At 45.4% G+C, this 72,089-nt stretch overlaps 1 protein-coding gene across 3 annotated transcripts; it reads left to right on the top strand.

The window, feature by feature from the left end:
• Positions 1–17,599: 17,599 nt before the first annotated feature.
• HS3ST1 (heparan sulfate-glucosamine 3-sulfotransferase 1) lies at positions 17,600–46,930 on the top strand. 3 transcript variants are annotated; one of them, XM_023760465.1, is made up of 3 exons: positions 17,600–18,037; positions 39,862–40,198; positions 45,571–46,930. In XM_023760465.1, exon 3 carries the CDS (start codon positions 45,680–45,682, stop codon positions 46,613–46,615), a length of 936 nt encoding a protein of 311 aa, XP_023616233.1. In that variant the 5' UTR covers positions 17,600–18,037; positions 39,862–40,198; positions 45,571–45,679; the 3' UTR covers positions 46,616–46,930. The 3 variants fall into 3 exon arrangements, with proteins under 3 accessions (XP_023616233.1, XP_023616232.1, XP_006096667.1); XM_023760464.1 differs by having other exon boundaries at positions 39,850–40,198; XM_006096605.3 differs by lacking the exon at positions 39,862–40,198.
• Positions 46,931–72,089: the final 25,159 nt, after the last annotated feature.

The raw sequence follows: 72,089 nt of genomic DNA, 5'->3' as shown, positions 1-72,089 counted from the left end.
CCAATCATGATACTGCTTGAGTTCCTCCAGGCATTAAGCTGCTAAGGTGCTAGCCTAAGGCAGCAATGTCCTTACAAAATCCCAGTTCCCTGGGTCTCCAATTCAGTGCTCTAGCCACCAGATTATGTAGCATTTCAATTATGAAAATGAATTCCATTGATGAGAAGCAGTCACTAGCCCCTGGGCCAGGCTCTCATCAGTCCCTGCACACCTGTTGGAAAGAGATCCAACCAGAAAGGCCCCACTTACCTGAGATAAGGGTCCTGGGCTAAGGACTGTGAGTCCAGGTGCTGTGCCCTCAGGCCCCTCAGCAGAGAGCTGCATGGGATGTGAGGCATACAAGCTTTCCTGGCCTGTGTTATTCATTCTGGTGTCCCAGGACACACCTTCAAAATGAATTAGAGGCGTTTCTTTGTTTCTATTCTCATACAACCCAAGAAAGCAAGGTCAGGACACAGCAGTGCAAGCAGAGTATGCAAATTGCCCTGTTTCCCTCCTGTTTGTCCTGTGTTACAGGTCGTGCCTATATACAAGAGAGGAGAACACAGCTCAGCAAAGGGGGGAGGAAAACAACGCAAGCAGTCTGCATCCTCCACATCAGTGTGGGTGGAAGGGTGGTGAGGGATGAAGGGCCACCAACTCGCTGCCATAGCTGCCATCCATCATGCACACCATTCACCACACTGCCTTGTGGGATGCTTTTGGTTAAGCCATGTCTCTTTGGAATGGCAGAAAAGTGAAGCATATACATTGCAAACAGTACTTTTTTTTTTGGTAAATTTATTTTGTAAATATGCATACATGAAAGGACTCTTTTTTTTTCTATATTTTATTGATTTTTTACAGAGAGGAAGGGAGAGGGATAGAGAGTTAGAAACATCCATGAGAGAGAAACATCGACCAGCTGCCTCCTGCACATCTCCTACTGGGGATGTGCCCACAACCAACGTACATGCCCTTGACCGGAATCGAACCCGGGACCTTTCAGTCCGCAGGCCAACGCTCTATCCACTGAACCAAACCGGTTTCGGCAGGACTCTTTTTTATGTACAGTTTTATGAGATTTGACACAAGCCTGGGGTGGTGTAACCACCACCACAATCAGGATATGAAACAGCTCCTTCCAAACATAGGTGCTTTGTGTTCAAAGACTCCACCTACCCTGTAACCATGGTCACCACAATCAGCTCTTCATCCCTATAGCTTCATTCATTTGCATAATGTATAACGTGTTTTAGGTGGGTCCATGTGCTTGTGTGTATCAGTAATGTGTTCCTTCTTGTGCTTGTAGCATTCTATTCTATGGATGCACCGGTATGTGTCCAGTTAGAGGCATTTGGGTTGTTTCCAGGTTTTGGTGATTACTAATGGAAGTGCTGTGAAGATTTAAATACCAGTTTCTGTGTGCCATTCTTTTCTTACTTCCTCGGGTAAATACCTAAGGATAGGATTGTTATGAATAATATGATGAGTGTGTATTTAACTTCCTAAGATGTTGTCCAACTGCTATTCAAAGTGACTGGACTAGTTGGCATTCCCATCTGCATTGTACCAGAGCGTACTTAGTCTAAGGAAGCAGAGCCTCACCAACACTTAGCCACTGGCAAGTATTATCACTATTTTTATTTTTACTGCAATTCTAACTCTGGTTTTAATTTGCATTCTTATGACTAATGATGCTGAGCATCTTTTCATGTCCTTACTTGCCATATTTTTCTTCAGTGAAATTTATCTTCAAATTTTGCCCATGTTTGAATTAGTTGTTTCCTTGTTACTGGGTTCACTGAATGATTTCTAAGCCTAAAATTTTTATTAACTATTTTTTTATTAAATAAAAGGCAAATACCAAGATTATTATCAGCAGCATTGGGATCGGTGATACCAACAGAAAGCTATGTATTAATGAGGCCAAATATTCACAGTTCTAGAACAATGCTTCTCAAAGTTTAGTGTCTACATGAATCACCTGGGGGTCTGGTTGAAAATGTAGGTTGTGATCAGTAAGTCTGGGTGAAGCCTGAGAATCCGTATTTCTTTCTGCCCTCTAATTTTTTTTCCCATTCATTTGCACTACTCTAGAGCTTCTATTTATTTTTATATTTATTTTTAAATTATTCTTTATTGTCCCCCTTTTCCTCCCATTGACCCCCTCCAGCCTGCACCTGCTCTCCCTTCTCTCCCCCCTCCCCACCCCAGGTCTTCAGCACTCTATTATCTGTGTCCATGGATTATGCATACTGCATACAAGGTCTTTGGTTGATTACTTCCCACCCACCCATCACACACCCTCCCCCACCTTCCTTCTGAGATTCTGCACTTTGTTCCATGCTTTGAGTCTCTGGATCCACTCCGTTCATCAGTTTATTTTGTTACTTAGGAGCATCTGTATTTCTAATAAGCTCCCAGATGCCGCTGCTGCTGGTGCCCGCATCACATTTTGACTAAAAGAGTCTGGGAGATCCTGGCTCACATTCCCTTGTATAACACCAAAGCTGACCACAACTCATTACATAAGTAAATACTTTCTTTTGGGAGCAAAAGAAACATGAAATTAATAAATACATCAAGATAATTACATCTCTCCCTTGGGGCCCAATGCATGCTGGTAGACCTTGAGCAGGTACGTCACGAATCTCTGTACCAAATATCGGTCCAGAAATTGTGCTGTCATGCCATTTATCTTTGCTACTCAGGATCATAGAGAGATCTGCCCATTGAAGTCACTCCAATGAAGAAATAGTTATATATGTCCCTTGTTAAAATTCATATTTTTTGCCTCCCAAATACTTTGATGTAGTCACTGGTTTCAGTAAAATCTTCTTGTTTTTCTCCCCATAAACAATGATGTGGGAATTGGTGGGCAGTGTCCAGGTATGCCAGGACCTTATTTTAAAAGCCTCATCCACAGAAGGGAGGGATTAGTTGAATATTAGCTAGCTGATATGTAACATTGCATTGGATATAAAGGAGAAAAACATTTTATTGTCCAAGTCTCCTTGAAGCCTGGGATTTCTGTTGCATTTCTGAATTAAAAAAAAAAAAATCAGACTCCTACTAGCCCAGAGAAGGCAATCATCTATGATTTTGGCAAATGCAAACACTGTTTTATTAAGGGGGCTTAAAAAAGGCCTCTTTAGAGAGGAACCAAGATGAGCCAATTGAGATTCAGGGGGGAAAATATTAGAACTTCTATTTCCATTCATTTTAAGTTAAAACATAACAAAATTCCATTTGACCAATGTTGGCTATATCAATGACACACAATCTCTATTCAGTCTCTACACCATAGAGCGGAAAATAAAGAATTCCACTTTGAACATATGTCTGAAACATCTGAGAGACACTTTAAATGAGATGCCAAGGAGGCAGTTAGACTGTCAATTCCAACCATCTGCTGCCTTCAGGCCCCTATTTCAGCCACTTGGGGTCGGAACTAGAGAAGGGGGATGATATGCAATAAGAGATAATCTCCCTGCCTTGAAAAAGATTCTCGTCTGGAAGGATGGACAGCCCATTTACAGCTAACACTGACTCAAGGCCACTTATGAGTATGGGTGTCTCTGTCCAACTGAAGGCAATGGGGACGCAGAGGAGGGAATGTGAGAGTAGATGGCAAGTTGTGGAGAAGGTGACAGAGGAGGCCTTTATTCTAGGTCCTAAATGGATTTCTAGAAAAAATAGATAAAGAAATAAACAAATAACTGAAGAGTCCCTCCAAGGTTGGCATTTGAACCAGATTATCTTGGAGGAAGAAACAGCCGATGCTAAGGCTCTGGCTTCATTTTCTCTGATTATTTTTTCTTTGCATCCCCCTCTGGTTCCCACCATCACCATCCAGTGGCCTCTCAGGGAGGTAATCTTATTCACACACTGGCCCAGGCAGAAAAGACCTTTCCTTTAACTCCTCCACTGCACAGTCAAGGTGAGGCTGGAATTAGAAATAATGGAAATCAATAGGCCTTTTACTAAGTGCTCAGGAGAAGAAACAAGAAAATAAACAGTCCTATGATATCAAAACTTGGACTAAGAGGCTGCCATCCGACACAGAGGCTCTGGGGACAGATTCTATGCCTGACTTTTCCTCCTAGACCCTGGTCTCCCCGGGCTTAGCAGGTACTATTTTCATCCCTACCAGTTATCCAGACTCCTCAGAGTCTAGACAGAGATAGAGAATTTCTATCTTTGGCTCTGCTGCCTGTTTTCTCAGGGCCAGCATCCTTTGTTCTATGTCACCTCTCCTCCAAGTATTTGGAGTGATTGACTATCCTCTCTGGCCTTTCATTTCTTTATGGACTTTCAAAGGAAAGCATGGCTACCTCGCCTGAAATCAAATCTGGATGCTGCCATTAGTTCACTGCATAAATTAGATCTAGGCATACCACCTTTCCGAGTTTCTGTTGTTCTGTTGATAAGATTCAGGGTTTGAATAGTCGTTAGCTTAGTCCTATTTCTGATTTCTCTATAAATCTAGGGCTTCCCCTGGGTGTGATTCAAGTTGCTCGTAGCATATGTTTTACCTCAGCAGTAATACATTAAGGGAAATTGTCTGAACCAGAAAGGTCAAGTCTAAGAGGAGACCCATGTCCCCAGCTCAAAGGTCCTTTTGATTTTAAAGAACAAGCCTGCGTGAGCAGGACCTGGGCTCCTGGGTTCTCTCTATATATAAATACATAGCATTTAAAGTGCATTAGAACTAAGGGAATCCAGGAGCCCTTTCTGTCTCTGCAGCTCAGCTACATGTAAAAATAGCCTGTCTGGTCAAAACACAAAGGCCGAGTCATCAGCTTCTCCCTCAGGCCCCGGTGTCCAGTCTCTGAGCCATCAGAATGACAAGCAGGATTTCAGCGAGCCTTATGACTTCTATCACTTTCCCAGGAACTACAAACCGTGGCCTGAGGTCATTCACCAGTGGTCCATCAGTACATGTATGCAAGTGACGTAAGACTTAGCTACTGGTACTTACAAGTTTCTTTTTACATGTGAAGATGTGCACAGAATTTTATTGTGATGATGGCAATGACAAGGATGGTGTTCAAAGAACCCCAGTGGAAATAACAAAATCTTGAGGTGACCCCACTGACATCACCAATATCTATTGTTGTGTCGAAGATCACATTATAGGCTGGAGGCTTTTCACCATTAAAAGGCCAAGAACATTAAATGCTTCTCCTTTGGCAAGTGGTCTGGTAGAAACAGACCTGGAAGATACAGGTATAACAGAACCAAGATGGAAATGCCTCCCAATGAGAGTGTGGGAGAGATCAAGACTTGGAACCCTGATTCAATAGAGAATCAAAGTTCGGAGGCTGAGAGGGCAGGAACAAAATACTCAGGCCTGGGTATAGAACCAAGGGATCCAAAATGCAAGAAAAGAAGAGAGCTGGACCATTGAATGAGATAGATGGGCAGAAGGTCATTCTGGACAAACACTAGGAAATAAATCTCTGTTGTCTGAGATTGGGATATTAGGTGGTCTTTTAACATTCTGGTGGGGTGGTACATGGGTCATCTAAGGTTCTATAAGTTGACCCAACCTGTAAAAAAGAGACAATGGGTATGTTTTCTGGGCTTCATGATGTCATTGGATTCCAACCGAATTTGGTTTCTATCATCTGATTTCGTGGAATATTAGTTACATGTTTCTGAGTATTAATTTGCAACAAACCTAGCTGCTTACAACAACATACATTTATTATACCACCATGTCTGTAGATCAGGAGTCCAGGCCTGAATTGGTTGGGCTCTCTGCTTCAGAGTCTCATATGAAAGTGGCAATCAAGGAGTTGGCCAGGGCTGCAGCCTCACTTCAAGGTTTGACTGAGGAAGGAACCCCTTCCAGGTCCATGTGACTATTGGCAGCATCCACTTCTTGCAAGCTGTAAGACTGAGGACCTCAGTGTCTTGCTGACTGTCACTTAAAAGCTGCTCTTGGTTCCTTGCTTTCCTCCATAGGGCAGCTCACAACATGCATGACTTCTTCACAGCCAGCAAGGAGAGTCTCCTCACCCAACAATGCGACAATCTCATGTGATGTAACCATGCACATGCAATCACACCTGTCCTACCACCTTTGCCATATTCTAGTAGATTGAAACAAGTTAGGGGACACAGCCACACTCAAGTAAAGGGAATTAGCAAAGGCATGAATACTAGGTGGTGGATATCATGGGAGCCAAGTCTGTCACACATAAATAAAGATGCTTGTTGGTGTTAGATCTCAATGCTACTCTTCTGTTCCCTTGGAGAAATGAAGCAAAGACACCATAGTATGCGATACAGTCAAGTACATGCTCCTGAACCTGATAATGGGGCTCACTAGTCATGCCAGTGTTGATGGGACAATGTTGTTTTTCCTGTCTGTTGTCTTGTAGTTGAATGACCATTCCCAGAAATAAAGCCTTTCTTTCCAAAATAGACAGGACCAATGAACCAAGTGAAATGAAGTGGAAAATTTAACAAGGAAAAGTGTTAGGATGTGCAATGGAGGCCCCTAAACCTATTGCACAAGTTGAGGCAGAGCTTGGTAATAAAGGCTTGTGAATAAGGCTTAAGGGATTTGGTTGACTGCATATGAGTCAGCCTTGAGAAGTGGCTGCCAAAAATAGTAAAGGCTATGTTAGACTCAGTGTAATTAGTCCAGACAGAGGATTAGTCCAGAGGAGATGACCCTTTCTAACTTGTGGTGCTCTGACCCCACATGGAGGCTGGAGCTAATTCCATATCCCACATTCGAGAAGAGACATGGGCAAATTAGAACACTTCTGAAGGAGAGTCCCCAGGTGGAGGAGGCTAAAACCAAGGAAGGTAACAAAATGGTGAGGACAGAAATATTTAATCTGTAAAGGCAAACTTCTGAAGTGAGTAGTAGCATTATTTTAAAACTCTAAAGAGCTGTCTTACAAATGAGGTATTAGAGTTTTTATGTGAGCCCAAGAAACAGGACCAATACCTATAATGGAAGCCTGGTAGGATCAGATTTCTACTCAGGATGACAAAAATCCCCCAGTAGGCAAAGCTGCCTTAGTGACGGATAGATATTAATCACTGGAGGTCTTCATCCAGTCATTTAGTTACTCAACAAACATTGATCAGTTCCTACTGCCTTCCAAGCACTGGACTAGACAGATACTCATAAAAGAAGGTGTATCCCTGTCTTCTAGGAAGGTCCCTTGAACAAGACAAGTGAACAAAGAAATTTCGATGAAAGATGGGAAGTAACCAATGAGCCTCAAGGCTCAGACATTTGCTTCTTGTTCATGTGGCAAGTAGGAGGCCACTGCTGGGCTCCTGTGGCTCCATGTGTATTCTCATCCTGGGAATCAGGATGAAGGAACTTCAAATGGGAGAAGAGAAATAAAGCTGGTGGAAATTTGTTAGGCCTTAGAATGTTTCCTCTCAGATAATGTTGACCTGCTCACATTTCATTGACTGAAGCATGTCACAACACCAACCCCATCAATGGACAGAGAGATGCCACAGGGAGGCACTATACAGAGATAGGTGAGGCTGAATAACCCCCTACAGGGAAACAAGAACATATAACCAGAAAATAACAGTTTCCTACAATACCCTGGGAGTGGGAGTTAAGAGGACACGATTTGTGAAAGACATAACTCTTTCAAGAGGCTTCAAGGAAGGAGAAGATCATTTTCTCTACACTCTTGGGCCAACCATTCTCCTTTGTAAAATCTCTGTTGATACATACAGTGGTCGGCAAAAGTAGGTTTGCAGTTGTGTAAGTTTACAGTTGTCATACAAAGTAGGTGTATAGTTTTGCCCATGCCTGTATACTTATTAATGGGATAATACATTTCAGTGTGAAGGTCTGTAAGTTAGCTAGCTCTGATCTAAGTGGGCCGGTTTTCTTGCCTCAAGAGAGAAGTGAAAAAATATACCAACTTTCCACTGGGGAAGGGAACTCTATAGACATTTAAATGAGGCAAATGAAATTTAACAGTTGAGAAATTACAACGATGCACGACTAGGTTAATCCAGGAAGGAAAGAGAGTAAATCAAGAAAGGAATATAAGAAACTGAATTTCATTAAGGGACCTAGAAGGGCGATATTAGTGGCTGTTCTCCCTGAGGAATAATAAATGAAAGATTGTCATTTGAGGTTGTAAAGGAGGAAATTATGGTTCTCCTCATGCTTCCCTCCTCAAAAGAGAATTTATTTAATGTATTTGTGAAAATTTCACACATGGAGGGAGAAAAGCCGGCTGATTACAGTTTATTTGTTTGCTTTTAAGAAATCATTGCTGCCTTGGCCATGGGGAGCAAAGCAATTCCCAACAGGGAAAAAGAAAAATGGTCCCTGTTTTCCTAAGCGTGGCTGGTGAACCAAGGGAAGTTGGATGGGGCAGAGAGGGACACTTAGCCTAAAACACTACATTGATCACATTGCACATCCTTTAATTTTTAATGCACTTTATATCTGAGTTCAGAGAGGTTTTGTTTTTGTTAACCTACTGGTTCAACATCATTCTGTTAAAACTTTGGGAATGAATAGGCCAAATGCCAAGTGCTCCATGCAGTGGCTGTGAGCTGGGTGCTTCTTCAGTCATTTTCAATTTGAATGCCACCACCTTGATCTCCTCAGAGGAAAAGAACAGGTTTATTACTTTAAAAGTAGTGAGGTGATAAGAAAATCACAGCAGTATTTCTCTGTAAAGCTACCCCGAGGGCCCTGGTTGGACACCTTTAGGGGTGGCTACGGTGAGTTCCTGTCCTTCTGGAAGGGTAAAGTTGCTTTGTCCAAGATGAAGTCTGGTAGATGGAAGTTAGACCTCTTGAGAGTCCACAACCTGCTAGCACTGTGATCTTGGCTAAACACCACAGAAATGTTTACTGAGCCCTTACTGTGGGCCATGCACAGTTCTAAGCTTTTACATGTATTGACTCATATAACCCTTATAACAACATTATGTGGGATAGGCATTATTATTCTTCCCATTTTATATATAAGAACTACAGGCCCGATGCACAAAATTCATGCAAGGGGCTTGGCCCTCGCAGCCCCGGCTGCCTTGGCCAGGCCTCACAGTTCCTGCTTTGTCCAGAAGGTCGTCTGGATGGTCGTCTGGAAGGATGTCCGGATGGTCATTCTGCTGTTTGGTCTAATTAGCATATTAGCTCTTTATTATATAGGATATAGAGGCACAGGAACTTGCCCCAATATGTCAAGGTCTTCTATTAATCAATAACAAAAAGATAAGCAACTCAATACAAAAATAGGCAAAATACATAAATAAGCACTTCATGAAAGAGGATAACCCAATAATCTTTACACACAGGAAAAGGTGCTCAACTTCATTCACACAAAAGTCCAAATGGCTTAGGCTACATACTTAACAGAGTGCCTAAAACAAAACAGGAAATGCTTCCAAGTTCTGGGGAAGAAGCAGAGAGATGGGAACTCCCATGCTACTGGTGAGAGTGTGCTGGTTTAACCTCTTCTGAAAACACTTCGGCATTAACCACTCATATGAGGCATTTGCAAGTCCTGCAAAGCAACAATCCCACCCCCAAGTATAGAGCGAATGTAAGTATCTGCACCTGTGCACCAAAAACGTGCACAGGGTGTTCACAGAAGCATGACTTGGGAAGGTCCTAAGTTGGAAACACCCAAATGCCATCAACAGCGGGAAGCCTGAGGACATTCAGTGTACTCATAATGCCATTCAGAACAATGGTGCACTTCAGCTCCGTGCAAAGAGAAGCTGGATTTCACACACATCGCTGAGGACTGAGCACAGAAGAATACTGTAGCCATCTTTACATTCATTTATAATAAATATTTTTAATATATTTTTATTGATTTCAGAGAGAAAGGAAGAGGAAGAGAGAGAGACAGAAGCATCAATGATCAGAGAGATCATTGTTCGGCTGCCTCCTGCATGATCCCTACTGGGGATTGAGCCAGAAACTCGGGCATGTGCCCTGACCAGGAATCAAAACTAGGACCTTTTCATGCACAGGTAGATGTTCTATCTACTGAGCCAAACCGGCTAGGGCTACAATAAGTAACTTGATCACTTTAAATATAAAATGCTATTTTTTTTTTCATTTAAGAGCTATGTTGTCTGAGCTTCAAGGCATTCTGTGAAATATGTATTACTACCATAAAGGAAAAAACACTATATATAGGTAGCTCCTATGGGTGTCATTGTAAACCCTTTCATAAGACAAATGTATCAAAAATGGGGAAAGAGAGAGTTCTCAGAGCTTTGGCTCTATTTTAAATCTGGAATGAAACCAAGGCTTAGAAAGGGGAAGGGAATACTGTTGATTTTCAAGGACGATAGGGCCACACCCCAGAGGACTTTAGTGGTGACTCCAAGAGGAGAGAGCTGCTAGAAAAATCATATGCACTTGAAGCTGAGAGTTAGGGGTAGACACGAACAGTGGTGAGAACCACAGTCCAAATGCTCCTTGGATCTTCCTAGTATAGAGAGGACAAGGAGTTCGTAATGATTATTGGGCGGAATTGTAATTTTTCTGTTCTTGCATGTCTGTGAGCTCTTTCAGGTAAGGGATTACATTGTATTAAAATTAAGAAAATAAATCATTTTATATATTCAATTTATTTTTATAAATCTTTGCCCATATACCTACACAGGGCTGCTATATAAGACACACCCAGTAAGTGTTTCAATGGAACTGATGGGTCTGTGGCTGGAGAGAGAAAAATCTCTCTCTCTCTTTTTCCGAAGAGTGTGAACCTTCCAGTATTCTTGAATAAAGACTAAAAGACAAAAGCATCAAGACCTGCTCATCAAAGCATCAGTCCATTTTATTCCTAGCAAACTTGGAAGCAAAGAGTGTGCCACAATTCCCTTATAATGGCATCCCGTGCTCAGCAGGGCCACTTTGGGCCTGCAATATTGCAATTCTTGCAGCACCGATCTGTGTAATTTGGGGCAAAGTCAGACACGTGATCAGAAATCAAAGCCATGTGTTGTCTAGAGTTGTTTATCCAACACAAGAAACAGACTGTGAGACATGGCTATGAAATTGCATTTATCATACACACCTCACCTGAATCAGTGAAGCATTCATTCTCTGTAACATCTCATCTACGCAGGGCTGACCTCTCCATCAGATGTCAGAGGAACCCAAGGTAATTTCAGGGGCTCTCCAAAATATTTTAATTCCTTTTGAAATCAGAAGAAAAATGAGCTTCTAGGTCTCAGAAAATATTTAAAGAAATAAGAATAATATTTCATCTTTACACCAATGCAGTCATGATATGTAATTTTTAGTTAACTTATCAATTTTGTTGAAGGATAGGTCCCACAAGGAGAAAGGTTATAATTCCACCCAGTAACCACATGTGCCAGGAGTAGATTGGTGTCATAATGGGGAGAAAAATCTCATTTTCAGAAAAACATCAAACAATCTATTAATTGTAAAGGGTTGGATTCTTTTCAAAGACATACAGGTGAATTTGGGGTAGTAGGGCGGGGCTGGTGGGAGGAGGCATGGGATGGGTGAGCTGAGTTGGGATGAACCACAATCCTTCATAAACCACATGTGTGGGGAATATGACCCTCATTTTTTTTCCTCTCACAAGCCCAGTGCTCTAGGAATTAGCAAATCAAAAGAAATAGAAAGAATTCTAAACCTCAGCACCATAAAATTAGGGGAGTTATTTGAGGATACCACGTTCACACAGTGTAATCATGCTCTCTTTGTTTTGGTCAAAGGAGTGAAAAATGTTTTTCAAACCCAATGCCCTCCCCTCCACACAACCCATTCTATGTACAGCAGCATTTCATAGCTGCTCCCATCAGTTTTACACACAATCTCTTCTACGAAGACAGGGAAGCACAATTACCATTCGACAATACCCATCAAGCTTCCCATACAACACGGGCCTTTTAAAAACCCACTTGACTTTTCGGGTGATTCAGCAGGAAGAGCCATTAGTGCACCATCTAAATCAGGACTTGGAAAGTTTATTAAAATTGGATTTTTAACCTGATCCCAATTTCCTCTGTTTATAAAGAATCCCACTGGACTGCTCAATATTCATGCTATTAACCTGAAAGATTCAAACGGCCATTATGGGAGGAAAGGCTTTCCAGGCGAGCCCCACATACAGGAGTTACAGATGAAATCACATGGACTCCCGGCAGGCAGAGGGACTGTGGATCCTGGACATCTCCCCAAAGAGCAAGCGCTTCCTTCTCCCTTCCCACCTCCCCTTCTCCTGGCCTCCCTCTTCCACCACATACCTAGGGGAAAAGACAACCAAAAAGAAAAAAAGAAAACATAAGCAAGCCACTCAAATACAGAGAGCACTAAACAAGGAGTTTAGTTTTCACTGGAAGGGCAGCTACCTTGGATAAATTGCCTCCTCCAATGGTACCGGAATTACTCCCACTCACTGACGTCATGACTTTAAACTTCCATGTTCCATTTTTGCTACATGAAGAAATCATACCTTCTAAGAAGGTCGGTGCAAGGACAAAACGTGCAACCCATGTAATCCATCTTGCACAGTGCCTGGCACAAAAGCCTTGAATACCTGTCCGCTGGTGTGATGACTGATGATTGACCAAACTCCTTGGTCAGAGGCTTTGTTTCCATTTTACCCTTTCAGCCTTTGTTTTCTGCAGAATGCAATTTGCAACTGAACTGATGTCAGTGAGTTTGGGTAGTAACAGGTTGTGGGTGTTAATCTGGCTTCCTCTTGAGATGCAATTGTCTGCTCCCTTAGGACAGTGGTGATGTCTTCACTTTCCATAGTACCTGGCATAGTGTAGACCATGTACTAGGTCAGTGATGGCGAACCTATGACACGCGTGTCAGAGGTAACACACAAACTCATTTTTTGGTTGATTTTTCTTTGTTAAATGGCATTTAAATATATAAAATAAATATCAAAAATATAAGTCTTTGTTTTACTATGGTTGCAAATATCAAAAAACTTCTATATTTGACACGGCACCAGAGTTAAGTTTGGGTTTTTCAAAATGCTGACACGCCGAGCTCAAAAGGTTCGCCATCACTGTACTAGGTGCTCAATAAAGACTTTGCTATGTTAGAATATAAGCAGCTTAGAGGTCATCTACTAAAACCCTTTGATTTTCCAGTTGGTGACACTGAGGAAGAGGATCTTGGGCCAAACACCGAGGAGTGACGGCCCCTTTTCCAGTTGACTACCACTATGTCTGACCCAAACCATAAGCCATGACTCCTGGAGGAAAGTTTATTTAGAAGCCCGCCCCCTTTTTTGAGAGTATACTATGTTTCAGACATGATGCAAAATTTTGGAGCGATAACTAAATTATGGTGCCTACACTCAAAGCCCTTCTAATCTAGTGGGGAAGACAGATCTTTAAGCAGACATTTTTATTTCAATTGGTTAGCGCCAGGTACTTATAAGCAGACATTTTTAATACAATGTTCATGTTATAACAGAGCTGAGCTTTGGTGATATGTAAACGCCTGTCACGAGATCTAACTCACGCCCAGAAGAGGTCAAGGGAGGGTGTTTAGGAGAATGACAAATGTCTTGGCAGAGACATAAAACTAAATAAGAACAAAAGAGCCAATTAAAATTGTCTTGTTTATCAAACCATAAGACCATTGATCCTTGATCAATGAATGTTGGCTGAAATGAAAAAATGAGAGAAGCTCGAAGTTCAGTCCTCAAATTCTTGTCACTTGCCAGATCTGCTCAGAGTAACTTCTTGCAAGTGAAGCTTCCCACAGAGACCTGGGTTCTAGCTCCTTTTGGGGACTTGCAGTGGGGAACGAAGCAGATTTATTAACCTGCCTTTGACTCCCTGAGTACAAATCACATGGCCCGCCTCCCTTTGCATCTGGCAAATGAACTGTGAGATTCAGACTCTGAGCACAAAAGCACTTTGAACTCTCGTGGAAAAAATAATCATAGCGACTTAGGACATCAAAGCAGCTCCTTATTTTGAAGAGCTCATGATCTGCACTGGGCTTAGCTGCTGGTAGGAGCTTAAGGACACCAGTAATTGGCAAGGGCTTATCTTCGACTACCATTTGACCCACACAACCTCGTACATGGTTTTACACAGCTTCATAGAATGTGGGAAAAAGCACTTCTTTTAAAAGTAATGTAAACTGAAATGCTAAGGCTTTTCAAAGTGGGGCTTTAAGTTGACCTTAAAAAATTCATACATATACACACATATATGTATGTATAAATTCATATGTATGCATGTATGTATATATGTGTGTGTGTGTGTTATATAACACTAGAGGCCCAGTGCATGAAATTCGCAGTTCGGGACCCCTTGCTCCTTACCGCCTGCCTGCTTGCTGCTCCTTAGTGCTGCTGTAGAGGTGGGAGAGGCTCCCGCTACTGCTGCTGTGCTCCCAGCTGTGAGCCTGGCTTCTGGCTGAGCAGCGATCCCCCTGTGGGAGCACACTGATCACCAGGGGGCAGCTCCTGCATTGATCATCTGCCCCCTGGTGGGCGGTTCGCATTATAGAGAACAGTCGTTCTGGTTGTTCTGCCATAATGGTCGCTTAGGCTTTTATTATATAGACTAGAGGCCCAGTGCATGAAATTCATGGGGGGGGGGGGGGGGTCCTCCCTCAGCCCAGCCTGCACCCTCTCCAATCCGGAACCCCTCAGGGGATGTCCAACTGCTGGTTTAGGCTTGATCCTAAACCGGCAGTCAGACATCCCTCTCCAGTCCTGGACCACTTGGCTCCTAATCGCTCACCTACCTGTTTTCCATGGTCGCCCCTGACAGCCCCCCCCCCACCCGCCAGCCAGGTTGCCTCCAACTGCCCCTCTCTGCCAGCCTGGTTGCCCCCAACTTCCCCCCTTCCAGCCTAATCACCCCTAACTGCCCCCCCTGCAGGCCTGGTCACCCCCAACTGCACCCCCCACACACTGGCCTGGTCACCCCTAACTGCCCCCCCTGCAGGCCTGGTTGCCCCTCACAGCCCGCCCCCCACCGCCTGCCAGCCTGGTCGCCCCACGCAGCCTGCTATTCAATCATTTGGTCGTCCCTCACTAACCCCCCTGCCGGCCTGGTCATAGGCAACCATCTTATGAGGGCTAATTTGCATTTTACCTCTTTATTATGTAGGATTGTATATGTGACATGTCAACATTAGCCTGGCTCAAAGAAGTAGCCAAAGACATTAAAAGCCCTAAAATTTTATTTTTCAAAATAAGTCTTGGCCTTGGCCTCACAGATGCTTCTGGCTTTGGCTTTATCAGCCAGAAAATGCTGGTCATTGCTTTGCTTTCTGAAAGGGTAACCAGACTAGTAAGGGTAGAGTAAAAGAGTCCCGTTTCCCAGGTAGCCGGATGGAGAGCTTTAGTATTAGATCCTCCATTCTTTCCTGAAAAGACGCAAGTTATCAGGTACCAATTTAAAGAGTTAGGCCAGTGATGTTCCCTACAACGTCATAGGTAAGGAGGAGATTCTATTTTCCGTCCTAAAAAGTGATTCCTGTCTAACTAAGTTCCTGTCCAGTGTTGAACCTACTGACAAATGCAACAATGTCCTTGAATACAATAGTAGCAAAGAGGCAAGCAGAGTGTAGGTCAGGCAGCCCAGTTGGGCAGGTGAGGTGTATTAAATTGTAGCCACGCATGGGTGCTAGGATTATACACTGAGAATGTGGGTGCGGGAAGTCATGACTGCGAGAAGAATTCTTGGGGATCATTGTGGTGGGTCAGAGTGTGCTGCTTTTGGAAGAGGTGCCCAGAGGCCGTGAAACCTAATCTTCATCCTCGATCCTCTGACTTGTCTCTCTCAGTTTCTCTCACCGACTGTCTAAAACCGTGAGGACCCAGAGTGCTGGGTGACCAAACCTTATATGCATTCCCCGAAGGGTCAAGTTTAATTACAGTTGTATTCTGGAGGCCCTGGCAGGTCACGAAGGAGACCCTCCGATACCTCCACGAGGACCCTCAGGCCCAGTCACCTGAGAGTGTCTGCTTGCACAGACTGGAGGGAAGATGTGCCTCATATCGTCGGTGCCAGTTCGTTGCCGGGCACTCATATTTTACTTTAGTTTTCCGCTTGCGGGCAGTTATCCCCTTTTAACTAGAATTACTGCTCCCTTCTCCTGATCCTGGACAAGAAGCCCTTTCTCCAGCCTTGTGGCCAGAGAACTTATGGTTTGTGCAATCCGAGTCGCAGAGCCAAAAAGATATTACTGATTGGGGTTACCAGCTAGGACCTTCATTCTTCTCATCAATGCAGAAAAGATGTGAAGGCCAAACAAATGAAAGCAAAGCAAAGTGGGACTTATGGGAGATGCATTCCAAGCAAGGGGTGGGCCAGTGGAGAGAGTCAATGGCCCTGCACTCCTGCTTACATGGTTTAAATGAGGTATTTTCTGGGTAGAGGCTTTGATTTGCATTCAGGGATGATTGACAGGAAAAGGCTCTGTCACAATATTCCTTCTGTGCATGTCCTTACCCATAATGCATATGGAAAAACCCACAAGGTGTGAGTGTGTGTCAAAACCTCAATGTAAATTTTATTATAATTAGTCCAGGGCCTTCCTAAGGTCTCATGGAGGTCATGTCATTTTCCTCTGAACTTGTGTCTGCTGGGTGCTGGGCCTCCCATAGAGAGGCGATGATGGTCTGATAGCTGCTAGCACGCCAGGGCAGGCCCCACCCCAGCTACTCAGGTAACTTCCTACCTAACAGGATGCCTTAGATGGGAGAGCGTTTTTTAAACTAAGCAAAGTTAATGAAAGACTTTCAAAACTCAAGTGACATATTTGAATTCTTCCAACTATTTATCTTCCACTATTTCAGATATGGAATCTCATCTAAAAAAATATACTGTTGTATTTTGATCTTTCTTTGGAATTTTTTAAAAACAAGTTTGATGACCTGCCTGAGCAGTGACTTGCTTTGCGTTGGGTAAGCGGGCAAGCAGGCAGCCCCGCTTCTCCAAGGAGATCCCAACCCCTAGCCCCTGGAAATCTTCCCTGTGCAGGTGAACTACTGAATGCTAGTCATTCTCATAGAAAACTCCCACCTACAGGAACGGGGGAGGGGCAGGGAGACCCCACTCCATGTCAGAGCTGAGGCTGCAATCCCGCGCACTAGCCAGGCAGAGCTGAATTCTCTGAGCTCTACTGGAAGATCCTCACCCACCGACCCACGCCGCCGAACGGGAGGGAGAGGGAGAGGAGGGGGAGGGCGTGTTCAATGGCGACAGGAGCGCTGGGGAGCCCGCTCCTCACTAGGATCCCGGCTCAGGCAGCCTTGCGGTGGGCGTCCCAGCCAGGCCCCGCGGTGAGCCGGAGAGGATGTCTCCCTCAGCTTCCCAGGCGGTGCAGGGAGAACCGGAGCCTAAGGTGGGTCACCGACCAGGCAGGGAAAACGCGGTGCAGACCCATTAGGAAGGGGCGCGGGTCCCGGGGACCCAGCGGGACTGGAGAGTGGGGAAGAGGTGGCCTCGGGGTTCGGACCTGCCCTTTCCCAGCAGGGTGAGGGAGTGAACCCGACACGCCAGTTTAGCAGCGAAGGCACAGTCACGCCACCCTCCACCTGCCCCACCCTCCCGCTGGAACTGCAACTCCATAAGCCCTCGCTCCATGGGGGCGGGGCCAATGCCTCCTATACCTGCCGATTGATGCCGAGCGCAGGGACTGGTCCCAAGGCACCGAGCGCTGAGCGGACGGCCCAGCACCCAGCGGGCCGGACTCGGGCAGCACCAGAGCGCGCCTGGCAGCAGTGGGCGCTCGCGATCTTCCTCTGCCCAACGCACTCTCCCCCAGGGCCCGGCCTCCTGCGTCCCCTCCTCCTGCTCCTGCTCCTCCTCCTGCTCCTCCCCTCGGAGGGACTCAGCTCCGAGCCTCCTGCCTGCAAAGTCGCCGGCGCGCGGGCTACAGCGAGAGGACGCCACAGCCAGCCGTGTCTCTGGGTGCCCGCGCCCCTTCTCTCCTGCCTATCCCGGAGTGTCCCGAACCTCGCTCCGCCGGCCACCGCTGCTCGACGGCACTGCCCATGGCCCAGCCCGAGAGCCGACTTCGGGGGCCGGACCTGCTGAACCGCAGCGCAGCTCAGGTTAGTGGCAAGACACCGGGCGCTCCAGGTGCTCCGACCTGGAGTCCGGGACTTAGTGACAGCTCAGGGCTCAAGGTGAGTCGGCTGGAGCAAGTGTAGTGAATGTAGGGGGACAAGGAAGGAGAGACGGGATTTTCCCATCCTCCTCACCTCCTGCCCTACCCCCGAGGCCCCCACCCCCAGCTCTGCAAGTCCGGAGGGACAGTTTATTCTTTGCTGGCAGGTCTCCGGGTTTCTGACTATTGTGCATTGGATGGTGTTTGCCTTAGCAGAGCGCAGAGCGGGAGGTTTCATCCTGGCAGCCGATGCTCCGTAGGACCATCAGGGAAAGCCGCCGGAGGGCAGAGCGCAGCGGACCCGGTACCCCTCGAGCTGGGAACTGGGGCGCGGATACAGTCAGCAAAAAGTCCTGAGGTCGAGGGAGCACCTGGGGTGGGGAAACCTTGTCCGGTTGAAGTGGAAAAGAGAAGGGGCATCTCCGAGGGGCGGGGATGCTTGGGAGCGGGGAGATTGGGGCTGCAGGCCTGAGAGTAAGTAGCCTCTTTCCCCACATGGCCATTATACACTATCTTGATTTTTCCTGTTACTTTTTACATCCCCCTCTTTTTTTTCTCTTTCTGCCTCTGTTTCTATTTCAAGCAACTTGGGTGGCGGCAGCGGATGAGGGTGAGGGGTGGCTGGGCGCCGACCCGCGGTGGGAGCCGGAGCCCCAGCTCCAAGGGATGGGCTCCCTCGAGGAGGCTGACTTCTCCAGGTGCGCTCCGGAGCCTGGAGACGGACCGCGCGCTGCTCCCCTGCTGGCCCCACCTGCCCGGGAACAGAAGGGAGAGCCCTGGATGGGCTGGGGAAGCGGCGGGATCAGGAGCCGGGCACAGGGCGTGCTAGGTGCCGCGGTTTGGGTTGGCGCTGTATGTCTTACCCCTCATGGACTCGCCAGGCACCTCCTTGAACCCGCGGGCCCCTCTATCCGGAGAGAGGGCGCAACCCTCCTCCTCGGGCCCCCTACTTTGCACGACCACTCGCATCCTTGCCTCGCCTTGCGCGAGTCTTGCTCCTCCCCCATCTTTATCCGCGGCTATTTTTATCCAGTACTTGCACCAAGATGCTTTGGGGGAGGGGGGCGATCGGGGAGGTGAGACCAAATCCACTGTCTTTGAATTGCGCTCCCAGAAGCGGTCCGCTGGCTTGCAGGGAGCAGCCGCCGGGAGCGGCCAAGGGATCACGGAGCAGCACAGTGCACCCGCTCCTCCTCCAGCCGCCGGAGCGCTGGGAAGCCGGTACCGCTGGCTCCGCGGCGCCGCCCGCTGCTCGCCCGCCGGGAGAGCCCGTCCCCTGCGCCCAGGCGCGGTGCTTCCAGGGCTTCTGTGGCAGCAGCCAGCGCGCACGCAGGCTTCTCTCCATCTGACTCATGAGTTCTTGCTTTGCAGCCAAATCTCACCTTAATTTGTTGAAACCCAATGACCAACTTCCACTCAAAGGTTAATTTCAGGAATTCCATCTTTAAAAAAAAAAAGCAGGGGAGACACCCCAGCTCCTGCCTCCCTGCGTTTTTAAAGCCCATCTTTCTGTGTCAGGAATGCTGATTCTGCTTTCTGCTTTCTCAGTAACAATTGGGAACAATCACCATCCGCCTGACCTAGTGAAATTCCAGGAGAGGGACGCTTCTGCGTTATGCTTTGTATTTCCAGGGCTTAGATGCGTTCCTCCCCTAGGACGGCAGAAATAGCACTTTGAAATGGACCACGCTGTTACGTAAGGTTTCCCCTAGCGCCAGGCAGAGCGAGAGCAACTTTGAAAGGAGCCTCTCCTGGAGTCAGGAGGGCTCTCTAACTCTGCCAGCGGAGTTTGACAAGGGTGCGGACTTTGTGACTAAGCACCCCTAAGCCCGCAGTGAATTACGACAGTAGCTTGACTGAGGGTCCCTTCCTGAGGATTCTGGAGCATTTATTCTGGGCTGCCTGGTGAGCAAGACACTGTAACTTTAAGATGGGAGATTTCCTTTCTGTTTTGGAAAACTGGTGAGAAAGTGGTACCTTGAGCTTGCGGATGGGAGCAGGAAACCCCCAGGCTCTAGGCTCGGTGGGCGAAGCCTCCAGTCCTGTGCACAAAGCAGTGCTTTGCACAGTGTAGGTGTCTGGGAACCCTGTGCTTGGGCTCCACAGTCTAGTTGGGGCTTGTGCTTTTGTTGCCAAAAGAAGAAACTCTTTCGCTGGAAAAGTCCCCCAAGCTCTTGAAAGAAAAGGTAATGCGGATGTTTGTCTTGAATGAAAATGTGCTGGTGATTAGAAAGGGGCCAAGAAGATGGACTGGCTGGTGGGAAATGGCCTGATCAGTGCCCCTGCTTTTCCCAGACCACGGCATTCACCCGGACTGGCACATGCCAGCCTGGAGTACTAAGTCATGTTCTCTCTGTTGAGGCTAGAGTTTGGAGGGGGTGGGGGAGGGGGGTGGAGGGAAGACTAACATGTGTTGATGTCCCAATGGAACTGAGCCTGGATCCAGGGTCATGGCCCAGGCACCAGGTTCCAGGCCGTGCCTCTCAGCCAGGGAACCTCCCTGAGAGACAGTCCTGGAGGAGTGAGGAGTTATAGCTTTCTAGCTGCTGGTGGGAGGGGCAGGAACTTTCCAGCTCTTGTAGAAGCCATAACTTTCCGGCTGGTATTGGGGAAGACCTGGGTTGCTCCCCATCACTTTGGGGTAACTGTCGATCTTCTTTCAAATCGCAATAATGGCCCAGTGCTGTCTACCGTGGCTGCCCTTTTCCAGTGTGTGTGTGTGGGGGGGGGGGGGGAGGGATGCCAGGGTGCAAGCTGAATTTGGAGGCCACTTCTTTCCCCCACATCCTAGGTAAATGTCTTTTCCTCCTTCTGAACTTTGGATTCTTCTTCTGTAACTCAGAGATTGAAAGATTATTATGAGAAAGTGAGATCATGCATGTGAAGAGCATTTTGCTGATTCTAAATGTGCAGGCTATTTGCCTTTCCTACAAACCTGATTCTGTTTGTTGCAATGCTCACTGTAGTCTGCATGTGTCTGTGTGGATTACATAGTCTAAATGGAGAGGATTTCACACAAGGTGCCAGGATCTCCTTGTGAGCGATCTACCTGAAACCCACCAGCACCAGGCTTCTCAGGCCATTACTTTCTTGGTTTTAGGATCAGAGTAAAATGCTTTAGAGGTTTGTTTTTTCTTTTTCTTTTTAGCTTAATGCACTTCGAATGTCTTAAGATAACATATTTTTGGAGGAAGGGGCCTGCTACTGATTCATCAGAAAAGAAGGAAAGTTGCAGATGAGTGTATCCATTGGAGAAAAGTGACACATGACCAGTTTGGGGAGATGACCCGGGCCTCCCTTATCTAAATCTGTCACTGGCATAAAGTACTGGCTCTTGATGGCCTTTTCAGCCTTGTTCAGTTTGTCCCCAGCACATAGCTAAGTGCCGGGCACCTAATCGATGTCTGATAAGTATTTCTGAAATCACGAACGGATGCTTGAACTGCATCTTCACGGCATCCCTGGGCTGTGCGCAGGCAGATGGCATCCTTTCTATTTTTAAAGATTTGGAATCTGCAGATCAGAAACGTTAATGAACATTCTGAAGGTACAAAGGGTTCCAGACTGAAGTTCAGGTCTGCCTGTTCTCATTCTGCACCTGTGCTGGCTCGCCCTCCCTGCCCCCGCCACCGAGAGTCCTCCGAACCCAGGGGGACTTTTGCGCCATGGAAGGTGCCCAGCGACCAAGGAGCGCTCTTATTCAGGGGGCACAGCCTTCCTTTCCGGGAGAGACTTTCTAGTGGCCGTGGACTCCTTCTGCTTGTCTATATCTCCACGCCCCGAGCCAGGGCGCCATGAGTGATCCCACCTGGGACCTAGAGCCTTGAGGGATGAGCTAAAGGACACAGGGCAGTGGGGTGCTTACTGACCACCGTGGGTCATGAATCAAGTGGCATGTGCAGCTGCACAGGTGTCCTGGGGTGTCTCGGGGTGTCCCAGGGGTGCAGGTCTGTGGCGTGAACCTGGCATGTTCCTTCGTGCCTAGGTTCCCTCATCCTTCTCATTTTCCAAGCCTGGCCCTGCAGCCTCTCATCAATCCCTGGAGGTAATTGGTCTCCAAGTAAACTTGCTTTCTCTCTGCGTTAGCCTGAGCTGTCACGAGCGGACGCCCAGCCTCTCACGATTCATCTCCAGGCCTGCCTCTGGCGTGAGGCATTCTTGGCTTCCTCTACCCACAGGGAATAAGCGCCTAGCTTTTTCGGGCCATTAGAATAATACTTAGGGGCCATAATTTGTCAATAGTTATGTGGAACCATGAGAGTTCTAGAGAAAGGGATACATTATTCTTCCAAGGAATAGCCTGAATGTAAAGGAAATAGATCCCAGTGGGCATTTTTTCTTTAGTTTTTTTCCTCTGTGTTGCATGTTTTCTGGTTGCTTTCCAGCAGGGGTCGCAAACTCAAATGCATTTCAGTGGCCCAGCAAGTAATAACCTTGGAAACAGGCCCGGGCTTGAGCCTGGGCCTGAGCCTGGGGACAGGGGGTGCTATGGCTCCGATCCATCACAGGGGTTCCCAGTGGGGCCTCAGGCCCCATTTTGCCAGATCTGGGGTGTGTGTGTGTGTGTGTGTGTGTGTGTGTGTTTTCAGGATAGTCTGTAAGTTCACAATTTTACATAGAACCTACTGACTTTCAAGTACCCGCAGCTAATTCAATATTTTAAAGTAATACCAAATGGGCCAAACAAAACACCTATGTAGGTAGGCCTCCTATTTGTCCCAAGGACCCCCAATATGCAGCTTCTGGTTTTGGTGGCTAGAGAAGAAATTGGTTGTAATGTGAGACTTAGCGAAATCAGTTACCCAGAATATCAAGGCAAGATTGTGCTGGGCATGCAGTGTAGACTGTGTTCCAGTGAGCAACCTTCCCATTTACAGATGTGTGCAGTGTTCCTTTCTCTGCCCTAATGAGTAGTTACAAGGATCAAATGTATCCCATTAACATGTGTTTATTGAGTTGCAACCATGTACCAGTGATGTTCTGCTCACTGGGGACACCCTAAGGAGTAAAACAGGGGGTGCCCTTGTTCATATCTTCTCATGGAAGAGACAGATACGAGCGAGATGGATAAGTAACATCTACCCCATGTTAGATAGTGATGTGCCACGGATAACAGTAAGTTGCTGGGGGGGTGGTCATAGGAAGGGTCAGGGGGTTGGGGTAAAACTAGGGATCGCAGAGTTCAGTCTCTGAGTCGATATAACCAAAGTCAAGTTTCATGGTCCCACAGGAAAGGTTTTCAGGTGTGGGAGTTTGGACCTTTGATTATATTCTGGGAGTCGCTATTGTGGGTAAACTGGTGATAACTGACTATACTCTTAATTTCAATGAGATTGATGATTGAGCACATTATTGAGCACATGTGCCAGTCCCTGGATTAAGTGCTGGAATACATTAATAAACAAAACCAACAGGGCAAGCTCTCTAGGAAATGATAGACCAGCATGGAAAACATTAATACATGATCCCAAACAAGTAGATTACTAAGGTGAGTGAGGAGTGTGGGAAGGAGGTCTTTACTATTGAATTTTGACTTTCAGAACTCTGACATTCAGCATCTTTTATAACTTAAAAAAATATATTTTAGAGAGAGGAAGTTTGGGAAGAGAGAGAGGGAGAGACATTGATGTGAGAGAGAAACATCTATTGGTTGCCTCCCCTACCTGCCCTGACCTGGGATTGAACCTGCAACTTGGGTATATGCTCTAACTGGGAATTCAGCCCACTAACTTTTGGTGTTTGGGCGGATGCTCCAACCAACTGAGTCACAGTGGCCAGAGCTTCATCGTGTTCTTAACTAAGCACCCGATTAGTACCAGGAACTGTTTAGGTATGTGCTCCTCAACTTGAAGTCGGCACCCTATCATTAGTAAAGATATATTTTTTAAGCTTTAATCTCTTTAGCTGGCAAAGACTTTTTTAATTAAGAAATTTCGTTTTTGCATCACGAAAATGAAGTATTTAAAAAATGTGTTGTCTGTGTGGAAGGTACTTACGCCCTTGAAACTCTGATACACCCTGTCTCAGCTCTTCCCCGGGCGTTGCTGTTGAGTGTTGTTGCCAGGGAGGTTGTGCACGAGGTAAAACATAGCTCTTGTTCTTGAGGGACCTGCAGCCTAGCGTGGCAGTCAGATGAGCTGCGAGTTTTACCTGTGAGGGGTCAGTGCATGATGGTTGGGCCTCTGCCTGTGCATTGGGCAGACCTTTCCCGAGACCCCATCCCTTCCAGTCACCACTGCTTTCTTTCATTGCAACACATTCTTCCTCGGCAGGCCTTTGTACAATAGTATTTACCTTGTTACTTCATGGGGCCCCCTGGCTACTATCCCTCACTCCCCCTTCAGAGTAGGTGCCCTCTGAGAGCAGGATGTGGACGGGGTGTTGTTTCTGACACCAGCTTCTGGAACACTGTGTCTGTGCTCCTAGTAGTTAGTAGCTCAGAAAATAAACAGGAGGATGCATTTCTGCCTGGGAGAATTTGGGAAGGCTTCAAGAGGGAAGAAATAGCCCTAGCCGGTTTGGCTCAGTGGATAGAGTGTCAGCCTGCGAGATCCCAGGTTCAGTTCCAATCAATGGTACATGCCCCGGTTGCGGGCTTGATCCCCAGTAGGGGGCGTGCAGGAGACAGCCAAGCAATGATTCTTCTCATCACTGATGTTTCTATCTCTCTCTCCCTTCCTCCCTGAAATAATGAAAATAATTTTTTTTAAAAAAAGAGGGAAGAAATATTTAAGGAAAGAGAGGGGCATGGAAATACAAGCTGAAAAAGGATGATGAAACAGAGTCAAAATTGGGGGTGTCCCCAAGTCGAGAACTCATTTGTCTGTTTCAGGGATTCTCAGTGCAGTCAGCCCATTCACACAAGCCTGCACTGAGTAGTTTCTGGCCATGCAAAAGCACTTTGCTTATGAAAAGAATGAAACCAATGAAAGAAGAGTGAAAAAAAGAATAAAAAGGATGAAAATGGCAATTCCTTACTTTTATATAGTGTGATAATACCCACCGTCCATCTCCTTTTCCTCCTCAACTCAGTCCTTCAAGGGAGAGGGAAGCTTGGAGCCTCTCCATGTTCTGCTTAAGGAAACTGAGGTCTGGAAGTGAAGGCCTTTTCTCAGACCTTCAGAACGAAGGCTGCAGACCCCGGACCCAGGGCCCGGACTCTCCACCTGCCTCGAGAGGTCAGCTCAAGGTGGAGGCTCCTGAGATCCCGGGAGGACCGAGTGGCCCACATTTTCTATAAGCGGAGAGACATATTTAGATTTAAAACACTTCCCTTTGTCCTTTTATTCATCAGGAACTTCCATTTCAGCACTTTCCATGCTGCATTTTGTGTCTTGTTGAATTTCCCCTAGAATTCCTGCAGATTAGGTACACCGCGCGGTAGATGGTTTTATGTAAATGTCCTCACTCTTTCCTTTAGGAGAGTAAATCAGAGTCCTGTATCAGCAGTTAAAATACAGGGGAGGAAGGTGGATTGCAGATGCAGCTGAAATGAAAAGCAAGCTCGCCTAGCTGTGCTCAGAAAAAGAAACCCTTCAGTGGCTCGGAGAGAAAGCGCTGAGCGCTTCCTCCGGAAAACTTGCTTGCACTTTCCTTAAATGATGTCTTAAACCAGATTTTTCTCTGCGTCCTGAGTGGGAAGGAGGGAGAAGGTATCAATGACAGGTTTCCGATTAGATTTTGGAGTTATTCATGTGGGGAAAGACATGGCTTTCAAAGTCACATCTGTTAGAATTTTTCATCTCCTGCTTACTGACTGTATCTTCCTGAGAAATAGACAGTCTTTCTAGGGCCTCACTTTTTTCTACATTCTAATGAGGATTAAAGGGGGCTGCCAATATGAAGTGGGTAGCATAATACTCAAGAAAACTTAGGAGTTGCTAGATTTACCAAATAAATATAGGGGACACCCAGTTCAATCTCAATTTCAGATCAACAGCATAGAATGTTTTAGTACAGGTCTATCCAAGACACTAAATATTAAGAAATTACTTATTGTTTTCTGAAATTTAAATTTAATGGAAAGTCCTGTAGTTTCTTAAACATCACTATTCTTTTTAAAAAATAGTTTTTAAAATATGTTTTTACTGATTTTTCTGAGAGAGAGAGAGAGAGAGAGAGAGAGAGAGAGAGAGGTGAGAGAGAAACATTGATTGATTGTCTTGGGAATGCACCTGACCTGGGATTGAGCCCTGACCTTGGATCAAACTGGTGACCTTTCAGTGCACAGGACAATGCTCCACCAACTGAGCCACACCAGCCATGGCAAACATCCCTATTCTTGTGGTGACAGTTCTGAGAGCTATTACTTTGGGGAAAGTTCTAGAACCCTAAAAAGTTAGAGAGGATAGAGTCCAGTAATCTTGAAGGTGAAACGACTTAGACAGGGTCTGGTCGAAGGAGAAAAGGAAGGGTCATTTGCTCTGATGAGCTATGTAGCAGATCAGAGCAAGGCAATCTTACCTTTTTGCTGAAAGAAGCAAAAGAATTGTGGACCAAATCAGAATGTTCAGTGCCTTTAATAAGTGAGCCAGATTCTCTCCCAGGCCTGGAAGGCATGCACAGGTTATTCCCAGCACCCTCTGGAAGAAGGTATTTTGAACCCGTGAGGCCACCAGGGCAGCATTTGGCCCGCTAAGGCAGCACCTCATCTCTGAAGGGCCGGATGTGGAAAGACGAGGCTCACACAACGGCCCCAGTGAGTTCGCTGAAGGGGAGCTTTGTGCTTTGCAAACTCACACCTGCAATTGCTCCCTCCTCCTTGAACCCAAAGCTTATAAAGCTGTTAGAGGGCCTTTCAGACTGGCTCCTCCCAAGTCCATGACCTCAGGTTGTAAAGTTGAGTCCCAGGTTTCCCCTAAGGCTTCTGGAGTTTGTTGTTATGAGGGTGGCTGTGAAATGGTGTGTTTCCATTCCAGGTAGTAACCTGGTGAGGGATTAAGTTAACAAGACTTTTGTTGCATGCGGACTTTTCCAAAGAAGAGTTTTGTGCTTTCTTCGGTAGTGAGATATGGCTTCTGCCGAAATAACCAGTTTTTGTTGCATATAATATTACTAACCCCTCATGTAACCTGAGCTGCTTCCTAACGATGTATTCATGTGGAATATGGACCAGAAAGAAGGCAAAACTGTCTAATGGTTAGCGTGCAGGCTGCACCAGCCTGAGAGATCCGGTAGAGTCCACTTTGCGACTTCTCAGCCACATAACAAGAGGTGAGTCACTTCTCATCTTTGAGCCTCAACTTCCACATCTGCAGAATGGACATAATTAAAATTATAGCAGAGGGTCACTTAGCAATGTATTAAAACAAAGTTATGTCAAACATTTACAGGGCGCCTGGCTCACTGTCAGCATTAAAAGAAAAAGGTGCTACTAATGAGATGACAGAAGCAATGTCAGCCTCTAGATTGCAAACTCAGTGTCACATCACAGAGACCACAGACTGGAACTCATGCATGGAATTCATCATATTCGTGGGAGAGTGTCTGAGTCCCGTGCCCTTTGTGTCTTTAAGTCTTCATTTATATCATTCAAGCCAACCTCATGCTTTCATTTTCTGGATCAAAAGATTAGAAGGAGCAATGTAGAAAAGGGATGAAAGACACAAAGAACAGAGAAAGAAAGGGAGGGAGAGAGGGAGAGATCCAGGGTAAGAGGGCAGGGGCGAAAAGAAAACAGAAGAGAAGATGGGAAAACTACCCCAAGCAGACCAAAGTTTTGAAGAACATGGAAATCCAGTGACATTTAGTAGCAAGGCCTGCGTTGGGATTTCCTCATTAAATCCTCTGATACAGTCATTTAAGTAAGTCCACACCCTCTCCCCTTCCCCAGGCTTCTCAGGACTCCAACGTCAAGCCCCTGACCTCGAGGGAAGGGCACTGAGTCTGTAATAGTGAAACTGGGAAGAATATGGGATGTGATGTAAGCAGTGTTCTTCCATGGCATAACATCACCAGTAAAAGCTGAAGACAAGGGACCCATGTGCCATATTGTGCTGGGATTGGCCATGGTGCTCCTTGTTCTCCTCGGACTTTCAGACGATTGGTTGTTTCTTTTGGCTTGGTTGTAATTTTCCACGTATTCACCATCAGCTCTTACTAGAGAGCTTTTTAGGGAGAGATCTCTCCCTCCCTGACTCCTTCCTGTGAAATGCTGACCCCCTCCTGATCCCTGAGCCCCATCCTCACACACATGCCAGGAAAGGGCTGTTTCTGGGAGGCCTGAGCATCCCTGGGCCCCGATCAGGGAGGAGTACCTGGGGACTCAGTCCCCGCTCCCAAAGGGTGAGTATCATTCGAGGTATTTGGCACTGGGGAAGTGACTTTGTTTTCACAAATCTTGGTTTCCTTACCTGCTGAATGGAATTATACTCCCTTCTGATTTTTTGCTGGGAGAATCACATGCTATAATGTACACCAAACACCCATTTGAGAGCCTGGTACTGACTGTCCATAACACAGCCCTTAGTAGTCCTCATTAACTTTTCTCTCTGATAAACCTGATTTTGTTTGAAAAGCAGATCAAGAATGCCATTACAGATCCAGATGTGGGGTGTCTTCTAGTCCCCTCTGTCCATCTGGCTGCTGGCTGTCCAGCAGCGAGAGGGCCATGGTGTGCCCCGGCAGCCTCCCTCATCTGCTCTAGGGTGGGAAGAGAGCGAGGTTGGGAGACTCTTTTCTTTTCATCAGGAAAGGAAATCTTTCTCAAAAGCCTGTAGGTCCCATCACCCAAAAATTAGGCCATATGTTCACAGGCCAAAATCACAGAAGGGGAAACTGAGACCCACAGACATTTGAAACAGTGGGAGAGGACGGTTAGTGGAATACAGCAACCCTGAAATGATCTCTTGTCCCCTTGAGCAACTATTTACATTCATGCTTGTACACTGCAATGTGCTGGATCCTGCTCAGCTTTAGGTCTGTGTTATCACTGGCCTCACCTGAAATACAACTTCATATTCTTCTGGTTTCCCCTTTTTTCCTCCCCAGTTTTGTAACTTGTGGGCAAAAGTATGTTTACAGTTGTTCATATGGAAAATAATGCAATAATCCTATATAATAAAAGCCCAGCGACCAAAACAGTGGAATGACCAGAATGACCAGAGACCAGAACTACCGGCCCCTCGCTCAGGCTGGCCCTGCCCCGCAGCGGGGAACCCCACCCCAATTGGGGGCATGGTTGGCCTACAAACCCCCGGCAGCCCCTCGCCCAGGCTGGCCTTGCTCCCCTGGGGGATCCCCACCCTGATCGGGGGCGTGGCTGGCTTGCAAACTGCCCATGGCCGCTCACCCAGGCCGGCCCTGCCCCCTAGCAGGGACCCCCACTCCGATCAGTGGTGTGGCTGGCATTAAAACCCCTGATGACCCTTGCCCTGGCTGGCCCTGCCCCCCATTGGGGACACCCACTCTGATCTGGGGCTCCCATCAGGGAAGGCCAGCTCGCCCCCACCTGGGTACCAGGCCTCTATCCTATATAATAATCCTATATAATAAAAGGGCAATATGCAAATTCACCCTAATGGCAGAACAGCCAGAACAACTGCTGGACCAGTCACTATGAGGCACACTGACCACCTCTTGGTCCCTTTCCCCGGCCAGCAGGCTTTGATCACCTGATGGCAAACGGGAAACTGGAGTTGGGTGGTGGAGTATGCAGGCGGCGCCAGGCCAAGGTCCTGCTGGTCACCCTACACACAGAGGGCGACCCGCGGTTGGGGCAGGGCTGGCGAGCAGGTGGGAACAGTCAACCTCTCGGTCCCTTTCCCAGGCCATCAGGCACCGATCACCGGATGGCGAATGAGGAACCGGGATGGGTGGTAGCAGGGGGTGGGGCTGCTGCAGACTGCCAGGGAAGATGGCCCTGATAGCAGGCCAGGCCTAGGGACCATACCCACATACGAATTTCATGCGCTGGCCCTCTAGTTAATCTTACCTAATAATAGTCAAACATGTAAATTGACCGTCCTTCCGCTACGCTCACCAGCCAATCAGGAGAGTATGCAAATTAACCCAACAAAGATGGCGGTTAATTTGCATACACAGGCGCAGAGCAAAGACTGAAGGCTCCGGCCGGAGCAGTGAAGACTGAAGGCTGAAGAGGTTTCACTTCTCCACTGCGGCCGAAGCTAAGACCTGGGTCCTGGGCACCGGAGGAAAACCAGTGCCGGCAGCCAGGGGAAGGAAGGCCTATTGCACGAATCTCTTCATGCAATGGGCCTCTAGTAAATAATAATACAAGACTAAACTCTTTCATGTACTCACAACTGTAAATCTACTTTTGCCCACCCCTTTATTTCTCTGATAATCTCTCCTCCAGACCTGAGTGATCTTTGAAAACCATCATCAGGCCCCTGACCTTTCCCCTGATGCAGAATGTCCCACAGATCCCCATTATTTACAGGATCAGGAATCTTCACCCAGAAGGTATCTGAGTTCAGATACTCCACTGTATGACCATATCCCCTTGGGAAAGGTTACAATCACTCTAAACCTCACATATTCCTCATGATTTTTAAATTATATATATATATATATATATATATATATATATATATATATATATATATATATATGGTGTTTGTTTGTTAACCCTAACCCGAGGGTATTTTTCAATTAATTTTTAGAGAGAGTGGACAGAGAGAGAAACATTGATGTGAAAGAGACACATCGATTGGTTGCCTCCCACATGCGCCCCTACCAGGGCCAGGGTCGAGCCTGCAACCGAATTGAACCCTTGACTGGAATCAAAGCCCAGACCCTTCAGTCCATGGGCCAATGCTCTATCCACTGAGCCAAACCGGCTAGGCCTAATTATATATTTTCATACCCTTATTTAATCTGTTTCAGTAGATTAAATTCTAAGAGGATGGGGACGTAGTCGAGAGCTCCCAAACCTGGGTCAAACCTGAACCAGTGCCTGGCACCAAGAAATACTTGTTGAAAAAAATACTCTAAGGGCCCAGTGCCCTCTTTTTCATAGAGTCCTCAGGATTAAATGCGGTGATTCACACAGAGCGCTGCAGGCACTCGGGGGAGCTCAAAACGGCTCATCTTTGCCTGCTTTGTTTCATAGTAAAAGTCACGATGGAATTCAAGTCCCACAGCCTGGCAGGCGCATCCTCATCTTCCAGGCATCATCTCTCCCCATCCTCCCTGCTTTGCACACAACTCATATTCTGACCTCAGGGCCAACACCCCTTGTTCCCGGATAAGCCTGGAATGTGGACATTCCCCCACTTTACACATGCTGTTCCCTCCGCCTCGCATCCTGCACCTGTGCCCTTTCTCCTCCGGGTCGGAATGTGGTGTTCTTTCAGGTCTGTCTTGGATGCTCTCCCGATCCACCTCCTCCCCGGCCCGTGATAAATAACGGTGCGCTTCGTGGCACCGGGCATGGACGAGGGCTGCACTTTCCTTCCTATGGGAAGGTCAGAGTGGCTGTGACTTTCTGTGGTTAAGAAAGCTCAAGTGCGTCCCAGCCTGGAGCTTTAAGAGGTGCTCTGCGTTGCAAGTTCTAGTCCCTCTGGCACAGCGACCTGCACTCTTCAGCTCAGTGAGTGAGCACAGCCCTGCCACCAGCCCTTGGGGAACCAGCAGCCAAAGGGCATAGGCACTGAGCTATGGGTGTTTATCTCAGCTTCACCCGGCGTGGCTGCAGTCAGGCACTGAATTTTCTGTTGTCCTGGGAGGCTCCTCACCTCACAGGGGACATGGTTAGGATGATGTGGGCTTGGCTCCAGAACAGGACAAACCAGGGCTCCCCCGCCTTGTGCCTGATCCAGGATCTTCGGCACGATTGCCAAATGAACTGCGGCTTGAGGTGGTGACGGGGTGAAGAGTCTCAGGTCCTGGGAGTAGGGAGTGGAAATACCATCATTATATCTAGAAACACCAGTCTTCCCTGAATGGAGGGTGACTGGGCTCAGGTTCCCAGAGCTCAGATGGGCAGCCAGGCTTTGTTGCCCCACTCAGGGGTCAGAGTGACCTGAGAAAATGTTCTCTGGGCAAAGTCAATGTCAGCCTGTGTCCCGTCCTTTCCAGAACTCTCTCATGGTGATTTCCCCGGCTTTGCAGGCCCCTGCTCCAGGGTCATGTCTATGGTTGTGGTCTTGAAGGAGGAGGCTGCCTCTGTCTGTGTCCGAGCCCCCACCACTCTGGTTCCCAGGCCGACTGGCCCTGCTGAGGTGAAGTCCCCTGTGTTCAGAATTGCCCTCACCTGCTGCCTTTTCTTACTCAAATGTACTTTATGGGCCAGCTTGTTTCAAATAGTAAATAAGTATTATTTTAAAAGTATAAAGCATGAATCATCCAGAAAGAATAATTGACCAGTCTGGAGATGGTTTACCATGACACGTAGACACATATTTAATCAGATGACATTGAAACTGTAAGAAAAGTTAACAGGAGGTCCCGGCGATGGCTGTGTCAAGTGCAGTACCCAGTGGTGTTCCGAATGGATTAGGTGGCATTTAAAGATGGCAAGATGAATAAGATAATAAGGCAGGCAGCCCTGTTTAAAGTAAATTCATTCTGGATAAGTTAAAGCTTGTGTCAGAGGGAAATGAAATGCTAATTCCTTTTGCAGAAACTGGAGCTTAAGACTTTAGGAATATTTAACTTGAGTACTATTTTTATAAATTTTCAAGTAAAGGACAAAGAGAAATCACAGTCGTGTGTGGGGTGGAGGATAACGCTATGTGCTATGGCCTTATCCAGGGCTATGGCATGAACGGCAACGGTTAATTCCAAAAAGGATAAAATTCAGGCAATGTAACACCAAGACCAGATACGATCCGTGTTTTCATTGCTTCCATGCCTGTCTCCCGTCAGCTCCTCGCAGGCAGGGATGTGTGAGTCAGTGTTTCACCCCCGTGCCGTTCACCGTATGCGTCAGTACTCAGGGCTCACTGAAATGTCTCTTTGTAAATGATCAGGTTAAACAAGGACACACATATCCAAAGGAAAGACTAACAGAAGCCCTTGGGCCAAACCTGTGGTTGCCACGATTTTCCATTACCTTGCCCCAACTTGCAGCCTGTACGCAGCATCGCTGGGCTTCAAGGGCAGGACTTTGTGCTTCGTCTTGTTGCCATGGTGCTTTTCTCTCTACTGTTTTCTTCTTCTTTTTTTCTTTTTTTTTTCACCCCTGCCTTGTATCCCCCTCCCTTTTGGCAACCATCAGCTTGTTCTCTGTATCTATGGATCTGTTTCTGTTTTGTTTACTTTATTCATGTGTTTTGTTTTGTTAGATTCCTCATATAAGGGATATCAGATGGTATTTGTCTTTCTCCCTCTGACTTGTGTCACTTAGCCTAATACCCTCTATATCAGTGGTTCTCAACCTTCCTAATGCCTTGACCCTTGAATACAGTTCCTCATGTGGTGGTGACCCCCAACCATAAAATTATTTTTGTTGCTACTTCATAACTGTAATTTTGCTAATGTTATGAATCGAAATGTAAATATCTGATATGCCGGATGTATTTAGGCGACCCCTGTGAAAGGGTCGTTCAACCCCAAAGGGGTCGCAACCCACAGGTTGAGAACCACTGCTCTAGGTCCATCCATATTGTTGCAAATGGCAAGATTTCATTCTTTATTATGGCTGAGTAATATTCCACTGTGTGAAATATGAGATCTTTATCCATTCATCTATTAATGAACACCTAGGTTGCTTCTGTGTTTGGACTATTGTAAACATTGCTGCAAAGAACATAGAGGTGCATATATATTTCTGAATTAATGTGAGGGTTTTTTTTGTTATTTTTTAAATTTTTATTTTTTTAATAAATACCCAGAAGTGCAACTGCTGGGTTGTATGGAAGCTCAATATTTAGTTTTTGGAGGAAACTTCATACTGTTTGCCAGTAGTGGCTGCACCAGTTTACAATCCCACTGACATTGTTTGAAGGTTCCCCTTTCTCTTCCTCCTCGTTGGCACTGTTATTTGTTGATTTTTTTTTGGGGGGGAAAGCCACTCTGACAGTCTACTGTGTACCTAAGTCTCAGGTCGTGGCCCTGCTGGCTGGTGCGGCCTCATATCCCCACTGCCTCCCAGAGACTGTATCCAGTGCCAACCCCAGCACAGCCAAGTGCCGGCACCTGTTCCTGCTGCAGACCTACTAGCATGCATGTTCCCATGGGACTCCCTGCCCAGATTATGCCTGAACGTTGGAGGCCTTTCCCAGGGAATCAGACCAGGCAGGCCCGCTCTGCTCCTCCACCAGCTCCATCCTCTCCTCTGTGCTCTCACATACCTATGACTGGATCGCTGCTCACACCCACATGGTGGTTGGTTTCCTTGCATGTGTGTCTTCTACTTTACAGGTGTTCCTATGGACAGCAGCTGCATTATCTCTGAATCCCCAGGAATGTTGTGCAGTCTTAGAAACATCATAGTGCCATGTAAAAGTTTGAGCAATCACATGTGGGCAAAGTATAGACCTCAGGTATCAGTTTCTACAGACTTGCGCTCCAGTCTTTTTATTTTTTTCAAGTTCACCTTATGTGGCAACTAATACCCATTTATCCTATTCATAAAAATCAGGAGTTTTCACATAAATATCCATGGTTGGATCTGTAAAAACAAAACATCAGAGGGCACTGGTCCCTCACCTCCAAGAGCATCTGCAGAGCTGTCAGCAGCTGGCATTTTAGGCAGATCACATGCACATGCATGGCCTCTGTCTGCAGTCCCTCCCAGGACACCAGCTTCATCGGTTGATGTCACCTGCTGGAATCCAGGAGCAGGTGAGCACCACCCTGGAAAGATGTACACAGAAGGAACTTACTGTTTCTTCTAAGGGCTGAGTATTAGTCTGCTCAGCAGCCCTAACAAAATACCACAAACTGGGGGCTTAAACAGCAACAGTTGATATTTCAGCTCTGCAGTCTGGGAAGTTGAAAAGCAAGATGCCAACAATTCCGCTCCTGCTGGGAGCTCTCACCTGGCTCAAATGTGGTTGTCATCTCCTGATGTGCTCCTGGGGCAGAGAGAACTCTGGTCTCTCTTCCTCTCCTTACAGGGGTGGGGAAAGTCAGGTCCAAAGGCTATATAAGGCCCATGAAATCATTTGGTCTGGCCCTGCCAAGGCATTAGGGGTGGGTCAATTAAATGTTTGACCAAATATAACAGGCTAATTTAAAAAAAATTTTTTTCTTTATTGATTAAGGTATTACATGTGTGTCCTTATCCCCCCATTGCCCCCCAACACCCCACTCCACTCATCCCCTCACCCCCCTGGTATTTGTGTCCATTGGTTAGGCTTATATGCATGTATACAAGTCCTTTGGTTGATCTTTCTCCCTTACCCCCACCTTCCCCTACCTTCCCTCTGAGGTTTGACGGTCTGATCGATGCTTCTCTGTCTCTGGATCTGATTTTGTTCATCACTTTATGTTATTCATTATATTCCACAAATGAGTGAGATCATGTGATATGTATCTTTCTCTGACTGGTTTATTTCGCTTAGCATAATGCTTTCCAGTTCCATCCATGCTGTTGCAAATGGTAAAAATTCCTTCTTTTTTACCGCAATGTAGTATTCCATTGTGTAGATGTACCATAGCTTTCTAATCCACTCATCTGTTGAAGGCTGTTTCCAAATTTTACCTATGGTAAATTGTGGTGCTACAAATATAGGGGTGCATATATCCTTTCTGATTGGTGTTTCTAGTTTCTTGGGATATACTCCTAGAAGTGGGGTCAAATGGGAGTTTCATTTTTAGTTTTTTGAGGAAACTCCGTACTGTTCTTCACAGTGGCTGCGCCAGTCTGCATTCCCACCAGCAGTGCACGAGGGTTCCTGTTTCTCTGCATCCTCACCAGCACTCGTCATTTGTTGAATTTTTGATGATAGCCATTCTGACAGGTGTGAGATGGTACCACATTGTCATTTTGATTTGCATCTCCCGGATGATTAGTGACTTTGAGCATGTTTTTATATGTCTTTTGGCCTTCCTTACATCCTCTTTCAAAAAGTATCTATTTAGGTCCATTGCTCATTTTTTGATTGGGTTGTTTATCTTCCTTTTGTTAAGTTGTATGAGTTCCCTGTAAATGTTGGAGATTAAACCCTTATCAGTGATAACATTGGCAAATATGTTCTCCCATGCAGTAGGCTTTCTTATTGTTTTGTTGATGGTTTCTTTTGCTGTGCAGAGCTTTTTGTTTTGATGTAGTCCCATTTGTTTATTTTCTCTTTAGTTTCCATTGCCCTAGGAGCTGTATCAGTGAATAAATTGCTTGGGCATATGTCTGAGATTTTGCTGCCTGTGGAATCCTCTAATATTTTTATGGTTTCCCATCTTATGTTTAAGTCCTTTATCCATTTTGAGTTTATTTTTTGTTTTTGGTGGTCTAGTTTCATTTTTTTGCATGTAATCTATCCAATATTCCCAACACCATTTATTGAAGAGACTGTCTTGACTCCATTGTATATTCTTGCCTCCTTTGTCAATATTAATTGAGCATAGTGGTTTGGGTCGATTTCTGGGTTCTCTATTCTATTCCATTGGTCTATAAGTCTGTTCTTGTGCCAGTACCAGGCAGTTTTGAGAACAGTGGCTTTGTAATACAGTTTGATATCTGGTATTGAGATCCCTCCTACTTTGTTCTTCTTTCTCAGGATTGCTGAAGCTATTCCAGGTCTTTTTTTATTCCAGATGAATTTTTGGAGAGTTCCTTCTTGGTCTGTGAAATATGCTGTTGGTATTTTAATGGGGAGTCCGTTGAATCTATAGATTGCTTTGGGTAGTATGGACATTTTAATGATGTTGATTCTACCAATCCATGAACACGGTATGTTCTTCCATCTGTTTATGTCCTCCTCTATCTCTTTTTTCAGTGTTCTGTAGTTTTCCGAGTACAGGACTTTTACCTCCTTAGTTAAGTTTATTCCTAGGTATCTTAATTGTTTTTGGTTAGAAAGTAAATGGGATTGTTTTTTAAATCTCTCTTTCTGTAAGTTCATCATTGATGTATAAAAATGCCATAGATTTCTTAGTATTAGTTTTGTATCCTGCTACATTGCCGAATTCATTTATTAAGTCTAATGATTTTTTGATGGAGTCTTTAGTGTTTTTTATGTACAGTATCATATCATCTGTGGATAATGACAGTTTTACATCTTCTTTTCCAATTTCTGTATCTTTTATTTCTTCTTGTCTAATTGCTATGGCTGGCACTTCCAGTAATATGTTGAACAGGAATGGTGAAAGTGAGCATCCCTGTCTCATTCCTGTTCTTAGGTGAAATGGTTTTAGTTTTAACAGGCTAATTTTTAAGTTGATAATTTTGTATGGTCTTTGAATGATGTTATAAAGACCCAAATGGCCCTTGGCAGAATAAAGGTTCCCACCCCTGCCTTAGAAGGACATCAATCCCATCATGTGTCTCATCTTCAAGACCTCCTCTAACCCTGAGTCCCTCCCAAAGCCCCCAGCTCCAAATACATATGCATCTGGGAGAACACAAACATTCAGTCCCTACAGGCTGGCCCCAGAAATGAGGCCAATCCTCCCCCACCTTTGCCATTCCAGGGGAAGAATTTAGTTTGGTTTGTACGTATTTATTTTTTAGCTAAAAATTGCTCAATATTTTCTACCCCAACACAAAAGAAGCCCAGCCTTCCGTGTCTTGTGCAGTGGCAAGGGCATCCAGAGACCTTCGTTTCTGATTCAGCTCCGCTGCCTCATACTTGACCTTGGGGTTCCTGTGCTCTGCCTGCCTCAGTTTTCCCTTCCGCAGGAATCTGGACAGGACCAGGGAATGGCTCCTGGCCCTTTAGCATCTCATGCACCTTGTGTCTTTCCTGGTTCTTTCTGGAGAGACGTATGGGATTTCTGGGTGCTCCCCATCCACAGAATGATGTCACTGTCCACTCCAACCAGGAGACTCCCACATTCAGAGGGCACCTGTGTGGAGGTTAGGTCTCACCTGGAGCAGGAACAGAAGGCCATGCACACTGGCATGCACTAAGGCAGCCACTCCCGTTCCCTGTCTGCTGGCACAGCCCCCTTTCCACTCAGCTGCACCAAGTAATAAAAGAGGCCCGTCCACCCTCCTGTCAGGGAGCTCCACGTGCGCTGCCTCTAATGAAGGATTTATTTAGGTCAAGGCTGCCTGCTGTGCACAGCAGTGCAGATTAAACACATTGAGGAGAGGTAGCTGCTCCTCCTTTTCCCTCCCAGACTCACAGACCTGGCTGCCCATCATTCCTGAGGGGGCGGGGCAGTCACAGAGGACCCAGTGACTGTGCATCCCTTAGAAACAGAGAGCCTGCACCTGTCCAGGCGATGCTGTCCTTGCTTCCTGGAGCCTCCGTCTGGTTGAGTCACTGCAGTGCTGTGGATCGTGAACAAATGAGTTTGACTCATTATCATGCCTGGATCCCATTTATACCACACAGCTTTCTTTTTTAGGGACAAAAATAGCTCCCAGGATTTGAGGGCTTGCCATGGGCCAGGCGATATGCTAATGTCCTCAGCCTGTTGTATTGAAGCCTTGCAGTTGGAATGTGGGGCCAGTGCATTCGACCTAAGGCTGCAAGCTTCAGAGCTGCCTGCAGGATTTTCAGCAGTAGAGCTGAGATTTGAGCCAGGTTTGGGCCCCAAATCCTCTGTGAAATCCAGCATCTCTCCTCTGCCCAGCTCTGGGGATAACATCACCTCTGAAGCCAGACCGATCCCTCTATTTTGTCTTCTGCAGTTGTTTTCATCCTGCAGTTAAAAACAAACAACAGTAAGAACAAAAACCAAAAGAAAATTAGCCACCCTGCTCAAGGCCAAGGTGATTAGAATCCAAATCCAGATAGGCCCAGAGGTTCCAAGCTCACAGCTGGGCCCAGAGATTACAAGCTCAAAGCTGGGCCCAGAGGTTGCAAGCTCACAACTGGGTCCAGAAGTTCCAGGCTCACAGCTGGGCCTGGAGGTTCCAAGCTCACAGCTGGACCCAGAGGTTGCAAGATCATGGGCCCCTCACCATCCAAGGGCCCAGATGGGCAGCCAAATTCCCTGGGAGCTTGTTAGGAACACAGACACCCAGGCCTCTCCAACCTCTCAGATCTGAATCTGCATGTGGAAGTAGATCTCCAGGGGATTGGAGTGTGCCTCTGAGTTTGGAAAGCATTGGGCTGAGCTCCTGGGAGGGAAGCTTCAGAAGAAGACTGGGTGGGTTGACCTCAAACTCCCCGTGGGACAGGCCGCATTGCTCATCCCAGTGCATCCTGGAGTTCTCAGAGGCTCAGAAACAACATTGCCAGTTATTTCTGGTGGCCCCAAATCCCTGCGCCTGTCCCCACACCACGCTGCCCTTCCTGGCTTGCCTGAGTACCTCCTTCCTTCAGTCCCGGGGAGTCATGCTCAATATCCAGTCACCCTTTTGAAATAGGGAGGAAGCCCCTAGCATTGTGCGGATGCAGGGGAGCCTGGGAAGGCTGGAGGAGGAGCATTCTGAGGGTTCACCCCCTTTCCAAGAGGAAAATGGGCCAAGACCCTTCTTTGTCCAAGATGGTAAACGTGGCCCGGGGAAACTTACGAACATTCCCAGGACTGACCTTGGGTCCTTTCCACCCATCTTACTGCGCAACCATCACCATCAGTAAATCCAAACAAAAGCGAATGTCAGCACTTGTTGACAAGTGGCATGTGTAGGCAATTTATAGAAAATAAATATTTATGCGAGTCTTGAGATACCACTGTCCTTTCCCAGACTGACAGGCACAAGCTAAACCTGTTTCCTCTTTCTCGGTTTCCAAGAGGACCCGCCAGGAGGAACATTTGACACCCCTGCCAAGCGTTCATCAGTAGTTGTGCAAGGACAAAAGTGAAGACGTGTGTGACTCTGAAAGTGAACAAATGATCTTATCCTGTTGATTGCTCTGAAGTCGGTTGGATAGGGGAATGACAGCTCCGTTGTTCGAACTGTCTTTAACCAGGTTTCAGTGCATTCCAGAAAATGAGATCACTCAGCACCCGCAAAGCTGGAGAGAGGCAGTCCTGCATTGCAGTAGAAAGGCTCTGGGCCTCTCTGCTAGCTCAGCCTATTGCTAAGCTGCATCTGCCTGGAACGCACTCTCCCTGCCCACAGAGGCATCACCGGTCACAGGTGGGGTGCGGCGGGGTTTAGAGATGGCCTGCAGAATTTTAGTTTTCATACTTCCTGGGTCTGTGACCTTGAGAAGGTCATTCAACCTGAATAGCATGTTTTCCTATTTGTCATGGGGAGAAAGGCACTGTGATATATTTATTCAATGTGGAGAGTTTTGTTTAATCATGATAGCATCCATGGGAAGTAGGTATTAGCCCATTGTGCAGAATTGCACATTGAACCCTGACAGCTAAGAAGCTTCTTATTGGAGGTCAGGCAGCTATAAGTATTCTACCCTGGATCTGTCCAATTGCAAACACTTCTTTGTTTTTCCACATCTGCATGCTATCTTCTTGTTACTTAAAAAATGTAACATAAGCCCTAGCAGGTTTGACTCAGTGGATAGAGTGTCAACCTGTGAACTGAAGGGTTGCAGGTTTGATTCTGGTCAAGGACACATGCCGGGTTGTGGGCTCGATCACCAGTGGGGGGCATGCAGGAGGCAGCCGATCAATAATTCTCTCTCATCATTGATGTTTCTATCTCTCTCCCCCTCTCCCTTTCTCTCCGAAATCAATAAAAATATATATTTTTAAAAATGTAAAATAAAATGAGAAGAACCACCTCTTGGTATTGTTGCGAGTATTCGAAGGGGTCATGTATACATGAGTGCTTACCGTCTGGCACAATGGGCACTCAGTAAGTAATCTTTTCCTTTCCGACCCTTTTGTTAAATCCCTTAAAGGATGTGTGGTTGAGTGCTTTGCTTATCCCTGTTCTCTGGGGGAGACTCTTGCCTGTGACAGCTGTGTCTCTCTCGTGTGCAGGGGCCGGGGAGGTGTCCTGAAGAGGGATCACCAACACTACTGTTCCCAACGCACTGAATGTCCCTCCTGTGAAATACCTTTGGTATTTCATTCTATCATGAATCTTCGGGGGGTGGGACTTGGAGAATATATTGTAGTTAATTACATTTGAAATCTAGGTCATGATGTGGATCATGGAATAAGAAGACTTAAGGACAAAATTAAAATATTTTTGAAGGGTTATTTCACTGCTTCCTCTCCTTTTTTAATTAAAATATTTTCTAGACTCTCGGGTGACCCTGTCCAACTCCCATTAGAAATGCTGAGCCTGCCATTCAACATCTGGTTTCTGTTTGACTCTCCAGGGGCTGGAAAACTCACTTTTGATGCAGTCATTTTTATAGACAAACTATTGGGTTTCCCTTACGCTGAATTAAAAGTCTTTCTCAGGACCTGTGGACATGTGCCTTGCTTTCCATTGCATTTGACACGTCCATTCAGCAAATAGAATCTCCAGCACCCACTGTGTCCAGAAATCATCCAGGCCCTGGAAGGGTACAGCAGCGGGGGCTGGACTCTGACCAGGAGCCGGCACTGAATTGCATTGTTTTTAGTGTGGCTCCTGGAAAATTTTAAAGTGCACATGTGGGTCATTTCCTCATTTATAAAAGTAGAAACAATACATGATTTGACACAGGTCAGGATTTGACTAAGTACCAGAGACACATAAATGAATAGTGGTTACCAGCACCTCAGAGAAGGGTTACTCTCACCTTCATGAGCACCTCTTGATTGCCAGTGAAGATTTGAGTTTTTCTGAGAATGAACTAAAACTGTGGTATACTTTCATCTATACAATTCACATGCCGCGTGCCTGCTGTGGGGGAGGCTGTGGTTGGCATTATGGAAGGGAGAAGGCATTGGTAAAAATGGGCACCCGTGTCAATACGTAGGTAAAATGTTAGATATGTACTAGTAGTGTAAATTCAGTCAGTTTTTGTTTGATAAGGGAAAAAGTGCATATGTGGCTCACATTGGATTTCTTTGGATGGTGCTTATTGACCCACAACATCTCACTGATACACAGTCCACAGGTAGCCATTGGAGATGGGTGGGATTATTACTGTTCTATGGATGAGGAGACTGAGACTAGGAGAGGTTAAGTCACTTGGACTCAGGTCAAACCTAGAGAAGAACTCCTGACCCCATCACCTGTGTAAGTCCTTTGACTCTTCTACTGAATAGAACTAGGAAATGAGTTTCACCCTGTGTGTATCAACTGATGCTGGAGTAGGTGGCCAGGGAATTGTCACTGCTGGGTAGGTTTTGGGGGGGTCTTTTGGTTTAGGACCCCAAAACCATTGCCATTAGTGAATGTTGAGACCCCACACTTGGGAGGCAGCAGAAATAGCAGATAGAACACAGAACTGGAACTCAGGAGCCACAAGGTCAAGCCTGGATTCTCCATGTGACCTTGGCCAAGTCATCTCGGGGCCTCCTCACCCACAAAATGAAAGGCAGTGGCTCAATGGCTCTCTTTTGCCTTGATGTTCAGAATCCCACTGTCAGGATCCATTCGGCTCAGATGTTCTGGCTTATAGGCTCACCTGAGCGTGGGGATCTTTGCTTTTCTAAGAGTCTTACTAAGAGGCCCAGAAATTATGGCTATGCCACTGAACAATGATCAGACTACTACAGAAAGACTACTACAGAAAGACTGTGGCTCTTAATGGCCACTGTGTTTGTGATATATATAAATTTACATATATAGTACATATGTGTGTGCATACAGATACACATGATATATGTGTATACATATTAATTGGCTAAAGTTTCATACATGCACATGCTATACACATAGCTCTCTCTACATATAGCCCATACTAGTACATATATGTGCTTTTCTCTCTCTGTTTCCCTGTCTCTCTCCGTGTGTATGAGACTTTAGCTAAACTTTTACTTTCCATATAGCTTGAATATTAAATATTTTTGGAATGAAGAAGAAAAGCTTACAATAAGAAACTACATTTTTAGAAAGTTTGAAGTAGAAATGAGGAGCTTGTAAACTACTAACTTCCCAGTTTATTTATTTTTTATTTTTCATTTCTGTTTTGAAAGGGCAAACTACATTTCATTTCTTCTCCCTTGGACTGCTGGTAATTCCCCTTTAGGAGAAAGATCTCTGATGTGCATGGTGCTAACCAGGATACCTCCTAACAGGGTGGGAAGGATGGTCAGACAATATGACTTGCAGTTCTGGTCTCCAACTCTGTCACTCAGGCGTAGCAGGGTTGGGGAGGGTGGGGCCTGGAGTCAGGCACAAATTCATACAAGCACACTACATGTGCACACACACACAAAAACATGTACAAGACAAGCACAGCCGGCCCGTTCTGTTGATCCACATGAGCAGTTGAGAAGGAAATGGAATTTGCCTGAAATACACTGAAATGTTCAATTGATTAAAGCAAATGGCCCATTAAATTGAGCTTATCCAATCAGTAGAACCAACCTTGAACCACATCTGTCTGGCCAGTCATCCTTAAACATATCCCTTCCTTTTCCCAAACAGTTATGCCACCCAATCTTGCAAGTCTCTTCTCCAGCATTCTGTGATTCTCCAGAGGTTTCTAGATATTTCATTGCTTGTTCTTTCATATACATTTTCCCCAGACAGTTGATATCTGAGGGAAATAGATAAACTGGTTTGATCATTAAAATGGGAGCCCTGGGTGTGGTTCTCTGTTTACACATTCTGGACAAGAGTTAAACTAAGTGAATTTTAAACCTGGTCTAAAGATGATGGGTCCTCTTGATGGAGAACACTATTACTGGTTCTGGAAATCCCAGTCCCCAATCCCAGCCTGTCTCGAAGCCATCCATCCCTAACTGTGTATAGACAGGGATTACTTAAAGGATAGCTTGCTGCCTCCTCTTTTAGATTGTTGTTTATCAGCACCCAGAAAACATGAACCATGACTCATCTGCCTTTGGGAGCCCTATGCCATCCATCCATCTGACCCAGCAGTGCCTGTGTGCTTGAGGGACTTTGAGGCCTAACTGTGATCAATCCCAGATGGAAAGAGAAGGTGTAAAGGAGGCAATTTGTGGAAAGAGAGCCCTGAGCTTAGAGTTTTTAATTTGGGCTCTGAATTTTGAAATGGACTGAATGTTAGTGTCCTTGGGCAAGACTCTCATCTCTAACTGTCCTGCCTTCCTACCTTACACTGTAGGGTGTGGTGACAAGTCACCTGAGCAGACTGCAGGGCCACTTTATAAACAGTAAGGCTTTGCACACAGGAAGGCTTTTTGCTCTTTCTAGTAACCTCACCTGTTTATCCCTCTAGCCCCACGTCAAACATTTCCTCTGCTGTGAAGCCCTTCGCAACTGTTTCAGGCCAAATGAATGACCATATGCCCTCATGGGACCCTGCCTAGAATGTAATCATAACATATCGTGTCGATGCCTGCAGTCAGGTTGCATCTGTTAACCTTTTCCATATGAGTGTTACTATACAAGCCATCCCAAAACTCAATGGCTGAAAAGCACCAGAGTGTATTCTCTCACTCATGAGCTGGGGTTGCTCTGCTGCACCTGTCTTCCCTCTTCCTCCTGGAGGCGGGGGCTGCCAGGGCCCATTCTTCCCATGGCGAGAGGGCAAGTGGAGACACACATGGCCTTTCACTGCCTGGGCTGGGGACTGACCACAGGCCATTGGCCAAACCAAACCAAACTATGAGGAAGTCCCCTGACAATGAGGCCACAGCAAGAACTGGATGGAGGGTGAGGTGAAGTGGGGTGAAGAATTGAAACTAAACGATCAATCTTTCGGCAGGTTCACCTGCCCTATTAGATCAGGAGCCCCATGATGGAAGGGGAGTGGGGGTGGGCAGGGAGCAGGAACAATGTCTGCTCCTATATCACCTACTGCTAGGCCTGGGGCTAGTTGTTTGTTGAAGTGCAAAAGGCCTTTCCAACCCTTTCCTTTACAGCAGAGTTTGGCATTCCTTTACAGCAGAGTTTAACTAGGATTGCAGAGCCAAATCTCTCTCTCTCTCTCTCTCTCTCTCTCTCTCTCTCTCTCTCTCTCATCTCTTGCAAACATAGAACTAAGCATATACATTGTTGGAAAACAAAATAATATTTTAAAAGTTGTATTAGGACATCCATGGGGACATCCATGGGTGCTTTAGAGCAAAACAGCATACTTGGAGTTGCCACGGAGACTGTAGTCCCTAAGCCTACCAGGGGTCCTCAAACTACGGCCCACGGGCCACATGCAAATACAAATATTGTATTTGTTCCCGTTTTGTTTTATTACTTCAAAATAAGATATGTGCAGTATGCATAGGAATTTGTTCATAGTTTTTTTTTAAACTATAGTACGGCCCTCCAACGGTCTGAGGGACAGTGAACTGGCCCCCTGTTTAAAAAGTTTGAGGACCCCTGGGCCCTAAACCATCCCGACCTGATCTGCACAGAAATGTTGCCGCCCCTGCTTTACAGGTCAGGAACCAGGGAGGTGGACTACTCCATGAAGCCTGTGGATTTGGCATTAATATTTTTCTTTCTTTGTTTCCTAGTAATTGGCTGCCTGCTACGCCCATGTGTCACTGATCAGGAGGCATTTCCTGCGGTGGCGCTTCATGACCCAGCGACGTCCGGCCTAGCGAAGCCCCCGTGGTGTCCAGCATGGCCACGCTGCTCCTGGGCGCGGCGCTGCTGGTGGCACAGCTCCAGCTAGTGCCTTCCCGCCCCGGCGCGCCCTGGGCGGAACCTGGACCACAGGAGCTGGTGTGGAAAGCAGCCACCCTCCAGGACCAGGCCCTGGACGGCGCGGCCCCCAATGGCTCTGCCAGGCAGCTCCCGCAGACCATCATCATCGGCGTGCGCAAGGGCGGCACCCGCGCGCTGCTGGAGATGCTCAGCCTGCACCCCGACGTGGCGGCCGCCGAGAACGAGGTGCACTTCTTCGACTGGGAGGAGCACTACAGCCAAGGCCTGGGCTGGTACCTCAGCCAGATGCCCCTCTCCGCCCCCCACCAGCTCACCGTGGAAAAGACCCCCGCGTACTTCACGTCACCCAAAGTGCCTGAGCGGGTCCACGGTATGAACCCAGCCCTCCGGCTGCTGCTCATCCTGCGGGACCCTTCGGAGCGCGTGCTGTCGGACTACACGCAGGTGCTGTACAACCACGTGCAGAAGCACAAGCCCTACCCGTCCATCGAGGAGTTCCTGGTGCGCGATGGCCGCCTCAACGTGGACTACAAGGCGCTCAACCGTAGCCTCTACCACGTGCACATGCGCAACTGGCTGCGCTTCTTCCCGCTGCACCGCATCCACATCGTGGACGGTGACCGCCTCATCAGGGACCCTTTCCCGGAGATTCAGAAGGTGGAGAGGTTCCTGAAGCTGTCCCCGCAGATCAACGCCTCAAACTTCTACTTTAACAAAACCAAGGGCTTCTACTGCCTGCGGGACAGCGGGCGGGATCGCTGCTTGCATGAGTCCAAAGGCCGGGCGCACCCCCAAGTGGACCCCAAACTCCTCCATAAACTGCACGAATATTTCCATGAGCCAAATAAGAAATTCTTTGAGCTCGTGGGCAGAACATTTGACTGGCACTGATTTGCAATAAGCTAGGCTCTGAACCTTTCCGATACTGTAAGTTCTGGTGTACATCTAGGGTGGGGGAAGAAGTTTTAAAAGGCATTTAAGCTATAATTTATTTGTAAGATCCATAAATAACTTCTGTACAGTATTAGATTCACAATTGCCATATATACTAGTTATATTTTTCTACTTGTTAAATTGAGGGCATTTTGTATTGTTTTTCATGGTTGTTAACATTGTGTAATATGTCTCTATATGAAGGAACTAAAAGATTTCACTGCAAAAAGAAATAATAATAAATTCTGGAGACGCTGTCTTTTTTTAATATAATTAACTTGCCCTTGACTCAAAATAGCTGTCCATGTTGCACCCATTGGGGAATCTATATTCCTTTGTTACTGAAAAAAACAAAAACAAGTTTTGATGGATATTACATTCGTCTTTCCTCCTTTCTTTTCTTCGTTTCTCTTTTTAATTTTGATTGTCTTGCTGTGGTCATCAAGTTTACTTTTTTTTACTTGCACTGTAAGATTTATCTTCACTGAGACCCCCTGTTATTTTGGAAGAGGCAGTTTTGCCCACTCCTGACTTCAGCACATACCTGAGTGTGGATTTTAACTCCATGTAAACTCAAGGTGGACAAAGCAATATTAATAACTAGGAAGAAGCTCCCTGTAATATGCCTGTGACTCAGAGGGTACTTGTATATATATACTGGTCTCAGCAAAGGGTGTAACCTACAATAAAGGTGGGAGAAACCTACAATAAAGTGATGTAAAGCATTGGCCTTCAGAATGACCTTGGGACTCTGTAAACTGCCCCAGGTGGCAATGGGTCTCTGCAGAGCCACTTAGAATAGAAAAGATTGGTTGCAAAATCTATGTGTGTCCCCGACTTGAAGAGTCTGGGAAAAGCTGGTTAAAGGGGAAGCCTTTTGCTTAGGTGGTGTCTGTTTAGCTATCTCTTGAAAGCTCACAATGCATTTGTAGACACATATGCCAAATGCTTTGAGACATAGATATTTGTATGTTTAGTAATCACCCCTTGGAGTTCTGAAGGTGGGAGAAATGTAAACGTCAAGGGTTAAAATTGAAAAAGAAAAAGAAAAAGAAAGAAAAGCATAAACCAGAGGGTAGTGCAGAAGGAGCCCTGCCCACCTGCGCCCAGATGTGAGAACCCCATTTCAGTTTGACTTCTGCCCCCAAATAGCTGGTTCATTGGAAGAGCCTCAGTTTTTTCTGCTGTCTTCCTTCAGTTAGCCTTTTACAGGATTAAATATATTGTGTGTTTTTTCTCATGAAAGCAAAACATATTCATTATGGTAAAATGAAAAATATAATCAGGCAAAATAAAGCCATTTCCTGACATAGTTTATAACTAAGGCAGGGGAGTGAAATGGACATTATTGATCATTTTCTACAAACAGGACCTCATTGAAATGTTGCCCCAAGCCACCTCAGAGAGTGTAGGAATCATTATGGCAGGTTCAAAAAAGGAGGAAACAGGCACGAAGAAGATAAAGACCGTGCTCAAGTTCACACTGACTGTAAGTCCGCCAGGCTTGGAGTCCTTGCATAGCTAAAGCACACATTTCATTTCTCACTACACAATTCTTTCTGAACTCAGACTAAAAGGCCCAGACTGAGGACAGTTCTTCCCTATTTAACCGGCATATCCCTTCTCTGGTGCCAAAGGTCTTCCATCCTGGGAGGTGTGTGAGTCACAGGGAAGGGGCAAGAATGAGCCTGCGTTCTCAGGAGTGCTACCAGAGACGTGAGTCACCTTGGCTCTGTATCAGCATCTGCAGGGGGCCTGACCTTTGCATGGCCCATGCCCCGCCCCAGGCCCTGCCTCTTCCTCAGAACCCATTGAGGTTGTCAATGACTCCAGCTCCCCAGAGGGCAGGTCAGAAATCCTTGTAGCAGGACCTCCCTTTGCACTGCAGTCTGCACAGCACTTCCCTCTGCAGCACATCATTGGATCTGGCTTTCCTCATCCCCCGTTTAAGAGCTGAAGAAACAAGAGGTCCAGAAAGGTTAAATCGAGTTTCCAAGGCTACCCAGAAATTTGGGGACCATGGAGACCCTAGTGTGAGTTTTCCGACTCCCAAGAGGATGGCTTTTGCAAAATACCTATCAATGCCTGTATGCTCATAGGGATGATATGCTTGAGGCATGGAGTGTTGGGGCAGAGGTGTTGGGTAGGAATGGAGGAAGGAAGGACTAAGCACCAGGAACATGGGGCTGGCACAGCTGATGTTGGGGTGGCCCAGTGTAAAATGGTCAGTGGGTATAAATTCAATAATTGGTCTTAACTAAGGATGTTTTCATGGAGGTGGACCAGGGGAAAGGGGTTGGAGTCCTACTGGCTATGGCTGCTAGGAAGGTACAAGGATTCAGAGCTGTGGCTACAGACCAGGCACTTAGATCTCATCTGAACACTGTCCAATTCAGGGGATGCCCTGCACTTGACCTGTGCCTGCCTTCATAGCGGTCCAAATGCCATGACTCAGGAACCTGGTCCCTTCCCAAACACACCTAATACCAATTCTATTAACAAAGAGAGAGATGCCAACTGGACAGAGTGAGGTTCCTGTCCAAACTGGTCCAGGCCCAGGGCAACCTAGGGGTCTCCAGGTGGGGTCCTTTGGGAGAGGTGGCTGAGAGCAGCTGAATGGAGCCTCAGCTATTATACTTAGAATATCCAGGGCATTTGAAGCTTCTGAGTCAAGTCAGCTCCTGCCCTGCCCTCCCTCCAGGATTCAGCTAGAGCTGAAATCCTGTTAAGTGGTTATCAGCTCACAGCCTGAACATTTTCTCATTCAGCAAAAAACGATGCTGTGCCTCTGAGTGCAGGGTGCTTGCTCCATCTGTCCCAGGAGACTAAAGAAAGGAGTAGGAAGAAAAGACCAATGCCCAGGGTGCCTACTACTTACAGGGGAATCAGAAATCACGACCAAGAGTTCAGATGTTCATTAAAATTGTATTTTTCTTTGGAGCCCCTACTCTGCACTTAACGTGTTATTAAGCCCTTAAAGAATAAAGGAAAATGCAGCAATAGGAACTAATACTTATTAACTGTCTTGCGTTTAAGTTAAACACACACACACACACACACACACACACACACACACACACACGAATCAGGAAAATAGGGGAAATGACATTGTGAACTGGCCAGTATTTTCTCATTTAATTTAGGAATAACTAGTCCCATTATACCAGTAGAGAGGTGGAAAGTGAGGTATAAGAAGTGGACCTCCCTTATTGCTTTCAAAGAAAGACAGGACTGCTACTTATGCCAGAGGAATAGTTAGCCCAGAGATGGGGAATGGTGGCATTGAGGATCATAAGCAGGGGGTGAGAAATGGCAGAGATGTCACTGATAATGCCATTATTTAGGAGTAGTGACAGGTGAACAATCTTCCCAAAGGTTGCCTGGCAGAGCTATGACCCAGACCACTTAGAACTGATGAGCCACAGGGACCCTGCTCTTTCCATGCAGAAGCTTCTTAAAGGATGTGCTAGTGAGTCAGAGCATGGAGGGTGGTGGATGAAACCAGAACAGAACATTCTGGACAAGGAAAGCTGGAGGAATCAAGACAGTGGTGATGGGAAAGGGGAAGGAGCTAGGGGACATGCAGGCAAGAGACATGTCTACTTGGAATGCAAATGGGTTAAACGCAATGAGAACTTACTACCCATCAAACATTTGTGACCTTGACACCTGCTTTCCAAATGGTGGTAGCTTACTTAGCAAGCACCCGTGCATTCTGTCTCCTGTGCAGGTGTGTCTGTCACATAAAAATAACTATCATTTATTGCACACCAGCTATGTGCTTGGTATTTTAAATATGTTGCTTCTAATCCTCATGACAGTTCTAAATAGGAAATGGCATGGTACTAATTTTAGAGGCAGAAACTCAAACTCTGAGATTAAAGGTTTTGCCCATGATGGCAGAGCCACTGATTGTTAGAACTGGACTTTAGTCTCCAGAATCCTTGCCCTGCTGCAATAAAGTCTATGCAGTCATGGGTAAGAGGAAGAAGTATTGCATGAGTATCTGCCTGTTAGGCGAAGCCTATAAGGGAAATGATGGACATCCAGGATGTGGGGATGCACAGAAAGGTTTATACCAGATCACATCATCTTCAAGCAAAAGACTGGCTGGGACTGGCAATGACTGGCACCTGACAAAACATGTTCCTTAGTGGAAGAAGTTCATGGAGGAAGCCTGAACTTGATCTAGGGAACAAACCAACACATCTCTTCAAATAGCCAACAAACAGGACCAAGCTATAGACGCTCTGATTGATTTGCTTTACTGAAGTTTTGATGTAGGAAATGGTCTTGGTTCCTCACTCTCATATCAAGATCCATTTCCCCCATGTCAGGTAACTTGAGAGAAAAGCAGTTAGAGCTAGGAGACCTGGGGGGTGAGTCCTGACTCTACTGATTCATTATGGACCATGTGGCCTTAAGGTTCACATTCTTAGAATCTCAATTTTCTTGTCTATCTTAATGGGCTGGTATTTACTTAACTGTGTTTTGGGGAAAACTAAATACGTTCCAGTAGGTAGAAACTATACACTCATTGTATATGTGGCTTAGTGCCTAAGAGTGTTTTGGACTTTGGCAGACAAATCCAAACTGGTTTTAAACCAGAGAACAGGCACCTACTACCTTTGTTTCCCCATCTACTTCCATTATGGGACTGCAGCCATTACTGGAAGTGTCCCATCCAGATTTTATTTACCAGGGAAGTATTCCCACCCCACTACCAGGAGAGTTTGCAGCTAATGGCTTACGCTGCACTGTCTTCTGGGGAATTTCCTTTAGTCAGCAGGAGTTGCCTTACCTGGAGATGCCTAAGAAGTTATGCCCACCATGTTCTCCATTTTCCTTGGGGTTGCCTGTGACTATGATAGACTGATGTGAGATGAAGGGTTGGGCTATGGGGTAGCAGCCCAACATCCTAGTCTCTGGGCAGGACAATCTGTATTTACAATCCATCAACCCATGTTCCAGAGCTCCTCATGGATCAGGCTGAGGCCTGACCTCTCCTTTATCCTGTGTCCCTACTATCTTTCCCATATCTTCTGTAATCCCCTTCCCAGCAAATGACTTTCCCAAGAATATAGAAATCTGCACCTCAGGCTTTGCTTCTAGGGCAGTGATGGCGAACCTATGACACGCGTGTCAGAGGTGACACGCGAACTCATTTTTTGGGGTGATTTTTCTTTGCTAAATGGCATTTAAATATATAAAATAAATATCAAAAATATAAGTCTTTGTTTTACTATGGTTGCAAATATCAAAAAATTTCTATTTGTGACACGGCACCAGAGTTAAGTTAGGGTTTTTCAAAATGCTGGCACACCAAGCTCAAAAGGTTCGCCATCACTGTTCTAGGGCATCTGATCTAAGATAGTCAACTTGAAAAAGTGTCTAAATCTCCCTGAATTTCAGAGATGAGAAGTCTGAATTTACTTCATAATACTTTCTACATTGCATTGTTTGTTGTCTAATCACTATCTAACTCCCCACCAGACAGTTTGCTCCCCAGGTAGAATCCAGTGGCTTCACAGTTCTTTACTTGCGGAAGATACCAGTTGATAGTGTTGATTAAAGTCATATTCCTCATTTACCAGTGTTTTTTGTGCAGTGGGAAACATTGTAAAATCTGGGTAGACTTGGTTTTCCAGTTAGTTGTGGCTGTGTAAGAAACCAACCCAAAATTTGGTGATTTAATGTACCAATCTAGTATCTCTCACAGTTTTCTGTGGGGAGCTTAGAACAGCTGGGCAGGTCTTGTTTGGCTGCTCGCCTGGTTGTAGCCAAATGCTGGCTAGTACTGAAGTTGTCTGAAGGTTGGAGTGGTTTGGGGATCCAAGATGGCTCCTCTGATTACATGTTTGATGCCTCATTTGGGGTGACTGAAACACCTAGGGGCTGCCTAGGCATCATCCTTTCTTTCTCTTTCCATGTGGCCATTTGGGCTTTCTCACAGCATGGCAGACTTGGTGTCATTCGTGGGACTTTGGATATGGCAGCTGGCTTTCCCCAGGGTGAATGTCCCAAAAGACCAAAGCAAAAGTTACAAGTGATACATAGTGAGACTACTGCCACATTCTATTGTTTCGATGGGGCCAGCCCAGATTCAGTGCAGGAAAGGACCACATGAGGAGATGTACACCACAGGAGGAGTGGTTCACTGTTGGGCCCTCTTTAGGTGCTACACTTGGCTGTTCCTTGACAATAAAATGGACAGACCACCTGCTGAATGGATCTTTGATCATACTTAAAAAGGAAATTAATACAGGTGTATGCTCTCATGAGTCCATTATACTAATATAAGCTGTCATTATTATAAGTCCTTGGGCCTGCTATGTAATTTCAACTATTTTGACCTAAGGCAATTGACTATATTCAGTCCAATCATTTGATCACATGTGGCAGTGAGTAAGTGATTTTGCCCACACCTTTTGTCCCATAGTAGAATACAGCCATGGACAATGTGATGCTTTCCCTGTATTTTGTTATAGCCCAACCAAACCATATGAGAAAAAGGTACACTTGGAACAAACTGTAGACTGAGGTCAGCTTGGCAGACTTTGTCTTGTGTAGGCACAAACCCTGGCAGACCTACAGACCTCTTAGATAATTTGTCAAACATGAAAGAGTGTTGCCGAGACTTTTCACACTGCATGTTAAAAGCTGAATATAGCGCTCAAAAAAGGAAGCATGGCAGATTCCATTTCCACTTTCCGTAATTTGGAAGTTCTATCTTTAGTAGCAATTTACATTTTCCACACAATTAAAGACTGTACCTATTCTAATTTACACTTCAAGTATCCAATTCAGCTGTGATTTGCATTTTTTTCTATTTATCTGTTTATCTGCTTCCCAGTGAGAAAGCTGGGCTTTGAATCTTGACATTATCACTTAAAACGTGGGTAACACTGGACACACTTGATCAACCATTTCAGAGAGTCAGTTGGCTCATATATTAAATGGGAATAAGATGATATTTAAGGCCGTTATTGTGCATCGTACAGGCTGTGAGCACAGCCGGGCTCACAGTTGTGCAATACCCGTACATGCGCGCTCATTGTTCTTTTAATGCACTTTCTGTGGGCACATCTAGAGGGTCTGTGAAGAGGAATTCACTATAGGTGTCAGAACAGTTCTTCAGCTATCACTGTCCATTGTGAATGTCAAGGTCAACACATTCAAAGTCAGTGAGATTTTTTTGTGTGTACCTCTAAAAAAACTTTTATATAAATTCAAGCCATCAACAAACACAGTTTTTGAGACTATTGTCTGGGTGATAAAGATCTTTATGTTTTTCTGAAATATTCAAATAGAGAAGAAAAATAAAAAGAAGAAGAAAGGTTGAGCGGTCTCTTTGTTCCTTTCTTCTCTGCACATGACAAATACAGAACAGAGGTAATTTGAACAGGAAAAAAAATTACTAATCATTTGGAAATGTACCCATTTTGGTAAAGAAAGCTCCTGTTTTATAAGGACATAAAAAAGACTATTTTTTTCAATCAGCTGTCATTTCTCTCATTTTTTACAAAATTATGCCTTTAAAATTCAGTTTCTCCCCTCTCCCAATGTATGTCCTACATAGATTCCCTTCCCCACTATGGGGGTTATGGCAATTTTGGGAAAAGAAACTTAAACAAGTTTTCAAATTCAAGAGATATTTTAGCTATGCCATCTATTTATTAAAATTTAAACTTATTCTCATTTACAATCTTCAAAAGGTAGAAGCATGGCAAGTGTCCTCCAATAGATGACTGAGGAGACAAATATTGCACATCCATGCAATGAAGTGTTCTTCACCATGAAAAGGAATGTTGTTCTGATGCATGCCACCACATGGATGCACTTTAAAACCTTATGCTCACTGAAATGAACCAGACACAAAAGGATGGATATATATGATTCCAATTATATGGCATATATAGAATGGGAAAATCACAGAGACAAAGAGTAAGTTAGAGGTTATCAGGGGCAAGAGAGGGGGAGAGCAGTGAAGAATACTGGTCAGTAAGTACAAAGTTTCTCAGAGATGGGGCCAGTATGGTCGGGCTTGTCTTCTCTCAGTTTCTTTCCTACCCAAATCATTCTGTCCTGTCTTCCCTTTTCATAGTTTGTGTCTTCTGTGCTGTATCCCCAAATCCTAGAATATGTACTCTTGGATGTTTTTTCAATAAATTGCATGAGGCAACTGATGTGTATAAAATAGGGACAAGCGTCTCAGACACAGTCACTGTCCTGGAGAAGCCCACAGTGTGGCTCGGTGGTTGAGTGTTGACCCATGAACCAGGAGGTCACAGTTCAATTTCTGGTCAGGGCACATACCTAGGTTGCAGGCTTGATCCCCAATAGATCAGGGCATGCAGAAGGCAGACGATCGATGAATCTCTCTCATCATTGATGTTTCTATCTCTCTCTCCATCTCCCTTCCTATCTCTCAAATCAATAGAAACATTTTTTTTAAAGATAGTGATAATGGTACCTCTTCACTGGGTAATTTGAGAGCTGAATAATTGAACACCTGGAAAAGTCTAAGAACTGGACTTGCTTAATTATGTGGTTATTAGATATTCACTATGATTGCTACATCACTTTAACTTAGAGATCAACTCAAATACCACCACCCTAGAGGGGCTTCCCCTACCCCATAATTTCATATAACTTTCTATTTCCTTTACTCTATTATAGTTTTCTTCAAACAACTGATTATTACCGATGATATATATTTATTTGTAAATGTGTTTCTTTAAATGTTCTCCCTTATTCCAATTTCATTGTGCCAAATGTAAATTGTTCAATTATTCTATGGGTATTAACTGAGCAACTACTATGTGTCAACCACTGTTCATGGGACTGGTATTGAAGCATTAAATCAGACGACAGAATTCTTTCCGTCATGAAGTGTTGTTTTTTTCTGATGTTGACTTATTGCTCTTCCCCGCTAGAATCCCATTTCCATGAGAGTTCAGTCTTAAGTTCATTCCTGAATCCTGAGAGCCTAGAACAGTTCCTGGCCCATCCTATCAAAATTTAGCGAGTGAATGGATAGGTCATCTTTTTATTTGGTGCTGGAAATTGACACCAGGGAGAAAAGGAGGACAAGCCTTGAAGATCTCTTACTACAGAGAAAGAGTGATGGAATGCATCTCATATTTCATCCTCCGGATTCCCTGCGGTCACCTGTGGAACATGAGACTCAGAGACTTCAAATACCTTCCTCAGGGACACACAGTCAGAGAGGGACAGAATCTGAATCCCAATCCCGCGGCTCCATGCTCTATCTACTGTATCTGTTCAGAACAGCACACACTTACCAATTAGTGACCAGAAGACATAAGACAGGGTTGGTAAAGAACTCAGTTACACACAGTCTCTACACTGTGGGCTCCACCACACACTCCATGTAAAATAGATGCTTGGATTTCTAATCACCTCAGGTTTTACCCTGAAAAAACAAATCACCTTATAAAAGAAAGAGAAAAAGGTTGGGAGAAAAAAGAGAGGAACAAAGTAGGTCATTTAAATGGCTTTTTGCTCACCTCTGTATGTTATCTTTGGCCAACAAGAGGGCGCTTGCTGTTTTTGACCATCCTGGAGGGATTTCTCAATAGTTCCTTGTAAAAGATTCCTACGCATTCCTCAGTGGAGAGCCAAGATCCTCTCCCACCCCTCTCCCATTCACTGCCACCCCCCCCCAAAAAAAAAACCCTTTCCAGAGCCCCAACTCTCTGGAAGGTGGCCAGATGCTTAAACAAACACTATTCTCTTTTCACAGAAATGCAGTCAATTTATACAGGTGGGCCGCTGGAGTCTCTGGTTTAACACTGGGAGCCATAAAGCCCAGCAAGATCTTCCTCTCATCTAAGCTGCTGTTTGGACAAGACAGGCTTGTGAATCTGCTGCACAACATTTCAGTTCATCTATTCGCTGGCTCTGTGGCTTTAAACAAATATCTTCCCCTCTCTGAGCCTCAGATTCCTTCTCTGACGAAGGCCACGGAACTAGATGATCTTTAAGTTCCTGGTAAGTTCTAACGCATTTTAACTTTTCCTAAGTTAAAAAAAAAGTTTTGTCTTTTCTCCTCTCCATGTTTTTCTCCTTCTCTCCTTCCCTCCCTTCTTCCATTTTCCTCTCTGTCTTTTTCCTTTTTCTTCCTTTTTCTTCTCTTTTTCATGTGCCAAGATTTTAAGTAACTGGCTGTTCTAACTGAAAGGAATACCTTAAATGTCTGAAGTTGTTCTGGGCAGAAGCCAGAAAAATAATCTCTTCTGAGCTGTAACCATTCGGCAATGTTATCAGAGGAGAAAACTGAGGATTTCTTTGTGGACATGCTTCTTTTGTCCTGAAAGTCATCTATTTGCCAGTCTCAGGTCTTGGACAGTCCGCCCCTGCATCCTGACAGGTTGGGCAGAGGGGTTCAGCAACACAGACCCATTTTCCATTCCACATGTGACACTGATATCTGTGTGGGGTGTGGCTACGTCAGGTTGCCAGGGTCTTGAGCTGGGGCCTGGCAAGGGATTGCTAGAGACAACATTGATTTAGGATGTTTTGAAAGCTGTGCCTTATCATTGTAGAAGCAGAGATAGCATTTAAAAGTTTGTTTTCTGAGATTGCATAGAGGAGAGAAGGCATGGAAGTGGGGAGCTGAGGGCGCTGGTTTTGGGAGGGGTTTGATGGAATTCCAGGGGGAGCAGCCACACAGACAGTGGGAACAAGTGGCATGGGGGACACCTGTGCTGAAGTCACCTGTCGCTCCGTGGACTTTGTATGAGCTGGAGACAAGTTTGGGGTTACGAAGTCTTTGAGATTCTGGGGTGTGGCTATGGCAGAAACCTTAAGTTGTATGAGGCAACCTAAACTTAACCAGATTAACAACTGGCAGGTGGTAACAACAAGCTGATAATTGTGGGCACATGATATATACCTTTTGGGGACCTAGGAAAGAATTGGAACTGAGAGAATGAGAGAAACTGAGGCCTTTCGATCAGGCTGGGGGATTCGATGGCACTATCTTTTTTTATGAATTGTACATGTGACCTGGTTTAGACACAGACTCAATGTCTTTGGCGTACTCTGTCTCCTGGAACCGTGACAATGGTTCCTTAGAGGAGGGCAAACTGAGGCTGGGGTTTGAGCAAAGGACTGTCTCATGTTGTGGCCAATGTTCTCCCCATCATGAGGCACTGACTCTGTCTTCCAGTTTGCTCCGCTCTGGCCCCTGTGCAGCCTTTTAACACCCGCACAATCCTACCACATTCTGTACTTGGCTCTCCCTCCAGGAGAGCTAGTGGGTCTTTCCTGCTAAAGGCCTTGCCACATTCATCGTATGCAAAACAACACCTAGTATTTGGAATATTTCATGCTTGGTTCTCTTCCTATGAAGAACCCTTGGAGTTTGAAAACCCTTGAGCTCTTGCTCGGAAGCTGGGGAGGGGGCTGGTAGACTTCAAAGGGTGTCAAACATAGAGGAATTTTTTGTGTCTTTGGCAAGCTTGTAATTCAAACAACCTCAAGTTTTGAAATGTCACACTTGCGATGTGCTATAGACAGTCATTAATAATCATGAACGGCTTTTTAGGTTAAAATAAATGGCAGTTAATAAAAGATAGGAACTCCCATATGGATGGCAGGTGAATGACGCTGGAGCCCCGCTCCACAGCGGTAGCTGGACAGTGTGTGCCCTGAGTTCAGGTTCTCTGCACTGTCTGTGACCTGCATAGGAGAGTCACCCCATTCGTGCTTGGATGGCTGCCCATTGATGGAAGGCAAGTTTGCTTTTTGGGTTCTGGATTTTGCAAGCTGGGCCCAACTTTACTTCCCTGCCCCCCTTTTCTACTCTTCTACATTTTGGGCCACATTTCAAGCCACAGAAGTGCTGGATACAGTAGCGTGGATTCCCAAACAGGTTGTAATTTTTTTCATGTCTCTATGACTTGCTCAAAACATTTTCCTCCCTCTTCTACTCAACAGTGGCCAGTGTAACTCTCAGAGCCCAGCTGATGCAGCACCTCTGGAATTTGACTTCCCCTGATTCTCACATGGTGAGCCGAGTCTGTGTGATGAGAAGGGGCCAGGTCCATGAAGAGTGGGGAAGATGCTTCTTACCAGAGAGAGGAGTGAGTGTGAGGCCTGAGCTGGGAAGATGTGATAGGAAAGACAGCTCATGTGAGTCCGTAGTCAGGGCCATGGCTATCGCTCTTCTCTGTCTTCTAAACCCCATCCTTGGGACTATCTCTGCAGCCCAGCTGTGCTGAGCACACACTCCTGACTTTTTTTTAAATTGATTTCAGAGAGGAAGGGAGAGGGATAGAGAGATAGAAACATCAATGAGAAAGAATCACTGATCGGCTGCCTTCTGCAGGCCCCACACTGGGGATCAAGCCTGAAACCCGGACATGTTCCCTGTCTGTGTATTGAACTGTGACATCCTGGTTCACAGGTTGATGCTCAACCAGGCACTCCTCACTTTTTTTTTCTTTTTTTTTTTTAAATCTGGGTACAGAAAACAGCCTGGCAGAAAATTGTAGTGTGTTTTCTCCGAAGGCTATTTGTCTGTGGCTCTGTGGCTGGTTCTGTGGCTGGAAGAACTGGGATGGGAGCCTATACAGAGCTTCGGTGTCTCCTGTCTCTTTCAAGCATCCTCTCCAGCTCTCTGCCAGATGAACAAATGATGCGGGTCCCATAGCCCCTCTCCCCTCTAGTCTGTTTCACATTCCTGTGTTGTGGGTTGTATATTTTTGACTCCACTCAGTCACAGAGCTCGTCAACATCATCCCATCAGGCACCTAAATTCAACATATCAGGCAAGTGAATCTCAGAGAGGGTGAGTTACTCACTTGCGGTCACACAGTCATTCAGTGGCAAGGCTTGGGCTAGGTTACCCCTCCCTAAGCATGGAGAAGATGCTAAACACTGTGAAAGTCACTTCACATAGACTGTCTTTCTCAACCGTCCTAGATGCTAAGGAAAGGAGGTGAGGGAAGGTAACTAAGTGTCTTGGAATAGAAATTTCCAACAGGAAAATCTCTCTTTTCTGCATCTCAAGTTATCTCTAGATGCATATGCCTTTCAGAATATACACCCCCTTATCATAGGCACTTTTAGGGAACCTGAATGATAGATATTGGATTTTGCTTGAATATTTTGCAAGCATCAGACCCATTTGCATGCTATCTGGCACAATGTAGTGTACTTTACAACTGGAATCTTTGGGCCAGTAACAATTTCTATAACCGATCAAGTATGAGAAAAACCACACACAAAGCCCGAGGGGCTGGAATTGGAACTCTACCAGACAGGCTCGTCCCACAGACCAGATGCAAGCTGGGCATCCTCCCTCGTGGTGCCCATGACCTTTGTTCTCCACATTTTGGAAAGTGAGAAACTGAGGGGCACTGTGGTCAAATTTAAGAAATGTCTGAGCAAGGTGAGGAGACTTTTCTTCCAGGACCATAAATCTAGGAGCAGGAGAGTTAAAGGTATACTACTGAAAGGTAAAATAATTGATAAGCAAAAATATAGATAACTGCTCAGACACTCTAGAAATATTTTAAGTTAACTGTAATAAAAATGAGTGACTGCTTCACCTATCAAATTATTAAATATTTATATGTATAATCTGCATGCATGTATTGTTTAACACCGATAAGATCAATCAATAGGACATGATCATACAACTTCAAGTTCAAATGGTAAGAACACTCTAGAAAGCAATTGAACAAGATGTATCAAGGTCCTTAACGGTGACTAGAGCCTTTCCCTGACTAATTCTGTTGCGATAACTCTCTTGTAAGGAAATGACAATACCTGAAGCAAGGGCTTATGAACAAAGATTGCATTAAAGTGCTATTGTAGAAGGTATACCATAAAAGTGATACTGAAAGCAACGAAACTGTCTATTAAGACATTATGCTAGATTTTTATACATATAAAATAAAAGATGAATTATTATAAAATATACAGAATGAGAGATCTAGCTTCATATTTTACAAGCATCAGCCCCTCTGGCATAAAGTCAGGAACAAAATACTCTCTGTCAGTTGATATTGTAAGTTTCTGGATCAGCAATCATCTATGTAACCGATCTGGCAGTAAACAGGACCACAAACAATGCCAGTGAGGCTGGGACTGAAACATGAGCAGGGTTGACATGGATGACAACATCTTGCTGGCCAAGACGTGGTTATACGCAAATTCTTGCAAATTTTCATGGTACCAGATATGGGTTATTGTTTAAATGCTTAGTATCTAGGTTTAATTCTGAGAGTGAAATCTGAGGAAGGAAAATTTTTCAAAAGGGCAACACGGTAAGTTTTCACTTCCAAAGATGCTCATTGTCACAGTATTTATAATAGCCTGCTTATTCACTAAACTACACAGCCTGTGCGTTACCGACCAGCCTAACTTGCCTAGGAACACTGCTTTGGGATACTTATCCTCACTTAAGGAAAGCACGATGCTTAGAATCCTTCTTGCCTGACCTAAAGTCAGACATCTGATATCCTGAGACTTGACTCCAGCAAAATGTCTCTGGTATTTTCATATAAATATAAATATAAATATAAATATAAATATAAATATAAATATAAATATAAATATAAATATAAATATATATTTATATTTATATATATATACACACACATACACACATATACACACTAGAGGCCTGATGCACAAAATTTGTGCATGGGTAGGGTCCCTAGGCCTGGCAGGTGATCAGGGCCGATATGTGGAGCAACTGGTGGGGCAGTCAGGCCCCCCTCCCCCCCACCCCCGCTGGCACCCGCCTTGGCTGGCCTGGGGCCTATGGGCTGTGGGCAGATCCTGCATTGAGTGCCTGCCCCCTGGCGGTCAGTGCGTGTCATAGTGACATGTTGTTCAGCCATTCCATCAATTTGCATATTAGGCTTTTATTATATAGGATTTTATTGATTTTAGAGAGGAAGAGAGGCAGAAGAGAGATAGAAATATCATTGGTGAGAGAGAATCATTGATTGGCTGCCTCCTGCATGCCCCACACTGGAGATTGAGCCCACAAACCAGGCAAGGGAATCAAACCCAGGACCCTTCAGTCAGCAGGCCAACGCACTATCCACTGAGCCAATTTCATTCCTCATGAGGACACAGGACTCAGATGCCTCCTCCTTCTCGGTGCTCACTCTTCTGAGCCATATTAGACAGATGTGAGTGGAAATGGGTTTCAACATTACCCAGCTGTGAAACTTCAGACACAGTGACTGCCCTAAGGTTTTGTTTAATTACATAAAGCAATGAGAATATCCATTCCTAACTCATGGGTCACTCGGAGGTCTGAGTTAACATGTAAGGACCTAGGAAATCAGCTGATACGTAAAGCCTTTTATAAATATCACTTCCCACCCCTATTTGGACCCATCTTTTGATTTATTTGTAGAGGTTGTTGCCCAAGAGTGCGTAAAACATTCCTGCTTGCCGTCATGGCTTCTTCTTGTCTTCCCCTGTCGTGAGATTTCTGATGGACAGAATTGGGACATTCCATTCAGAAACATTGCCTGGATTTGACATTTTCCCACATAGTCCTGTGAACAAGGGAAAACAGTATGATTTCCTAGCTTACTTGCCTCATTCCCAGAATTTCTCTTGAACTTGATCGTCAAGTTCCAACTAGAACCAGAGTTACTGTCACAGCCTATTTCAGAAGTTGCTTTTCCCAAAAAGAAAATGAGTCAAGGAGGTTCGTTTTCTCATGACAATCTGGTCTTCAACAAAGTGCACTCTGCTCTCAACGACTTCTAATCGTCCTAAGTTTAAACCCATCTGTGAACATTAAAAAACAATGTTTAAAGCCACCTTTTAATTGAAAACAAGAAGTGCCTGCTATCCTGGGAACAGAATGACCTTCAGAGTAACATAGGTGAGGATTTCTCCTGCTGGGAGCTGTGTTACCTTAGACAATTTCCTTACCCTCTCTGTGCCTGTTTTTCCCAACTGGAGAGTGAGAGTGATGCTCCCTTTCTCCTTGTGAGGATTAAAAGAAATGATGATGTAAAGGGCCCCCTCGCAGACATGCAGAAAGAAGCACCTCAACAAATGGTTGGGATGGGTATTGAGCATGTGTGAGCCTGGTAATTTCATCAGCGGGTCACCCACACCAACTCTTCTCTGCCCAGAATGATAAGTGTTCAGTGCTCTTTGGGTTTTCCAAGAACTGGTAGGGACTTTTCACTGTCTCATTCCAGGGAGGCCTGGGATAGCCGGTGGGAACCTGGAAGTTCCATTCGTGATGGGTATCATTAGTAGACCCTGATTTAGGTTTTTATCCTTTTGTTTGTTGGTGTTGTTTTAAGTAAAAAGGATTATTCTCTCCATCAAATACAGATATTGTAGAGAAATCAAATTTTAGGTCGCACATAATTTCCTTTGACTGCTTCTGTCCTTGCTTATCTGGTCTTTAAAGGTCTTTGTTGGAACATGCCAGAGCACCTGGAAAGTCCCGCTGGGCTGTCCCTCCTTGATGAGCTGCACTGTGAAAGGCAGCAGCAGGTGCTGGTTCTTGTTCCTCTGAGTTTGGGGAGAATTAAACTATTCTCTGAAGAACAATGTACCTTATTGAATTACCGTTTTAATAGTGATTTTGTTGAATATGTCATCATTTCTCAAGACATTTTAATTTTTGTTATCTAGCTCACTTCCTTTTTTATGTTTTTAATTGAATTTATTGGGTGACATTAGTTAATAACATTATATAGGTTTCAGGTATACAGTTCTAAACCACATCATCTGTATATCGTATTGTGTGTTCACCACTCCAAGTCAAGTCTCTTTCCATCACCATTTATCCCCCTTTTCCTTCATCTATCACCCCCCAACCCATTTCCCTCTGGTAATCACCATACTATTATCTGTGTCTTTGAGTGTTGTTTTGTTTTGTTTTTGTTAATCCCTTCACCTTTTTCACACAGCCCCCCATCCCCTCCCTTTGACAGCTGTCAGTCTGTTCTCTATGAGCCTGTTTCTATTTTGGGTGTTAGTTTATTTTGTTCAGTAGATTCCACATATAAGTGAAATCATGTGGTATGTTTCTTTCTCTGACTGGCTTATTTCACCTAGCATAAGATTCTCCAGGTCAAGTTCTGGAAGCAGCTCAAGTGCCCATCAGTAGATGAGTGGAAAAAAAAGCTGTGGTACATTTATACAATGCAATATCACTCGGCCATAGAAAAAGGAAATCTTACATTTTGCAACAACACAGATGAGTCTAGCTCACTTCTTAACATGTCTCTTGGAAAGACAAGCTCTGATGTTGATAAGCATATGCCTATGATGCTCCTTGAGTCCTTCATGTCACTAAGCTGGGATGGCCCCTGAGTATTGGCTGCATCCTAATGAGGTGGCTTTCAGCTGGGGTGGAGTATCCCCGGACTGTGCTAATGATATTATTGGTGACTTTCATGAACCATACGTTTGTGCTAATGGCTTTTCTACAGACGGTGATATGCTATTTTACTTTTTTCCACACCGGTCTTCCTCCAAAAAATAAGTTAAAAGATAACCTAAAAAGATACTTATTTCAGACTCCTGAGAAGAATCCATAAATGTCAGCCCTCGACTTTCTTTCTGACATCCCAGCTCCTGAAGGGACCCCAGGATATCTTTTCTGAACAAGACTTGTCCCTGCGTCTGAACCACTTCTACTTAGGGCAAGAATGTCACCTCAGCCCCAACTCAAAAGGGATTCTAGCTGAGTGGCAGTAAGCCTGAGATGCTGGCTCTGTCAATCCTTAGCTCTTTGAATTTTGGCAAATTACTTCATGTACCTGTGCCTCAGTTTCCTAATCTGTAAAAGGAGAATGATGCTACCTCTCCTAAGAGCTTATTTTGAGGGAAAACCTTGGTATTACATGAAAAGTGCCTGACACATAATAATCTCTCATCATTGTTATTTTTTCTCTTCTTCCAGGTGGCCTATGTTGCTGAGTCAAAACCCAGGGACTCTGCCCCAAGCCCGTCCCCATTCTTTTACAAAGTATGATGACTTGAACGCTGGATCAGACTTCACGGGGCCATCCTGGGCCTCCCCACTGCTTAGTGAATTTGGAAATTTATTTCATCTGTAACTTATGTTTGTAAAAGGACTATCACACCACCACTAGCAGTGTAAAGATTGCACAAGCTAATTCATGTTCAATGTTTAATAAAATCTGTGGGCAATATTGACTTGCAATGATTTCTATCAAAATGCATGTAAACTGAGTGATATATAGAAAAGTTTGACCTGACCGGTTTGTCTCAGTGGTTAGAGCATCAGCCCACGTACCAAAAGGTCATGGGTTCAATTCCTGGTCAAAGGCACGTACTCTGGCACTGGTTGGGGTACGTGCAGGAGGCAATCCATTGATGTGTCTCTCTCACACTGCTTAGTGAATTTGGAAATTTATTTCATCTGCAACTTATGTTTGTAAAAGGACTACCACACCACCACTAGCAGTGTAAGGATTGCACAAGCTAATTCATGTTCCATGTTTAATAAAATCTGTGGGCAATATTGACTTGCAATGATTTCTATCAAAATGCATGTAAACTGAGTGATATATAGAAAAGTTTGACCTGACCGGTTTGTCTCAGTGGTTAGAGCATCAGCCCACGCACCAAAAGGTCATGGGTTCAATTCCTGGTCAAAGGCACGTACCCTGACACTGGTTGGGGTACGTGCAGGAGGCAATCCATTGATGTGTCTCTCTCACACATCGGGTAAGGATTTTTTTTTAAGTTCATAAACAACAATATGTTGCATCTGCCTTTAAAGAACCCAACCTTTGTGCCCATCTGCGGAAGTTCATTCTTTCATCCCTGTAGCACTCAGCTTGCCAATTTATTCACTAGCCTGCGGTTTGGTTTTGTGCCCGTGTTTTACAGGCCCTGATTCTGGGCACTGAGCCCTCCCCTTTGCTTTGCAGTCTGGAGAGAGTGGGCATCAGCCCCGAGGTTCTTATGGGTTTCCACAGAACATCAGAATTCACCTCCACGCATGAAATACATTGAAATGTGGTAAAGTGGAACTGCTAAATAAATATTCATAGAGTGAAATTTACTCAATGAATGTCTGTGCCAAGTGAATGCGCATACAATAAAACCTCATTGGACAGGTACAGAACTTAACCAGGTTATACAATTCATTAACCAGTGAGTACACTCATCCAGTGACAAATTAATCAGCTTCCCGGGTGTTAAAAATGAATGCGTAAATGGCTTATTATGCTGATCTTTCCTCACTGCAGACTATTCAGATGGGAACATTGACTGCGGAGGGAAGGACGGGGGTTTCTCCTTTTTCACTGCCTTCATGATGCCTGGAGGCCTCAGCAGAGACTTTCATGTAAATTGCACAGTAGGGAAAGGATACATATTTTTTTGTTTTGCTATTTTGTGTGTGTGTGTGTGTTAGGGGTGGTGGTGTGTGTGTGTTTTAGTTTGTTTTTAACATTTCCTAAATGTCAATGACCACATTTCATTTTCATGGGATCCTAGCGGGGACAGGAATCATGAACTCATTTTAATTGGCTTGAACAGGGTCACAGGCCACACATTGCTCAGAGACCAAGGACTTGACCCTGGCTCTGGTTGCCTAGCCTGGCTGCCAGCTTTCACACACAACAACTGGAACAATGAGAGCAGGCGTGCCTGATGGATGGTAGCCAGTCTCAAAACATGAATCTCTCCCGCAGGCATCTGCATAGTTCACACACTTGCTGCCTAAACCTGCTTCCTGAGATACCATTCTTGGTATTCTTGGACAATTGTATTGTCCTCGTGTCACGAGCAAGACGTTTGTGAGATGCCCACAGCGAAGCGCTAATATGAACACGAATTTATCCCACTGGAACCACTGGACGTTAAAGTTAAGGGGAACCCAGAGGTCTTCTCCCTCAATACCAGCTAGAAATAGTTGGGTTGGTTTTCTAGAATAGAAGCAAAGTGAGCACATAAGGAAAGCCAAGGTGACTGTGGATCACAGGCATTCAGAGTATCCATGCCCAGTCTCCTCAATTCCTCATATACAAGGAAAAGAAAGTCCTCCCTCCTTTGATTTTTATTGGCCAATTTGAGTGGCTTGAAACAAAAAATACTTTAACAGATGCCTGAACCTGAAGTAGCAACTGTTATTGGTTGAAGTGTGACAGCCAAATACAAGTGTGAAGTCCTAATGCCCAATACTTCAGAATGTGATCTTATTCAGAGATTGGATTTGTTCCCAGGTAATCAGGTTAAAGTAAGGTCATTAGGGCAGACCTTGGTACTATATGACCGGTGACCTCATAAAAAGGGAACATTTGACACAGAGATAGATACAAAAAAGAAGGGAAATGATGTGAAGAGAAAAAGGGAGAAGAGGCCAAATTCGTTTGCTAGGTTGTCATAACAAAACACTACAGACCAAGTGGCTTAAACAACAGTAATTTATTTCCTCACTGTTCTGGAGGCTAGAAGTCTGAGATCGCAGTGCCAGCAGGGCTCATTTCTTTGGATGCCTCTCTCCTTGACTTATAGATGGCTGTCTTCTCCCTATGCCTTCAAATGGTCTTCCCTGTGTGAGCACTAAAAATAATTATCATAAATGCTTCTAAACAGAGCACTTTTATCCATGCTTTAAACATATTTCATATAAGATGACTCAACAGCTTTCTCTCTCATCTTCCTGTATATGCTCCTGTCTACCCTTCACTCCTCAATCTGAGCGACAGATCATTATCCTGCACTTGTGCTCAGTGTACCCCTGCTAAGTCCAGACCAACTTCTGTACTCCTTACTATGTGCTATAGGTTGAATTGTGTCCTCCCAAATCCATATGTTAAAGTTCGGGTACCTTCGAATGGGACTTTATTTAGGGATAGGATCATTACAGAGGAAACCAAGTTAAAATGAGGCCACTGGGGGAGCCTAACCCAGTATGACTGGAACAAAAGGGAAAATTTGGATTCAGACAAGCATGGTGGGAAGACTGTGGGACAAGACATAGGCAGAAGAGGATGTCTACCAACCTGGGGGAGGGGCCTGCCATAGATCCTTCCCTCACCGTCCTCAGAGGGAGTCAACCCTGCCGACACCTTGATCCTGGAGTTCTAGACTCCAGACCTGAGTAGGACCTCAAAGATTTATGCTGTTTAAGCTGCCCAGTTTGAGGTATGTTTTTACAATGGCCCCAGCAAAAAATGAATGCAGCAGGCTCCTGCACCTTGTCTCAATCTGCCCCTACCTGCCCTAATCCAGCCTCGTTCTTGACTCCCCAAACACCAGGTTCATCTCACTGTGAGCATTATCTTGTCTCCAACTGTCAGCCACTCCCAGAATGCTGCTTGCCCTGGAGCAGGCTATTAATAAACCCTTTTGGAATGGATTTTACGTAGATTTCACTTGCAAAGAGCACAGGTTGGAGCAAGGAATCTTCAAGAAACTCATAGAAAGGCCTACCGGCCCTGCCTAGATCACTCATCAGAATGACGTGTGTGCTCATAGGGGCAGAGATAAGGTCATTCCGAATCTTACAAACAATGTCAAGAAACAGCTCTAGGACACGTGATCAACATGGTCTTTGCTGTTTCATTTGCATTTACCATTGGTTCTTTTTTTAAATATATTTTTTTATTGATTTCAGAGAGGAAGGGAGAGGGAGAGAGAGATAGAAACATCAATGATGAAAGACAATCATTGATCGGCTGCCTCTTGCACACCTCAGACAGGGGATCAAGTCTGCAACCTGGGAATGTACCCTGACTGGGAATTGAACCATGACCTCCTGGCTCATAGGTCGATGCTCAACCACTGAGCCACTCTAGCCTGGTTACCATTGGTTCTTGATAACTCATCACATAGGAAACATTTGTCAAAGATAATTAAAACAATTATGTTTTATTTTTGAACTAGAGGCCCTGAGCACCAATTTTATGCATGGGGGGGGGCTCCTCTCAGCCCAGCCTGCACCCTCTCCAATCTTGGACCCCTCAGGGGATGTCCAACTGCCGGTTTAAGTCCAGGGATTGGGCCTGAACCAGCAGTTAGACATCCTTCTCACAATCCGGGACCACTGGCTCCTAACTGCTCACCTGCCTGCCTGTCTGATCTCCCCTAACTGGCTTGGTTGCCCCCAACTGCCCCCCCCCCCGGCCTGGTCACTCCACACAGCCTGTTGTTCAGTCATTTGGTTGTCCCTCACTAACCCCCCCTGCCGACCTGGTCGCTCCATGCAGCCTGCTGTTTGGTCGTTACTGTTATGGCATCCTGGACAATTTGCATATTCCTCTATTATTAGTATAGATAGCCCAGTGGACTGGAGGACCAGCTCTTTCTGGCATCTTGGAGACCTCAGAGCATGAGACTTTCCTGAGAATACTGTTTATGTCTCTATAACTTATGTTTTCTTATGCTGTTATCTGGGTGGCTATGCTTAAGTAATATCGTAGGAGTGAACACAGTGCTTCCTTTCCGGAATCCCAGTCAGTCATATTTTCTAGAGTGACTAGATATTTTGGAATTGGTAAAACTTGGCTCATTTAAGTTTTGACATTTGGAATTATAACATTTTTGATGATTTCTTTTGTAGCAGTGAAGCACCTTTTCTTGTGATCTAAGACAGGATTCTTGGAAAATTATTTTCATGTTCCTGTTCATGCTTTGGGGAGTCATCATAGGATTGCAGCACTAAAGTGCAGTGGGACCCCACAGGTATAGTTAGGTAAAGGAGACCTGGCCTCTGACTGCCTTGGACTTCTACTCCTTTTGGAATTCTAGTGTTTTTCTCAGAGGCAGGTTATGATAGTGGAAGCTCATGCATGTTGAAATAAACAGGAAAAATAGAGCAGTCTGTCAGGTGCAAATGTAACTGCAAATCATAAGCATAATACCTGGCACATGTTCTTTTCCCTTCCTTTTAATCTCTTCCTTAACTGATTGGAAAATAGATTGTCAAACTGGTTGTAACTGTGAATAAAAATAAAGCTTAACATGTGCTAACCGCTGGCCTGACTCGTAGTCCTTTGAGAGTTATACGTGAACTTTAGTTTCTGAAATTTCGTGGTAATTTAAAGGGTGTGGAAGTGTGTGTGTGTGTGTGTGTGTGTGTGTGTGTGTGTGTGTGTCCCCTTCTCCATTCCTAGCCACTGGCAGGTGGTGGTGGGCTCTGTGCTTCAAGATAGAGCTAGGGTTGAATCCTTCCTGCTGAATTCCTTTGCTGCAAGAAGCAAGTACAATGAATCACTTAAACAAGACACTCATTGTCTCAGAGTTCTGGGGACCAGAAGTCCATGGCCCAGGTGTCCGTGGGGTTGCTTCCTTCCCAGGACTGTGAGAAAGGATCTGCTCCATGCCCCACTCTGATTTTCCAGTGCTGTGCTGGCAATCCCCAGCACTCCCCGGCGCCTATTGCATGGCCCTGAACTGTCTTCATCTTCCTTGGCATTATCTTGCTCTGCCAGCCACCACTATTTCTCTGCTGACTCCGGTCTCCTTCCTCTTTTTAGCATTTACACAGGCTTACTTCCCTTTATTTTAACAACAGATCCCATAATCTCATACCTCTACCTATTACACTTCTCTGCATGTTAATGAAACTTCTCCAAAGGGTTTCCTGGTCTACCTACTTCTGTTTATTTTATCTCTAACATCCCATCCCCACCTTCATCCACGACCGTGGATCTCCAGAGTCATAAGGAGGCCAATGTCTTCAGTTCTGGAGTCAGCATGGCTGAGAGCTACACTTGGGAATCAGACTGGCGAGGTTAATTTCAGCTCTACCATGCAGTAGATGGTGACCTAGACCAACCAGAGCCCCAGTTCCCACATCTGTAAATTAGTGAAAATAACAGCCACATAGTAAATACAGACATAATACGCTTCTACAGCTATTAAGCTAAATGAAATGAGATTATGTACAGCCAATTCTGCTATAATGTGACATCTGAGTGGCTAAAAATCATTCCACTATGCACGACCGGGCTCCAGGGGAAGATGCAGTTATTGGCACAGCGCTTGAAAACTTCATCACTGACATATTTTAAGGAAAAAGATAGGGACTTCATAAAGCTGGCGCAGTTTTACATGTAAGTAAGTGGCTAAGAAATAAAGTAGTTCACTAAATATGGCCCTTGACCCTGCAGAAGACCTGAAGTTTGTAGCTTGTGAGTGATTGCAAAGTGGTGGAAGGAGTGAAAAAAAATTGGATGGAGAGTTGTAACGTGGGTGTGGGTGGGGAGTGTGGCTCCTGCCACATGGGGCAGTCTGGGCCCCTAGGAGACGTGTGAGGTCTTGTGTGTGCATTTCGTGTTTTCCTACTTGGCTCTGTTCATGTGGATGCTCTGTTCTTTGTTTATCTAGGTTTTCTTGTGGACAAAACTCTCCTAAGCAAGGACAAAATTTGCATCCAGCTCAAATTGTTTCCTGATGTATCCATTGTGCTGAAACTCAACTGTGCTCTAAAAATGATCCTTGCATCAGAACTGGCTTTGAATCAGGTGCTAGCTGTGTCTCTGGCCTGCAGTGAACACTCAATGAATTGTTTCTACTTCTTCTTCCTATTTTCCTCCCCTAAAATCAGATCTTCTTGAAGGCAGGTGATATGTTTGGTCCAATTTTGTGCCCCGGTGACTGGTACCCATTAACCAATCAATAATCATCCTCAGATGGTAAAGGCAGGACAGTGCTGCAGCCTCTGGGGAAGGGGCTTCTGTAATTGACAGCAGCCCAATCACTAGAGGTGATACAGTAACTTTGGTACCTGGTGGGCTGCAGGTTAGAGCAGACCCAGGTCCAGCAGACCCAGTTCCAGCAGACCCAGAGCTGGACCCTGAGTACTAACCTGGTCAAGAGCTGAGCCTGCAGGTGGAAGAGCCATTATTTCTCACAGTGGAAAGTGGAGGGCGCCCAGGTTGAGAACTGGCCATAATATAGCTCCCTTGGGACAAGTGAGAAGTCTCAGGTGACAATGTCACCCATCTGGGAAGTGACAGACCTAGCACTTGACCTTGTGCAGAACTATCCCCAAACCCATGGTTTTCCCTTCATGTCACTATTGACCAATTCCTACGACAAAATCAGCCAAATCTACAAGATGCCACCACGATAGAGTGAGCTTTCTACCTGGCATTTAACCAGCCATTCTATTTAATCCTCAAAACCATCATGTCCTTATTTCACATATGAGAAATAATAAGCTCATATTATTATTTCCTTCCAGAGAAGGAAGATGACTTTCCCAGGAACACACACAGATGAGGACAGGGGGCTCTGTTCTCCTCACCTGCGGGGCAGGGTGGGGAAGAGGGATGACGGAGTGAGTTATAGACATCAGAAGCAGTCCACTCTTGGCGGAGCCACCAACTATAATTGCGGAGCCCCATTCTGCTCTCTCCCTAAATGAGTGATTTCTGTGGGAAATCTGCGACACAATGGGAAATACCCTCAGTGAGAA

The sequence above is a fragment of the Myotis lucifugus genome, unplaced genomic scaffold (genome assembly GCF_000147115.1).
Source record: "Myotis lucifugus unplaced genomic scaffold, Myoluc2.0 scaffold_183, whole genome shotgun sequence".
Lineage (NCBI taxonomy): Eukaryota > Metazoa > Chordata > Mammalia > Chiroptera > Vespertilionidae > Myotis > Myotis lucifugus.
The sequence above is the reverse complement of the archived record's forward strand: the minus strand, read 5'-3'. Positions and strand labels throughout refer to the sequence as shown.

Excerpts from the sequence above, each read along its gene's own strand:
- HS3ST1 (XM_006096605.3), top strand. The coding sequence starts at position 45,680 with ATGGCCACGCTGCTCCTGGGCGCGGCGCTGCTGGTGGCACAGCTCCAG.